This window comes from Nuphar pumila, chromosome 17 (genome assembly GCF_984573655.1).
Source record: "Nuphar pumila chromosome 17, dmNupPumi1.hap1.1, whole genome shotgun sequence".
Taxonomy (NCBI): domain Eukaryota; kingdom Viridiplantae; phylum Streptophyta; class Magnoliopsida; order Nymphaeales; family Nymphaeaceae; genus Nuphar; species Nuphar pumila.
The window spans coordinates 65901795-65973883 of NC_143265.1; the positions used below are offsets into that span (position 1 = coordinate 65901795).

The 72089-nt window shown below is 37.7% G+C and overlaps 1 protein-coding gene across 3 annotated transcripts; it reads left to right on the top strand.

The window, feature by feature from the left end:
* The first annotated feature begins 8046 nt into the window (after nt 1-8046).
* On the top strand, nt 8047-45180 carry LOC149812076 (Sec14p-like phosphatidylinositol transfer family protein). Of its 3 annotated transcripts, none has more exons than XM_089992821.1 (6): nt 8047-8537; nt 20815-20915; nt 21073-21249; nt 41590-41688; nt 43629-43871; nt 44153-45180. In XM_089992821.1, the coding sequence occupies exons 2-6, from the start codon at nt 20853-20855 to the stop codon at nt 44672-44674; spliced, it is 1104 nt and encodes a 367-aa protein (XP_089848947.1). In that variant the 5' UTR covers nt 8047-8537; nt 20815-20852; the 3' UTR covers nt 44675-45180. The 3 variants fall into 3 exon arrangements, with proteins under 3 accessions (XP_089848947.1, XP_089848949.1, XP_089848948.1); XM_089992822.1 differs by having other exon boundaries at nt 8061-8537; nt 20831-20915; XM_089992823.1 differs by lacking the exon at nt 41590-41688.
* The last annotated feature ends 26909 nt before the right edge of the window (nt 45181-72089 follow it).

The window sequence follows — 72089 nt, forward strand, 5'->3', positions numbered from 1 at the left end:
TGGTTTGATTAAAGCCTTGAAATTGACTTATCATGTTTAGCATATCTAAATAATAATAGATAACTCTCATTGGATATGAATTTGGTACATATCCAAATTGGATTTGGATATAAAGATTTATGTTTTACTTCATGATAGAATCAACCTAGTATGTGAGTATCCTTATAATGATGATATATTAAGAAGGGAAAGTCTAGCTAGTGTATGTAAAACCTCATGATGTTATGGCTTAATGCAAATATTGCTTAAATTCAATGCATTGAAATAGTGGGAGTTGAATTATAATTTTTACACATGCATGTGAGGATATTTATTTATATATGGTGTTAGTGAGTTACATTTAAAACTATTTTGATATGGATAAACTGATCTAAAATGATCAAGTGATGATCAACATGTGATAATGTACATGGATAGTGTGAGTATAAACTATGGTGAAAGTTTGAAAAGTAAGAGTATTTGCTATATTTGGCAAATCATGGACTCATGAATTAATAAATTCTATAGTACTTCACTAGTGTGCATGTAGACATGATGATGTCCTATGGTATGGTTATAGAAGAGCCACAAGAACCCCAGGACTATGTGAGAATCATGTTATGATGTATTAATTTTTTTTAGAACTATGGACTACATGACTTAGTATACAATGAATGGTGAATACTTAAAATAAATTGTTGCACATTAAGGGTTATGATAAAAATTTATGACATGATGAAAAAACAACCTAGTTTGTGAATAGCCTCATGATAAAGATATATCATGAAGGAGAAATCCAACTAGTGTATGTAAAACCTCATGATGTCATGACAAAACCTATATAGTTATGTGAAATGAGTGAAATACATAATATATCAGTTATGATGCAATGTGGGTGTTCGTCCTGTATGGCCAAGTGGGAGATATTAGATTCAGTATGATAACTGGATTCAGTGTATGATCCAAATCTACTATGGCCATAGGGTCTCACACATGGATTCAATGGGCCACATTTGTGGGCTTAATTAATGTGTTATGGGTGATTACAACTGCACATTCATTGGTTAGTTAAAGAATGTGGTGGGCCCATAACTCGGTGATTGTTTTGTTGGGAAGGTAACCACTACTTCAAGGGAGCTATAAGAGCCCAACACCTACGCACAAGATAGGATATAATCCAAGTGCATTATCCCCCTTGATGTAGGTCATTTATCGAAAAATCTTTCATCATCTTTGTTGTTCCTACTTCTTTGCACACACCACAATTCAAAACCTTCAGTCCGGGCATGTCTAGCGTATCAAAGACGCTCTTGGGGTCCGACTTTTTATCCAATAAGATTTTTTAGACTTTCTTTGTGACATTTTTTTTCATTTTGTTTTTCAGCACATCACATGTGCCCTAAACGACAAAGGCTAAGAGACAAAAAGACCAGGTTTACAAGAGAATGAAAGTGAAAGCAAAAGAAGGAACAGAGGTAGAAAACCTCTATCACCCACCACCAGCAGGTGAGGAACGAGAGCTCTGTGAAGGTCGAAACATATGGAACTAGGAACCTCTTGCCAACAATGAATGCAAAAGTAGCCCCTCATGGGTTGAGGTGGTGATGAAAGACAATGAATCCAAAGGAGATCCTAGTGTTGCAGTGTGTAAAGAACAACACCACTCTCAACCCAAAGCTATTATACCAGCCAATAAGTATGTATGTGTTGCACCCTATTGGCAAGTTTCTTTACTGGTATCACAACCAAGAATATAAAGTGTAATGCCCCAAGATTTTTATCTCGTAAAACACATGAAAATTAAAAAATTTCTTTACTTTTTAAAATCGTCAGCAAAAATCTTTTAATATTGGGTTTAAAATCTCAGGCATGTTACATTCTACACAATAACGATAAGACTGAATTTAATATATCCAAATCCAGTTCTCGAGAAAGAAAAATGACTGACTCTCGATGTTGCCGCAACATCCCGCATCCACTCTACAACTATACATCACACTTCTCCTAAAAACCCATAAAAAGGGTTAGACTCGTTATAACCTAATAGGTCTACACCAAAATACATAGTAATTATACAAAGCTAATATATATATATATATATATATCACATATCTATCATATAAGTCAATCAAATAAACATAATGCATTCATTTGCAAAGTGACTAAGTAGGCGTGATGTGTCATTTACTATATATTTCACTCATACTCTAATTCCATAATCTATTGTCGGTAAGGTCATGATTCCAAGTTTCGCATGTAATTATGCTACATCAAAATCCGCAAAGCCAAATCCATATTTTTTTTAATGACCATCTCTATAAGCTCATATGATCATAACAATCCATCATAACCGTTATATTTAACTTGTTTATCCTCTTAGAGATTTTTCATATCTTAAAAACAAGTTTCCCGTCAAATTACTTGGTCTTAGACATGCACATCCTCACATAGATTTTACCGCCATAACCGGATCACCTGGTCTTGGGCATGTTCGTCCTCACAGAGATTTACCGTGCTAGTTGGATGACCTGATCTTGGACATGTACATCCTCACAGAGATTGTCTTCTCAGAAAAAAATCACCAACATACTTTTTCAAGTGCATTCTATCATCATACATGCACAAACACAATTAACCACTCACAGGGTCAATGACCACTAATGTGGGCACAAGGATGTATACATTTAATTAACCAAACACAAGATTATCGATCACTGCTTTGGCGCACCAATACATATCAATTCAGATGATCATGGACAAGGTCAAGAGCCACTTGTCTGGGCTCAATCAATCAATTGATATCATGTCAAAAGTAATTGTTATATATTTTATTTTTATCATGATGTAATTCAATCATTTCATACATGCATCATATCAGACATATCATGTCATAACATCATATTTCATATTATTTATACGTTCATAAATTGAACCTTGAAGCATGCATAATTAAATCATATAATTTCATAATATGAAATATCTAAACCTCAAGCATACTATTTCCTACGTATGTCATTCAAGTCATGCACACTTAATTCAAAACATACAATTTTAGTATTAAATATATATACTTATACATATATACTTATGTCCTTTATGTAGTTTTAAATCTTGCACACACACACACACACACGCACATATATATATATATATATATATATATATATATATATATATATATATATATATATATATATATATATATATATATATATATTAATATTATATAACTGTTAGGTAATTGGCATAAAACCCTATACTCACATGAATGCATTAAAATCGAACAAACACCAAAGTTAGATATCTTCAGGGCACTTCAAAGTTGAGCATGTGTTTTGAAAAGGGTGAACCTATTCTTGATGGGTTCACAGATTCTGATATGGCTGGTGATGTAGACAATAGAAAGTCTACTTCTGGGTATTTGATTACTTTTGCAGGGAGAACAATTGCATGACAGTCGAAATTACAGAAATGTGTAGCTCTCTCCACTACAAAAGCTGAGTACATCGTCATTACAGAAGCCAATAAGGAATTACTGTGGGTGAAGAAATTCTTGCAAGAGTTGGGCTTGAAGCAAGAAGAATATGTTCTTCACTATGATAGCTAGAGTGCGATTCACTTGAGTAAGAATTTCTCATTTCATTCAAGATCAAAACATATTGATGTTCGATACCACTAGATTCAAGATGTCTTGAATGAAAAATTGCTACAACTGGAGAAAGTGTATACTGATGACAATACATCAGATATGTTGACCAAGTCATTGCCCAAGGACAAGCATGAGAAGTGTCGATTCTTAGCAAGAATGGAAGAAGCTTCCACATAAGTTGGGAAGGGGAAGAATTGTTGGGTTTTCCTCCTTTGTGGGATCCATTGGTTCGATGCATATTCAATATCGCTTCAGAATTCCAAGCACGACGCCTGATCTTCTTGAGGATGATTTTGGTATTCGCTGGATAACAATTTGTAGAAGTCCTCTCAGCTGAATGACAATTCAGTTGTTCAGAGTTTGAGGATCAACGATTTGTCGATAACAATTTGGCAAAGAGTGCTTTAACCTGGATAGCAATTTGCAGTACTCGCTGGATAGCGATTTGCAGTATTGCTGGATAGTGATTTATGGTATCGCTGCATAGCGATTTGTAGTAGTCGCTGAATAGCGATTTGCAGTATCGCTAGATAGTGATTTATGGTATCACTGCATAGAAATTTGCAGTAGTCGCTGGATAGCGATTTGTGGCTTTAGGTGAATAGCGATTTGTGCTAATGCGCTTCAAGCGCATTGTAAGTTGTGCAAGACGTCTAGTCTTCCACATTAAATGCGGGTCTCGTCCTCTATTTAAGGGATGAATGAAAGAGCAAAATAAAAAGTAGAAGAGAGCAAAAAGGTGTGAGAAACCTTTTTAGAGCACCGAAAGGGTGTGGAGTAAACAAAAGTAAGAAGTGCTGCTACACTTCTTTCAGGACAGCTTCGTCAAGCTGGTTCTTCAGATCATTTGTTCTTTGTTCCTCAGTGAGGTATATCCTCTTGTTCATTTCATTACACCTTGTGTGTTTGTAAGGCTTATGCCTTTTGACCACTCTATAATCTTTGTTAGAAGAAAGTGGAAGTTGCTGACCTATTGGTCGCCGTAGACATACCTCAGTTGAGAGAAAACCATGTAAATCATTGTGTGCTGTTTTGTTTTGGTTTTATTTCTTCGACTGTCTTTGCTTTATTGTTTTCATCGATTCACACTTGTGGGGAGACCCGGTACATACGTTTAAACCCCAACAATTGATTTAGAAAAAGAAGAAAACATTCAAACTAAGATTAACATATTTGTCTAAGTTCATAAGCATTTCTATAGGATACACAAATTCAAACTAAGATTAACATATTTGTGGAGGGGTGACAACCAATTTTCCTATAACGGTTGGGTTACATCAAGGATCTGCTTTAAGCCCTTTCCTATTTGCTATAGTGATGGATGAGCTTACGAGATCAATTCAAGAAAATGTGCCGTGGTGTATGTTGTTTGCTGATGATATTGTTTTGATTGATGAGTCTAGAGCTGAGGTTAATGCTAAGTTAGAATTATGGAGTCAGACATTAGAAGCAAGATGTTTTAAGTTGAGTAAGAGTAAGACAGAATACATGGAATGTCGATTTAGTAAGCAACAAAGTAGTGATGGGAGTGTAGTGAAGCTTGGTGAGCACGAAATACCGGTGGATGATTCTTTCAAATATTTGGGATCTATCATTCAAAAGTATGGAGAAATTGATGGAGATGTAAATCATAGGATAAAGGTTGGGTGGATGAAATGGAAGAGTGCAACTGGAGTGTTGTGCGATCGTAGAATGCCATTGCGGTTGAAGGGAAAATTTTATAGGACGACTATTAGGTCCGCTTTACTATATAGTACGGAATGTTGGGCTGTCAAGAGACATCATATTCAAAAAATGAGTGTAGCTGAGAAGCGTATGCTGAGATGGATGTGTGGAAATACAATAAAAGATAAGATTCGAAACGAGGGGATACGTAAGAAGGTAGGCGTTGCACCCATTGAAAATAAGATGAGAGAGAATCGTTTACGGTGGTTTGGACATATTCGACGAAGGCCTAATGATGCTCCAGTTAGAAGGATGGAGAAATGGGAAAATATATTAGTTAAAAGAGGTCGGGGTAGGCCTAAGAAGACATGGATGAAGGTGATAAGAAAGGATATGAATGCTTTGAACCTCACCGAGGACATGGCATTGGATAGAAATGAATGGAGGAGAAGGATTCATGTGGAAGACCCATAATGATTTTCTTTGTTGGTTCATATCGCCGACCCCAATTGTTTTGGAATGAAGGCGTAGTTGTTGTTGTTGTTGTTGTTGTACACAAATTAAAAAAAAACTGAATACCAACAAAAATATGTGAAGAAATTAGCTAAGAAAGAGACTTCTTGTTCCATGAGATGGTGACATATAAACGGACAGTCACCCACCACAGACAGAACTAGAATAAACATTTAATAATTTTAAATGGACCACCAAACTTTTGCTCCTATTTAATATATCCAGCAATTTTTTTTCATTTTCAAATATCCTCCAAAACTTTTACTTGTAGGGATGCAAATGGATCTCACCCCATACAGCTAAATACACAAGGAGTCAGATCCTGAACAGCCAAATACTGCAAAACTTCCATCCTGGTTCCGACCCATTTGCATCCCTAACTTTAGGATGCACAAATAATCCCATGATTTAACTTCCATTTAGTTTATTTATGAAAACAATTCATTTATAAAAAAAGTAAGTAAAACCGGTTTAGTTTCTCTTCTGGTTTCTATTTGACAGCAGCAGGATCATCACATCTCCTATAGATAATGAAAATTCTATGTTTTCTCATCAATAGGATTTCTGTTGTGGTGCCTTAAAGATAATGGAATTGTTGGGCCTCGTTCAAAGTTATGCCAAATCAATCATTGAATTTTCTAGGACAGACTCTGTCTCAATCCTCAACAGTCAATTGGAGGGCCGTGGAGGACTAAGCTTAATACAAGAAAGCCTAATATAGTTCGGGAGAATTCCAATTACTAGAATTTCAAAATTTTGCAAGTGGGTGGCAGAGACTTAGCAACGTTACCAGTGTCAAGTCCTTCACAAATATGGAATGTTAAACCATTGGACTGGTTGGTATCAAGGTGGTCTAGAGTCTAGACTTGTAACTTCTTTTGTACTTATCATTTTGTTTAATCAACTGTAGGGGTCTATCTAACCCTACCTTGCCTATCATTAAAATAAAAACTCATTTAGTTTCAACATTTTATATCATATTCTTTTCTTGAGCAATAAAGCTGTTTGGCAAATAATAACTAAAAATATTTGGTATGTCTTATAGGTAAAATTTTTATGGTAAGATAAAAAAATTATGATATATTTTTCTAAGGGAAAATAGCAATATTGACTTTATAATTGGCATTAATAGGAAATTAAACCAACGGAGTCGAGAGGACATGTTTAAAGGTGTTAAAAGTTTGGGAATATTCGAAGAATGGGAAAACTTTGTTGGATATATATTAAATGGGATCATAAGTTCCGTTGGCATTTGAAGCCCACCTCTATATAAACAATGACCATATGCATGCATGTAAAGCAAGCACATGCATAATTAAATTAAGTATATTACACGTGCATGTGGCATGTAAACAAACGTTAGTACGGATCACAAGATATTCGCTACACTCTACAGCACCATACTCTCCAGTACAAACTCATCAATGCATGTTTCACTGAATCTATTTAACCTCATAGACGTGCTCAACAAGCTTGATTTTTATTAAAAAACACACTTCGATCCGGTGTTTTCAATCTAAGAAGATGATTTTCTTTTAACCATGAAATTCTAATGTATCAGGGATCATTGATCTTTAAACCTTTAAAATATCTACTTGGACAACACCATTGGACGACTTTTTGACCAAACGAACTATGTAAATCATATTTAGATGGCTTGATCTATTACAAGAAAATATTAAAAACTAAAAATCTAACCTCGTAGAAGCATGTTGCATTGACCAAAATCTAACCTCATAGATGTGTTCAATATGGTCCAAACTATAAAGATCCACCCTTAAATTGCATTTTGATGAAAAATATGGTTTTTTGAACACAACAATTTAATACATTATAGATGGTTGATTTTTCAACTCCAAAAAATCCTACATATATGTCAAAAAACATGATCAAAAGATCGATCCCTATTAAACAAAGCATGTAGACCATATATAAAAACTAAAAACTAAAAAATAATAATTTTTCAACCATTGGTTCAGTAACCATGAATCGTTGACAACTTTTTTTTGGATAATCTAAGAAAAAACCCTTCCATCACGCACATTGGCTGGCCTATAGTTGTTAAAAACCCATGAGTACACACAGCTTGGACCTTGCGGCAGACGGCAGGTAGACAACTTTTCTTGAAAGGAAGATATCGTTTTTACTAGAAAGTACGGTACAGTCGAGGCTAGCCAAAGCAGCTGTGGGACCCTATTCCTTAGTTTGATTGGTAGGTGCAATTAAGTTGCTCACATACAGAGAAACGTGCGGCCTCTCTTCTCCAGAAAGAGATCCAATTGCTGTTTGGGTGCATGCATGCCCACCTGTTCTTCCCAAACGCACGACAAAAGAAGACACATTGACGAAGCAAAGGAAAAGAGAAAAGAAAAACTATTGTTTGGTTGCTTGCTGGCTGGTTCCGTGGATATTAATTGTAGGGATTAAACGAGTGAGGGAGAGTAGAGGATTTATCTACTTGGGGGTTTGTTGAGGAATATTCAACTCTTCTCCCTCCGTTTCCCTTTAGGCTCTGGGGAGAGGACGAATCACGAGCTTTTTTGATCCGATCGTCGCTCCTGAGGTCAGAGAAACCCGTCCCTATCCGTTTTTGCGATTTGATCGGAAGGTATTTATGGTTGGCAATTTTGGGGTTTGCTGAATTTGGTTTGTGGTCGTTGGAGATTGATCCGGGAAGAGTTGCGAGCGCATCGATCGGTGATTGGGAGCGTTTGGTGGTGATTTTGAACTGGTATGGTGTTGTTGTAGTTGCTACAGAAACAAAATTGTTTCTTTATATTCTTTTTATTGTTATGTTGAAGATTACTTTTTTTTTGGTTGGTGGGGAATGAATTTTTATGGGTTATTTGACACACAAAAATAGGGTCGTCAGTTGGATTCTGCTTGGTTTATCTGATTATAACTCAATCTGTTTAATTTCATTGCAACTTTTATTACTAAATTTGGTGATGATGACTTTATTGATTGGTTGGGGAAGTTGGGATCTCTCAATTTTGATCGTTTTTTTCCCCCTAAAAATTACCAATTTTCTAACGTTGATTTGAGTTGCTTTCTGCGAGCTGATCGGACGTTGGCTAGGATTAAGAAATTAGTAATACTGGAACTGGGCTAAGATGGCATTGTAATGGTGAACTTGGATTTATTTGTTCTTTCAAATTAATCTGATGGTTTGATTAGAGAATGAGGGAGAAAAAAGAACTCATAAAAAAATATGATGGGGGTAAGTGTTAATTTGCATTCAAGTAGTGTGGAGGGGGGAGATGATGCTAAGGTATTTTTTTCTTTTTCGCCTGAGAGGAAGGGTGCTGGAAACATTTGTCAAATATAACCCATTGTTAATGAGATGACCTCGATGGGCATGGTGCAATCACTTAGTTGGTCGGGTGGCGAATGTATTCAGAACAACTTAGCCTAGCTTGCATATATTAGTCACTTGTCATTTATCAGCGGAACTTCAATGGATTGATGATCTTTATATGTTAAGGAAAAAAAAGAAGAAAAACATTGGTAGTTTCTGACACCCATCTCATTAGGTACTTGCTGATATAACTAAAAGCTTTAGGGTGTCTGAGATGCAAAAAGAAAGGGCCTTCAATCGGAGGAGTATCAATATTTTTAAGTTTCTCCTTTTCCATCCGTGGGTTCATATTGCATCTGACCAAGCCTATGATATTTCACTGGGATGTTATGAATTGACATTGGTAAATTCTAGGCTACCTAGCCTAGCAGGTCTTAGTTTTGTTGTGAAAATAACACATTAATTGGAAAGTAAAGAGAAACTAAGAAAACAAAGGAAATTGAAGGATAACAAGGAACATTTTGAAGATAGATTTAACATCGTTTATTAATGGAATAAGATCACATTTGACCAATCAAAGTTCATTTGGCTTCTATTTTGAGATCTCGTGTAATTATGGAACCTGCTTTCTTCTCACTTTATGTTTTGCTTTTAACTTTAGACATGACAAGGATGACATAAGGCTGGTGGGTATTTTAAAAGCTTCAAACATAGGATTCAATTGCTTCTTCCTCCTAATCCTTTAGGATTTTTGGTGCAGGATTAGTACAGGATTGAAATAGTTCCATTAAGCAAGTTTTTGTTTATCTCTTTTTTCAACATGCAATCAGTTGAATGTTTTTTGACTGGGGAAACAGTGCTCATGTGTCTTCTTGAGATCATAAACTTAATATTCATCATTCAGGAGTTTTCATATTCTGAATGGAGAGTTGCTTCAGAAGGTTGGTTGAATCTGGATTAGAAACTAGAAAAAAATAATGAAAAAGTCAGAATGGAAAAAAGGGTAGAGAGAAATGAAAAAGAAATTCAAGGTGAGAAACTGACAATGGAAAAGAGGGAAGAGAAAAAAGAATGGTTGCATCTCACTGTACCATATTTTTGCATGTGCGTGTGTCCATGTAAAAACATGTATGCTTGTTATGCAGGTGTAGGTGCATCTCTTCATGGATATGTGTGGGAGTATGCATGCATGTTTAAAAACATTGATCTCTTATATTTTGAAGCATATAGCCATAGAGAGGTTGGAAATAAGGGATAGAGGGCAAATAAGTTTAGTTTTTGAAATTTAGATCACTTTAAGGGCACGTTTGGAAGCAAGAAAATTTCTCATAGGAAAATAAAATTTTGCCTATGAAAAGTTTTGATATGATAACTTTTCTAAATGAAAAAATTTCACTTGTTTGTGTAGCATGAGAAAAACAAAATAGAAAATGTGAGAAAAATGAAAAAGAGAGCGGGGGGTCGATCAACCCCTCAGAGAGATAGAGGGGTAGTTGACCAAAAGAGAGAGAGAGAGAGAGAGAGAGAGAGAGAGAGAGAGAGAGAGAGAGAGAGAGAGAGAGAGAGAGAGAGAGAGAGAGAGAGAGAGAGAGAGAGAGAGAGCTGGAAATGGTGGTGGGTAGGAGGAAGATGAAGATGGAGGAAGCTCTTCTTGTGGCAGCCCATGGGATAAGATGTGTTGTGGGTGAATAGTTGCCCTAATAAAAAAGAATTTCTGATAGGGGTGGAGGAATTTTTTCTATCAAAAATCACACTTTTTAGAAAAACTTTCCTTTCAAAAATTTTCTCTCGTTTGGAATGGCTGAAAAAGTTGTCATTTTTTCTTCCTAATTACATTTTTCCTACCATTTTCTTGCTTCCAAACGTGCCCTAAAGCAGAACTAGTCTTTGTTTTGCTTCTATATATTTGAATTTAGTAAGGCGGTATGGTGAAAAATTATCACTCTTTTCCAACTCCCTTAGGCGAAGAAATGCAGTCCCATCTCTTCTCCTCCACTATAGATGCTGATGGACTCATTGAAAGAATGGTAGCAATGCAAGTGCAGTAGTCCCCTGAATCTGAGGATATAGCATTAGAAAAGAATGCTTGGTGGCATGGGATTTTAGCAACGGGGAATAGGAATCAGATCAACCTTCCAAGAAGATGAATGTCAATTTTATCTTGGGAAGGCCAACGATAATAAAGTCTCTCATTGGCAGGCAATGGCCCAGTATCAGGTTAAACATTTCTACCTTTTTAAGGCAGTGCTGTGGCATTTTCTAATACTATTGGATCAAGGACTCAAAAAGGCGAACACTGGATTAGTATTGGGGATTAGTGTGGAAGAGGAGCATCGTATATGCAATAGAAAACTGATAAGTTGAAGAATACGTAGAACTGTATGCTTTGGATCGTACCTAGAGTTTCATTTGACGTTAAAGTGGAAGAGGGGCATGGTAGAAAATTAGAAACCTAATGGATTAATGAACATATATAATTTGTATGCTTTGATCACCATAGATCATAGATGCTTTTCAGCCTTTACATGTATAAATGCTTTTAGAGGATAATTTACAGTACTAGAATGGGAAGTTTCCATGTATTGGATGTTAAATTGTATCTCCTATGTACATATATTTTTATATGTATATGTTGTATCTCCTATGTACATATATTTTTATATGTATATGACGAAAGATACATATACATATATGTATCATACATATATGCATATGTATCTATTGTTATATATATATATAAATATATATTTTTCACATCATGTAAACCCAGGGGTATTTCTGTCTTTTGTTCTATTTTACGCATATTTACACTTGTAAATATGTTTGTAATTTATTTCTTTTTTCTTTTCCTTTTTTCTTTTTTCTCTTTTCTTTTTCTTTTTTATTAAAGTTGACTTAGTCAACCTTGGAGGGGGTCCAACACTAGTCGTTGGACCCCCTCCAACGGTTAGATTTCTAACTGTTGGAGGGGCTCCAACGACTAGTGGGAGCCCCTCCAAGGCTTCCTCTCTTCTATAAAAGGGGTTGAATCCCTATTGTATTTTCATTTAATGTCGGGAGCATTGTCCTTCAACTTGTTTAATAAAATTCTTTATATTTTTGCATTTGGGTTCTCTTTTAGTACCTTTGTGTATATTGTTCTAAGTGTTCTTGTGCCTTTGTGCACCTCTCCCTTTGTGGTGGTTGTACGTATTTAGCACTATATCTCTCTTGAGATATTTTCACATGGTATCAGAGCAAGGTTGGAGATTGAAGATCGAGTTATTCTTCGTCTTTTTCAAAGTGCCTCGTAAAGCGTGCCTTTGGCTTCTTGGTGATTGAAGTAGGGACTTCTCTTCCATCAATATTTTGGAAGATTCTTACGACAAGAAAGACTTAAGAATCCCTTGTGGTACGTATATATTTTCCATTCTTCCTTCTCTAATGGGTGAGAAAGAGTCCCATTTTTCACTTGGTTTCAAATTAAATGGCTCCAACTACCATGTTTGGGCCGGTAATATGGAGGCTCACATTAAGGGGAAAAGTCTTTGGGGATATGTTAAAGGAACCATTCCTGAACCCAAACCTAAGATCATCATTATTGATAAGGGTGAAATAAAGGTTCTTGATGGCGAAGAAAGAGAAAAAGCTTTTGAAGAATATAACAACAGACATGAAGAATGGGAGATGAAAAACTACAAAATTCTCTCATGGTTCTTTTCTTCCGTTGAAACGAAGATAAATGCCAATATTTTGAAGTTCAAGAAAGCCTTCCAAGTATGGGAATATCTCGAAAGAATATATACTTCGAGAGATTTGTCCCATAAATATTACCTTTAAAAGAAGACATTGACCCTTCAACAAGGGGAAATGTCCGTTAGAGAATATTTTGCCGAGCTATCCACCATTTGGGATGAACTTGCTCTTCAAGAACCTAAATGGAGTGGAGAGGCTATTGAATCAAGGGCCAAACAACTTGAAGAGGATCACTTCAATTTTTTAAATGGGCTTAGACCCGAATTCGAGCAAACTAAGTCCTCTCTCTTGTCTTCTTTCTCTTCTCCTCCGTTGGAAGATGTACTTACCAAGCTAAGTTTAGAAGAAACTTGATTGGGGATGAATAAAACGAATCAAAGTGTGTTGGCCGTTCCCTCTAAAGATGAAGATGAGGGTGCTTACGCCGTCTCTAGACCAAGGAATAATGTCAAAACATATAAACCCCCTCACTTCAACAAAAATCAAGGAGGAAGAGAAAATGGTGGACAATATGAAAGAAGTGATTATAGCAAAATCATATGCCACTTTTGCAAAGAACCAGGTCACATTAAACCGGTATGTCCTAAATAAAAAAAGATGGTGGCTATGTCTACAACGTTCCAACAATACAAGGAGGAAGGACTATCAACTTCCAACAATGCTACATTATCTCTAAATCAAATAATGAAAGCTCTTCAACATCTCCTCAAGGGATCCGTTTCTGGAGCCGCCATGTCCACCTTCTCTCCTTCCGGTAAGATTCTTTGGCTCTTAGATTCGGGTGCATCCTTTCATATGACTCCAAATGTTTTTGCACTTTCTAAATACTCAAAAAATTTGTCACACTCTTTTGTTTCTACGGCGGATGGAGCTTCTCTTGAAATAAAAGGAATTAGAGATTTTGAAAGTCAAGGTTTTTTTGTTCCTAAAGTTAGATTTATCCCAAAATTAAATTTAAATTTGCTTTCCGTCTCTCAACTATCGGATCATGGGTGTGATATCAAATTCTCATCAAATAAATGTTGGATACAGGATCACCGGTCCGAGAAGTTGATTAGGGAAGGCTCTAGGAATGAAGATCTATACTTTATGGAATTTCTTCAAGTTCCAAAACAATCTTTTTGTAATGTTGCCCAACATAAGGATGTAAATGTTTGGCATAAACGCCTTGGGGACCCAAATATTGTCAATATTTCTTATTTACATTTTACCAAAACTTTATGTAAAGACAACTTCAATCGTAATGATTGTATTCTTGGTAAAATGAGAAGCTTACCTTTTGGACAAAGAACTATGTTTTCAACTAAGCCTTTTGAAATTGTGCATTCGGATGTATGGGGACCGACACCCGTTGTGTCTAAGGGAGACTTTTCATATTATGTTATTTATGTTGATGATTTTTCAAGATATAGTTGGATCTACTTCCTTAAGCATAAACATGAGGTGTTCTCTACCTTTAAGGTTTTCCATATGATGATACAAAACCAATTTAATAGTAAATTACAAATTTTTAGAACTGATTCCGGAGGAGAATATCTCTCAAATGATTTCAAAAGTTATATTGAAAATAATGGAATTATTCATCAAAGGTCTTGTCCCAAAACTCCTCAACAAAATGAATTAGCTGAATGAAAACATAGACATATAATAGAAACTACAAGAACATTACTCATTTCTCAAAAAATTCCAAAAAGATTTTGGGCCGAAGTGACTCTTGCATCGGTTTACCTCATAAATCGACTTCCATCCAAAATTTGAACCAAATAACCCCTTTTGAAATCTTATATAAAAAGGAACCCGACTACAATAGACTAAGAATTTTTGGTTATAAGTGTTTTGTCCTCACCGACAAAAATGATAAATTATCTCCTAAAGCTATTCCTTGTGCATTTTTGGGTTATTCGGAAACACAAAAAGGTTTTAGATGTTATGATATTAAAAATGACAAACTATATATTTCAAGAAACGTAACCTTTTTAGAGAATATAAGTGGTTTTGAAGATCACAAAGCTCATGAAGATAATGCCGGTTACTCTTTTTTGTTTGAATATTATCTAGAAATGAAGATTTTTTTAGTGATGATGAAGTAAATGAGGATGTGGGTAGAAGTGAAAGTACTCAACAACCCATCCAACATGAAGAAGAAATAATAGTTGAACCAATTACCTATACACATAGAGATAAAAGTACCTTTAGAAGTGCAATAGAAAAATATAGTGACCTTAGTGAATCTTCTAACCAATCTCGAAGAACCGAAAGATCTAGGAAAAATCCTTCTAGATTTATATCCTATGAGTCATTTTCTCCAAAGCATAGGGCATGTCTTAGTGCTATTCACTCCTACCAAGAACCTAGAAATTTTAGAGAAGCCAAGAAAAGAATAGAGTGGAGGGACGCCATGGATAACGAGCTTAGAGCCCTCAACAAAGCTAAAACTTGGGTTTTTCAAGATCTCCCAAAAGGAAAGAAATCAATAGGATGTAGATGGGTTTATAAAGTCAAAACCAAGAGTGATGGCACTCTTGAGAGATATAAAGCATGCCTTGTCGCTAAGGGATATAGTAAAGAATATGACATTGATTATGAAGAAACCTTTGATCCTGTTGCATGAATGATCACTGTTAGGTGTTTGATCACTATTGCCTCTATTAAAAATTGGAATATTTATCAAATGGATGTCAAAAATGCTTTTTTAAACGGGGACCTTAATAAAGAAGTATATATGGATGCTTCTCCCGGCTTGGATGTTTCAAAGGGAAAAGCTCTTCGTTTGCAAAAAGCTCTTTATGGTTTAAAACAAACTCCTAAAGCTTGGTATGATCGATTTAATGAAGAAATGGTTCAAAATGGTTTTGTTTCATGCTACACTGACACTGCTCTGTTTGTCAAAAGGTCTAATGCAGGTATTATGATTTTACAGCTTTATGTTGATGATATGTTGATAACAGGTAGTGACATAAAGGTTTGAAATGTCAGATTTGGGGTATCTAACTTATTTTCTTGGTATTGAGGTAGCCTATTCTCATAGAGGCTATTTTTGGTCTCAAACCAAACTTGCATGTGAGATTCTAGACAAATCTGGTATTACTGATGATAAAATTTGTGAAACTTCTGAAATTGTGGGATCAAAAATGAAAATCGATGATGGGATTCTGTTAAAGGATCCTACCCCCTACCGACAACTTGTGGGGTCTCTAATGTATCTTAGCATCACAAGGCCAGACATCTCACATGTCGTGCACACTGCAAGCCAGTTCCAACATGCTCCTACATCCGTTCATATGGGCGTTGTTCTCCGAGTTGTCAGATACATAAGGGGAACTATCAACAAGGGAGTTTTTCTTTCCTCATCCTCTGAATTAAATTTGATTGCATATACTGACTCTGATTGTGGAGGTGACCCAAATAACCGTCACTCCACTACAGGCTTTTGTATTTTTTTTAGGTGAATCCCTAATCTCATGGAGATGCAAGAAACAACAAAATGTGTCTCTGTCATCCACAGAAGCAGAATATCGAGCCATGACTTCTACAACTATGGAAATTGTGTGGATTCATCAACTGTTACAGGATATGGGGATTCAGGTTCAAGAACCCACTAAGTTGTGCTGTGATAATAAGAGTGCAATCTACATTGCCAAAAATCACACATTTCATGAACGCACAAAGCATATTGAGATGGATTGCCACTACGTTAGAGAAGCATACTTGCAAAGAATTATAAATCTTCCATACGTGACTTCAGAATATCAGTTGGCAGATTTCTTCACCAAGGCTCTATGCTCTCCCAGATTCAATTTTCTTCTTGGCAAACTCTCGGTCATTTCGCCCTAAGTTTGAGAGAGGGTGTTAAATTGTATCTCCTATGTACATATATTTTTATATGTATACGACGAAAGATACATATACATATATATATATATATACATATATATATATATCATACATATATGTATATGTATCTATTGTTATCTATGTCACAGGGATTCAGCTAGTAGGGTGCCGCACCCGCATTGACGCGTCTCAACGCGGGTGCGGATGCGGGTGCAGTCAACCCGATCTTGGGTGCGTTGACCGCACCCAGGGTCATTTCGGTTCATTTTTGTTTGGATTTAAAAAAAAAAAAAATTGCCCTACGAAATGGGCTACAGAATTTAAAAAAAAAATTCTGCTGACAGCTGCTTGCTGCTGCTCTTGTTTTATAAAGGGGCACTTGTGTCCACAACATCTGACGAGCTTTGTTGGCATCCCATGCTATTCCTGCCTCCAAACAATTAATTCATAGCGTTGGAAAACATGCTGTTAACTTGAAAATGATGATCCATCTTCCTTAAAAATTAAAATCAAAATTCAAGAGCCTTTTGAAGTCTTTATGCTTCAACCAACCAGATCCTTTTTCGTCAAGGATTTTCTCTCTCCATAATAAATGATAATGGTGGTGGTAGAGCCTTGTTGGCTATTAGTATTCACTTTTCTCCTGACGAGATGGGTGCTTTAGCCGTAGCCTTGTGTAGTCCTCTCTTTTCCACATGTCAAATCCAATAAATTTCTTTTAGCTGTCATCTGTATATAAAATGAAATTTGAAGAACCCTAGGTAGTGGCGTGGCAGTGGCACCGTAGGCCTCGTGAAGACTCTCTCTCCAACAAACCACGTCAAACCTTTCGCTTATATTTTTTTCGTGAAGACCAGGGAGTTTCAGACATGATTGAATCATGACAGTCAGCAGAACGCAGCAGGCTGGGTCAATCAGATTGCCAATCCTTTCAGTTCATCAATTTTGTCCCGTTGAGCTAAAGTACACAACAAGCAGAACGTGGGTAACAAGTCTTCAAAAAAAACACACCAGCAAAAAAAACTGAACCCCGACCCGCGCCAGGGGAACCCCTGACCCCCTTCTCTCTCTCTCTCTCTATATATATATATATTACATTTTTGCCCCTGCCGCACCCCTGCACCCGGTTTTTTTGGAAGTGCCGAATCCTCGCACCCGCACCTGCACCCATGTGACATAGATTGTTATATATATATATAAATATATATTTTTTCACTTCATGTAACCCCAGGGGTATTTCTGTCTTTTGTTCTATTTTACGCATATTTACACTTGTAAATATGTTTGTAATTTATTTCTTTTTTCTTTTCTTCTTTTCCTTTTTTCTTTTTTATTAAAGTTGACTTAGTTATCCTTGGAGGGGGGTCCAACACTAGTCGTTGGACCCCTCCAACGGCTAGTGGGAGCCCCTCTAAGGCTTTCTCTCTTCTATAAAAGGGGTTGAACCCCTATTGTATTTTCATTCAATGTGGGGAGCATTGTCCTCCAACTTGTTCAATAAAATTCTTTATATTTTTGCATTTGAGTTCTCTTTTAGTACCTTTGTGTACATTGTTCTAAGTGTTCTTGTGCCTTTGTGCACCTCTCCCTTTGTGGTGGTTGTACGTATTTAGCACTATATCTCTCTTGAGATATTTTCACATTGGATCCATTAATATGAGAAAAAACCACCTTCTAACTCAGCAGTTTGATACATTATCTGGCCTACTGTCATTCCAGGAACAAAAGTAAAATAAAGAAAAATGGTGCTACTTTCCACTATAATGTCATAATATGTGAATACTAGCAGATTCTTTTGTTTAGGAGGACAAGATTCCATAAATTATATCCTTTCATCTGAAGAAACAACCCTTTTAATTGAGTAGTTTGCTACAATAGTTGTTTTACCATCCTTCCAGGATCTGTTTGTGAATAAAGGGAAACAGTATGACTTCCTCTATAATTTTGCAATATTTAGATGCTAGTACAACAATTTCTTTTGTTTAGGAGGACAAGAGTAGGGCTTCTATCACACATATATCTTGTATTTTGAAAGTGTTCTTTTAGTGAGATTTTTCTGAGCCAACAATATGTTGATATTTTTAGAATATCGCTAAATTGACTTTACTAAGTACTATGACGATAATATCACCAGATTATATTGATATTATGAAACTTTGGAATTTTTTTCTCAAAAATTTTCTTCGGCTGATGAATTTTTTTAAGGGTTTCTTGAGAAAGAGCAAATTTATGAAAATTTTCTAATATATTTATTTTTTTACATATTCAGGATAATTGTGTTTGTGACGTAGAGTAGGATTTTTTGCAGCATACTATGTCATACCAAGCTTTTGGGTCTTGTTTAAGACCATACAAGGCCTTTTCTAAACGAAGAGCCTTTCCTTTAGGAATAATTATACCAAGCGGTGTTTTTATATATACTTCTTCAACCAAGTTTTCATTAAGAAATGCATTCTTAATATCCATTTGATTTAAGATACTTTCATGCATCACTAGCTAAGCTAAAGCACTTGTTGATGTTAACACTATTGATGCGCCATCCAATTATCTTGGAATGACCCATCCTCCACTCTTTCCATTTTTTCTCATATTCAGTGACGACCTTAGACATCTTTTCTCCTTTAAGAGCCACTTCCTTTCTATTTTCAATCTTGGTAAGTATAAGTTTAGGCTCTCTTTCGGTATCATCAACCAAACCCCATAGACCCTTTTCCCATATTTTGTGTTTCACTATGAATGCCCACATCACATAGTTAGTATCATTGAGTCACAAAGGAATGGAGACAATCACTTCTCTTTCATTCTCCATGTTTTACAATAATGAGAGAGAGAGAGAGAGAAAGAGTGAGAGAAAAGAAGATAACCAAAGATTTGTTGATGAGCTCTTTGACAATACGTTTCCCGATGCAATGATCTCACGAACCGATGCTCCACCAATCTCACGATGTTTCTCTTGGCTCTTCCGAATTAATAACAACTCAAGAGCACCAAAGCTTTGATACCATATAATGAAATAACACAAAAGTAAATAAATGTCGCTTATGGACTTACAAGAACACAAACATTAAAAAAGAACACTTGATCAAGCCACACTACCGACACAAGGGTCAAACAAATATTCTTTTATTGAATGAAATGCTCTAAAAGCATTGAAGTGTACATGGACTTGAAGCCCTATTTATAAAGCATAAGAGACAAAAGGTTGGGCTGCTCCCACAGCTCCAACAGCTAGTTGGAGCTGCCCACATCACATCATTACATTAAAAACAAAAAATTACAAAGAAACAAAAAATACAGTCAGCCCCTAATGGGCTGACGCCTATTAGAATGTAAAATGACCGGAATGCCCTTGATGGGTATTCCAGTTTACATATATATATATACATTAATATATACATATTATATATCTATCTATATATACATACAAATATATATATTAGAGGGCTAATCTTAACAAATAGGACCTCCTCAAACACGGCTCTGATACCAAAACTTGTTGGAACAACAGAATTGTTGCTTGGTAAAGACCAAACTTATAAGAAATTTTGATAGAGAATAAGATACACTGACACTATTTTGATTCTACCTAGAAAAGAATTTTTAGAAAAATAGATAACACACATGAAAGCACTCACTGTATTCTCACGTCATTGCCAGGTACAACCCACACATGGGTATTTATAGGCTTGAAGGGTGTGAACATTGGGAGAGTCCAAGAAGCTCTCACCTATTTGAGGAGACCATTTATAATTTCAAGACACCCTTTGCCATTTCAAGATGGCTTTTACAATATTAAGATGACTACATTTTTTAGATGACCTTTACATTTTCAAAGTGACTCTTAGAATTTCAATTCCCCTTAGCTTCATGGTGTCTCTAGGATTCTACACTTCTTCCATAGAGTCACAATACCAATTACAAATTATATTTCAACAGTTATGTCATGGCTATTGTTACTAATGTCAAATTATATTACTGCTTATGCTATGGGGGATCCTTGTTTAAACCTTTTCTTTTTTTCTTTTGCTATAATGTTGATCAATTTTTCATGGATGATGTTCCAATGGCATTTCTCTTCACAATTTTATTATAAGAAATTGTTTCAGATTTCACAAAGCCACTTGTTTTCATCCCTCTGCAGTTTGTTTTCTAAATAGTTGCAGGTGAAACTTCAGAAGCATGAGTTCAAAAAAGGTGAACGGCTGTGAGAAAGAGCCATCATTTGAAGAGCTACAGAAAAAGGTATTTGTGATTAGTAAAATTTATTGAGCTTGTAAATTTTTTTTAAAGAACAATTTGCTGTTTTAATACTCTATAGATTTAGAGGCTATGTGCTCCTATTAACAGATTATTTCCCAAAGTTATTTGCATTTAATACTAACAATTTTTTCCTTTTCAGGTCAGTGAAATTCGAAATCTATTAGGGCCACTTTCAGGTAAATTATCCATCTATTGTACCGATGCTCTAATATTAAGGTATTTGAGAGCAAGGAACTGGAATGTCAAGAAGGCCTTAAAAATGATAAAAGAAACCATGAAATGGAGATACAGCTATAAGCCCGAAGAGATTTGTTGGGTATGCCACTCTTCTCACTATATTTAACTATAAAATAGTTCACATCCACAATTTTTAATTTTATTTTTTATTTGATTTGCATAAAACTGCCTCTCTGCACTGCACTTTGGTGTGTGTATAACTAGGAAAGATTCTCTTAAGGAAATTTTAGCATAATGATGCATCTTTTCATATTTGCACTCAAATTGCCGACTGAAGTTATGTATGTGTACATAGAACATGCAATCTGCATTACAAGTTCCAATGTGGCCTATGTGGAAATAGCATTATAGACTTGAAGTTGGTCACCAGTTTGTAATGACATGCTGTACACTAGATATTAACATGCTTTTTTAGCTGTTTCTCAATGACAACAATTCTTACTGTCTCTGGCATGAAAGTTTGATGAAATTTATTTGGGTAAGCATGGCAGTCATGTCACTGGTTGTACTAAAAGAATTGTTGCATGATGGTGCTACTTTCAAATAATAGAATTTGACTAAGTTTGTCAAAAGAACATTCATACCTGATAGAATTGGATATGCTTTCATCACCATTGGCATTTGCTCAGTGGTATCTTAATATACTTAGTATTGTAGCTGTAGATGTCATCACCATTTCATGGGGCTTCATTGTTTGGAGTTGGAGCAATCATGATTATCATTGGCAGAATCAGGCACATCATTCATGCATTGACTTATCTATCATCTTTGGTACATAGTTTTTTTCTCATTCTGACCCTAATCATCATTACTTGCAGAAAGAGGAAGGAAATCCACACACCGCACCTCAATTATTTACAAATTAGTTTGATTTTTTCTCCTCAAGTCAATCGCATGGCCTGTCCCTTTGATGTTGAAGGCGTATTTCGCCTTGTCAAGATATAGCCAAGGCTGATATCTGGCTATATATAAGATCAGAAAATTTGTGGTATTTATTTATAGATGTTGGGAAATCAAATTTACATTGCTCAAGTATAAACCCGTTCCTAAATTTATTAGCAAAAGACTCTTTGTCTAGGTTGAAATGACTAATTTACTAAAACAACACTCTGTCCAGGTTGAGATGGCTCAGTATAGTCTAAATAATCTGTTCTGCCCAAATATATCAAGCTGTATATTGGCAGTCAAATTCTGGATCATAAATTATCATATTCCTATAAAGAATACAGGTTAACTCTAGTTGTAGTTTCAAATTCCAAGTAATTGCTTAGATAATAGGGCAGACAATTGTTGTTTATGGGAACAGTATTTGTCACATTGGCTCAGTCTATTTCTTAATTCCATGTAATCTGTCACATAGGTGCGGGTGCAAGGGTGTGTCATGACAAGTTCAAAAAACTTCTGTGCGGGGTGCATATATGTATATATATGTGTGTGTTTATGTATATAATATAAAAAAAAACTGGACTTAGTTAGGGTTAATCAAACCCACTTTCAGACAAAAATGGACCCCAGTGCGGTTGACTTCACCTGACACAAAGGAAGCTATATCCAAGTGTGCGACAGAAGTGTCCTTTTAGATAGAAGTGTCCATGTCACATAGTATGTGATATTATTTTCAGCATTGACCGTGATCAGTTCATGCACTGTAATGTTACTGCTCTTCCAATTGCGAAAGTTGCATTGTGCTTAAAACTTTTTCTGAGATAAAATGGCACACTATGCGATTTTTGCTCATTCAACGGCATGGATATGTATTACCAAATACTTTTTCTTGTTTTCATTGATTTTAAAATGATAAATAACATGGTTAAAGAAATGTTCTTTGGTAGGTATAAATCATATGGTTACTAGTATCAAGCAATAGCACGAAGAAGAAGAGAGAACAAGAAGAGGAGAAGCTTAAAAGAAACTTCATTAGTTTGGAGAATGAGAAGCTACAACCAGAAATAGGGGACGCCCATCTATAACACTACAAGACAAAAACAGTTGACTCTACTCTCTTCCATTAACTAAGGCTAAAATACAAAAGTACCCATGAAAATAATGAAATGTACACATAAATATAAAGAGGGGGTAGCATACTAAATATAATACAAATATAATACATAAGTCTCAACACTCCCCCTCGAACTTGAGATGATATAAGAGGAATCATCTCAAGTTTGAAAAGAAATGTACTAAAGTGCAAAGTAGCAAGACTCTTGATGAACACATTCACAATCTGATTCTTAGAGCCCACATGCTTAAGAGACGACTCCATCTTCATAGGCCCTCCTCGTAAAGTGACAATCTATCTCAATATGTTTAGTTTAATGAAATTCCAGATTCTTTGCAATATGAATGACACTCATATTGTCCCAATATAAGGAGGTCTGGCCATTGATGGGAATTCCCAACTCTCCCAATAACCATTTTATCCAAATATTGCTCGAATTTTGCTTCAACTGTAGATAAAGCAACTCTTTATTGTTTCTTTCTTTTCCATGAGATTAGGGAGCACTCAAGGAAAATACAAAAACCAGTAGTAGAGAGACGACCTCAGGTCGAGCCTCCAAAATATCAGGCTATACGGAGTGCTGCAACAAGATAAATTGTCCTAGGGGAGCCTATACTCTGATTGATTACATGAACAACATAAGTGATATCTAGTCTAGATATAGTCAAATATATCAGGCTCCTGACTAACTGTCTATATACCATTGGATCATCTAGTTCCACTCCATCTGAAGCTCTTAGCTTAACATTAGCTTCCATAGGAGGACTAACCCTTTTTGAATCATATGCTAATCTTGCCTTCACAACCAAATCAGTTGCATACTTATGTTGGGACAAAAAAAGTCCCCTCTTTCAGTATGTAATCTCTAATCTAAGAAAGTATTTCGGATTTCTTAGATCCTTCGTCTCAAAGATGATGACTAACTTCTTGGTATCATTTACCTTTTACAAATCATCTCTTGTAATGATTATATCAACATATATGAGTAATATCCTTAAGAGGAAGATGATACAAATAGGATTGGATCATGGTCACTTTACTCGAAACCAAGAGATCTGACAATAAAACTAAACTTTTTGAACCAAGCTCGAGGAGCTTGGTTGAGCACATACAGGGCCCTTTTCAACCTGCACACTAAAGCGGACCAAGTCGTGAGAGACCTTGATCCAGCTTCAAGCTTCAAAGATTCAAATCATGCAAACAGATCCAAGTGTGGTTGATCCAGATCCGTTATCCAAGCTCTATTTGATGCAAGCCACCTCAACCACGTGGGACCCATGCCAAGTGTCTCTACATCAGCGATGCAAGCCACCTCAACCAACAACCACATCAGTAGCGTGGGACCCACCCTTGGGTGCCCTCTTTAATGAAGACAATGAATGCAAGTGAGACCCACAAGGGCTGTCCCCTTTAGAAGGCTCTAAGGAGGACATGTTTTCCCCATCCTCTAGGAGCCCCAAGGTCATTAAGCCTTCCCATGGAACTCGTGCAACCCTTTGGGGTTTCCTCCTTAATGGACCTTGGAAGCCCAAGTGGATCTTGTTAGTTAGGCCCTCGTTAAGTGAATTAGGGGAGATATTACCTAAGTAGGGAAATAGGTTCTACCTAGGTAGGTGTTATTGATTTAATTATTCTTTGTTATTTGAGAAGCTTTTATGAGAGCTTCCTTAGTCTATAAAGGGGGCTCATTTTGGTGTATGAGATATGAAATAAAGCATTGATCTTGCCTCTCCCTCTTCTCTCTCTCTCTTTGGACGTCCCCCCCCTCTCTGATCGTTAGTCATTTGGGTATGAATTTTTGATCAAAACACCTTTAGGATACCTATATATTGGACCCTCAAAAAATTAGAATTTTATCATATCTGTTTTACCCAAACCCAGTCCAACCTATAGAAAACCCAATCCCATCGTGCAACTTGTCCAATTTTTAATTCCTAAAATACAAGTCCCCTGATCCTGAAATTTGGTCCGTACACTCATTAAGTTGTCTAGAATCATCCCCTAATTTTTGGGATTTTTTCTATCACACCGTTTGGGCGTACCAGATTTTTTTACCGAACCCTACCAACACCAGCCTACCCTATTACCCAAATTGACTTTTTGACTTAACCTTGAACCTAACCTAGCCCACCTAAGCTCTAAAACCTAAACTAGGCTCATCAGAACACATCAAGTGGTATCAGACCAAAGTTTCTATGGCTTACAGAAAGCCTCAAGACTAAACTTTCGAATTGACCCTTGAGACCTTCACCCAATTCACGGAAGACACTAACATAACAATTGGAGGTGTCGAAACCCAGATGACCACCCTAGAGACCAACATCGCCAGCCTTACCCAGATGGTGCAACAATTCCATACCACCGTTCAAGATGCCACCCAGCTCCTGAATTTCAATGTCGGAGGCAGAGGCGACAACAATCACGAGGAGAATGATGATCGTGATGAAGAAAATGTATGCGATTCTATCCTCGGTCGGCCCCCGAGAGATCATGGATCCATTTTGAGAACTTCCAACTTTAGCATCTCTCTCTCGCGACCCATGAAGATTCCTTTTCCTATTTTTTCAAGGAAAGACCCTATGATTGGTTGCATAAGTCAAAACAATACTATGTAAACCAAGCAATCCTCCGCGAAAGTAGATTAGGATGTGTCATTGCTCACCTTGAAGGTGAAGCACTCTGGTGGTACCGTTGGCGCGAACAACGCCACATAACACCGACTTGGATAGAGTTCAAAAGAGGACTCTTGAAAATGTTTTTACCCGCTTCATATATAAATCATAATGTGGAGATGAAGAACTTGAGGCAAAAAGGGCTCATCCAAGAATATCAAGTTGAGTTCGAGGACCTAAGCACGATGTGTGGTGATTGGTCCTAACCCACCTTGATTAGCGCATTCGTGGCATGTCTCAAAAAAGAAATTTGAATCGAGCTTATGACTCTAGACCCTCAGACGTTGGAAGAGTGCTTTGTGAAATCACAAATAGTGGAAGAAAGATGAAAGAAATCCAACCATATAAAGAGGCCTATTAGACCCCTCGATAGGCCAGGACCACGCACCCAAGTCAAGAAAGAGGGTGCTAAAAACAAATTCGGACCCCCCATTAAAACCAACTTTGTTAGTAGATCCCAAATGGTGGATTGACGCAGCAAAAGACTGTGCTATAATTGTGATGAAAAAGTGGAGCCCAGGGCATAGATGCAAGGCCCTCAAAATGTATCTTGTTTGTGAAAACGAAGGAGACATGATTTGAGCGATTGGGAGGAGGAAACAAACCAAGGCCGTATAATCTCTTTCCATGCCCTCTTTGGAGTTTCTATTCTCAACTCCATGCGTGTGAATAAAAGATTTTACTAGCTACAAGTAGAGGTGTTGGTTACACCAGATCTACCCACAACTTCGTGCGGGAAGATCTTATACCAAGTCTTGGATGGGATGTGAAGGAACAACCTATGTTCGAGGTTGTAGTAGAAGATGACAACTACCTTCAATGTATAAGCACGTGCCCTAATATGGATCTCGACATGCAAAGATCCAAGTTCAATTTTGACCTATACGTGCTTCCCATCAAGGGAGTTGTCGTAGTCCTAGGGATGAGTTGGCTATAATCTCTAGGAGAGGTCCATTGAAACTTTGGCAAGATGTAACTGAGTTTCGAGAAGGGCAGTCCCAAGATCATCATATCACCCTAGTTCCGGGTGCGGAACCTTGAGCGTTAGACCCTATCGGTATGCACATTCACAAAAGGATGAGATAAAAAGATTAATTCGTAAACTGCTCGATAGTGGGGTAATTCGTCCAAGTTCCAACCCCTATTCCTCGTCAGTCTTGCTAGTAAGAAAGAAAGATCACACTTAGCAGTTTTGTGTTGATTACCACACTCTCAATGCGGTAACTTCGAAGGACAAACATCCAATATTGGTCATTGATGAGTTATTGGATGAATTGCACATGGCACGTGTATTCACAAAGATTGATCTTAGAGTCAGATATCACCAAATCCGGATGACGGAAGAGGACATACCGAAAACAGTGTTTAGGACTCATGACGGCCAATTCGAGTTCCTAGTAATGCCTTTCGGATTAACGAATTCCCCAACCACGTTCCAAAGGGTGATGAACGTTGTCTTCCGTCCCATGCTTAGATTGTCCTCGTATTCTTCGGCGACATACTTGTCTACAACCACACTTGGGAAGAACACTGGGAGCATGTTAGGGTCGTCTTACGTACTCTAAAGGAGCATTAATTCATGGTCAAACAAACCAAGTGCAATTTTGGACAATCCTCTGTATCCTACCTTGGCAACATCGTAGATGAGAATGGCATTAGCGCGGACCCCGAGAAGGTTGAAGCAATGATCTCTTGGCCTAAGCCAACTTCTATTAAGGCCTTGAGAGGGTTCTTCGGACTCACCGGGTATTACAAGAGGTTCGTGCAGAGGTACGAAATCATTGCTGCCCCATTGACGATAATGTTGAAGAAGGATGCCTTCTCATGGTCAAACGGAGCCGAGCTTGCTTTTGAGAAGCTCAAGCAAGCCATGTGCGAAGCCCTAGTGCTTACCCTTCCTAACTTCCTGAAGGAGTTCGTAGTGAAAATTGATGTGTGTGACATCGGTATTGGAGTAGTGTTAATGTAAGAAGGCCACTCCTTGGCTTTCCTTACCAAGAGTCTTGTTGATCGAGCCAAAGAACTATCGACGTATGAGGAGATGCTTGCGATCATTCTAGCCCTTGAAAAATGGAGGCCCTATCTCCTTGGTCAGCACTTTGTGGTCTGCACCAACCACAAAATCTTGAAATACCTCATGGAGCAACACATCATGACTCCACTCCAGCATAAGCGGGTCTCTAAGACGATGAGGTATGATTTCAAGCTCCAATATAAGAAGGGGCCCAAAAATTGAGACACCTATTCTCTGTCTCGACGAATGGAAGAGTCAAGAACGGATACAAGAGGAGAAGGATTTTTGCCCAAGGGACTAGTCAAATCTCAAGGGAGAGGGGATGATGCGGACCAAGTTGTGAGAGACCCTGATCCAGCTCCAAAAGTCCAAATCATGCAAACGGATCCAAGTGTGGTCGACCCAGATCCATTATCCAAGTTCTATTTGATGCAAGCCACCTCAGCCATGTGGGACCCATGCTAAGTGTTGCCACATCAGCCATGCAAGCTACCTCAGCCAGCAACCACATCAATAGTGTGGGACCCACCCTTGGGTGCCCTCTTTAACGAAGACAATGAATGCAAGTGGGACCCACAAGGGGCGTCCCCTTTAGAAGGCTCAAAGGACATGTGGGCCCCATCCTCTAGGCGCCCCCAAGGTTTAAGCCTTCCCATGGAACTCGTGCAGCTTTTTGAGGTTCCCTCCTTAATGGACCTTGGAAGCCTAAGTGGATCTTGTGAGTTGGGCCCTCGTTAAGTGAATTAAGGGAGGTATTACCTAAGTAGGGAAATAGGTTCTACCTACGTAGGCGTTATTGATTTAATTATGCTTTGTTATTTGAGAAGCTTTTATAAGAGCTCCTTAGTATATAAAAGGGACTCATTTTGGTATATGAGATATGAAATGAAGAATTGATCTTGCCTCTCACTCTCTCTCTAAAATCGTCTCCCTCTTCTCTCTCTTTGGATATCCCCCTCTCTTGGACGTTTCTCTCTCTATCTCTCTCACTCCTTGCGAGTCCTTGCCCTCTGACTCATTCACCCTTTCTAAGGGCTCTTCCATATCAAATAAAGGTGGTTTAGACCTTGCTTAGGTCTGAATTTGCCTAAGTGCAAAGTAGTGACTATATCTACTTTTGGTTCGTATGGACTACATCAATATCATGGAGGGCTCGATCCAACCCAGCTTTGAATGTGCAACCTTGGCCAGCCCCCGAACGGACAAACCTTTCCCCAGCCTTAGAACCTTCATCCTAAGACGTGTATGTCGTTGAAATCCTTCTCCTAAGCCCCTACTTAAGCCTTAATCCCTCCTAAGACCAAACCTGTCCAAAATCTGTTTTCTAATGTAGTTGAATTTTCGTCAGATTTATAGAAGTTGCCCAACTCAAACCGTTAGTCATTTGGGTATGAAACTTTGACCAAAACACCTTTAGGATACCTATATATTAGACCCTTAAAAAATCAGAATTTTATCATATCTCTGTACAGAGATATTGATTTTACAAACCGAGTCTGTTTTACCCAGACCCAGTCCAACCTAAAGAAAACCCAATCCTAACCTGCAACTTGTTTGATTTTTAATTCCTAAAATATAAGTCCCCTGACCCTGAAATTTGGTATGTGCACTCATTAAGGTGTCTAGAGTCATCCCCTAATTTTTATGATTTTTCTGTCAAACCGTTTGGGCGTTTCAGATTTTTTTGCCGAACCCTACCGGAATCAGCCTACTTTGTTACTTGAATTGACTTTTTGACTTAATCTTAAACCTAACCTAGCCCACCTAAGCCCTAAAACCTAACCTAGGCCCATCGAAATGCATCACACACTTAGTTGTCAAAAGCGCTAGTCGGCACCTAGGCGGACGACCCCATAAAGGACTCGTCGGGATCAAGAAAAACATAAACATTATAATAAATGGATAATTTTATTAATAAAGATATGATTGTAATTATGAATTAAGCATACATGTGTAATTCAGGATAAAATATCATAAAATTTCATAGCATTAAACATAAAGCACATATATATATATAAATGTAAATATAAATATAAAAATAAAAGATACACAACACCCCCTCCAACATAGAGACACATGCAATTTTACAAATATATATATATATGTGTGTGTGTGTGTGTGTGTGTGAAAAGCATGGGCATACATGTAAAGAAAAAAAATAAAATAGAAGGAAAAAAGGAAGGGAATTTCAAAAGAGAAAAAAAGGAAAAAAAGAAAGGAAAAAAGGCAGAAAAAGACAAAGAAGAAAAAGAGGAAGAGGGGGAAAAGAGAAGGTGGAGGGGCAAAAGGAGGAGGAAGAAGAAAACGATAAGTTAAAAAGAAAAAAAAGAAGGCAAAAAGGAAAAAGGAAAGGAAGAAAAAAAGAAAGAACAAGAAGAAAATGAGAAAAGAAAAAAGACAAAAGACAAAAGACAAAAGACAAAAGACAAAAGACAAAAGAAAAGGTTTGGGGTAGGAGGAAGAAGAAGAAGAAAAAGGAAAAAAAAGAAGAAAGAGAAAAAAAGAACAAAAAGATAATGACAACCATGTCCCCACGGCCTAGGAAGCTTAGGCGGAAAAAACAGGGCCTTACCGCCTAGACCCATAAGCCTAGGTAGTAGCCCTGTGCCGAGCCCACATAGGCGGTGTCTAGGCACCACTTTTGACAACTAAGCCCACACACTCTACCTCTGGTTCTTATGGCAAGTCCATGTACACCTCATCCACATCACCATTCAAGAAGGCGTTCTGTACATCTAGTTGCCACAAGTTCCCTTGTTCCACTACAGCTGTTGTAAGCAAAGTTCGTATAGTGGTCATATGAGCCACTAGTGCAAAGGTTTTCGCAAAATTAATTCCAAATTGTTGGCTGTAGCCCTTTGCCGCTAATCTTTCCTTATATCTTTCGACTGTCAGCCTTAGTCTTGATCTTATAGACCCATTTACTCTCACTTCATTCTTGCCTGGAGGAACCTTTACAAGATCCCATGCATTTATTCTCTCCATAGCATTCATTTCCTCAACCATTTCTTGTTGTCATTTCTTTACTGGATTCCTTTGTATAAGAGAGGCTCAACATAAGAATGAATCAAGGCTAAGAATGCACAACCTCTAGGAAAAAAAGATTCATAAGACACAAAGCGAGGAGCAATAGATACTCTAGAGCTTTGGCGTATCTGAGGAGAGGGTGAAGGAGATGAAGATGAATCAGAAAGTGACTCCAAACTTGGATGCTTAGGGTCAGTTGAAGAAGGAATAGGATCAAATCTGGCCTCTATGCTTCTTGCTTCCTTAGCCTCCACTTGATCCAAGAAAGGTATCTCAACAATATTTTCATCTTCTTTGGAATAGATTTCTCTAAACCTATTCTCTCTCGAGGGGAATTGCTCTCCTTGAACCTCCACATGCCTATCAACTTCCTTAGGAAATGACACCAAGGACAAATTAATCTCCTATCTCACCTTATCCTTAATTGGACTGAAATAAGGTGTATATTTACGAAAGATAACATTTCTCGATATCCAAAATTTTCTTCCAATTGGATCACAACACTTATAGCCCTTTTGACCATTCGAAAAACCCAAGAAGCAATACTTAATAGTCTTTGGAGACAATTTATCTCAATATCTATCAGTCAAAAGCAAGAAAGTGGTACATCAAAACACTTTCATCATTTCATAATTCAGAACAATTCCATACAATTTCTAAAAAGAAGATATACCTTTGGGTACACTTGATGACATGCAATTTATTTGATAGATAACCATATACACTACATCCGCCTAATATATTTGCGGCACACACCCACCAAAGAGAAGTGCTCTAGTTGTCTCTAAAATATGCCTATTTTTTCTCTTAATGACTCCATTTTGTTGAAGAGTATAAGGACAAGATTTTTGATGATTTATACCTCTTTTATACAAGAACTTTTCAAACACATAACTAATGTATTCACCACCATAATTTGTTCTAAGAGTCTTAATCTTAATTGCAGACTATGTTTCAATCATAGCATAAAAATCCTTAAAGGTCTCAACAAGTTCATTTCTATTTCTCATGAAAAATATCCAAGTATATCTTGTACAATGATCTATGAAGGTTACAAAATATGATGATCCATCCTTAGACATGACTGGTGAATGACCCGATGCATCTGAATATACAAGCTCAAAAGGACTCTCGGAATCCTTAACTCTAGTCCTAAATGGCAAAGCATGACCCTTCGCCAACTTACAACTCTCACATTCCTATACATGCCTTACACAACTAACTTCAACTCACCTAAGCTCCCAACAGATACCAAATGTTGCAATCTAGAACTAGAAATATGACCTAGTCTCTGGTGCCATAAAACTGACTCATCTATAACTGCAACTCTTAGACTAACTGAAGACTTTTTATGTGAGCTCATATCTAACCACCAACAACAACAACAAACAACAACAACTACACCTTCATCCCAAAACAATTGGGGTCGGCGATATGAACCAACAAAGAAAATCATTCTGGGTCTTCCACATGAATCCTTCTCCTCCATTCATTTCTATCCAATGCCATGTCCTCGGTGAGGTTCAAAGCATTCATATCCTTTCCTATCACCTCCATCCATGTCTTCCTAGGCCTACCCCGACCTCTTTTAACTAATATATTTTCCCATTTCTCCATCCTTCTAACTGGAGCATCATTAGGCCTTCGTCGAATATGTCCAAACCACCGTAAACGATCTCTCTCATCTTATTTTCAATGGGTGCAACGCCTACCTTCTTACGTATTTCCTCGTTCCGAATCTTATCTAACCAACCCAAATAATATTGATCTCCCCTCCTATGACCAATTCCAATCCTTCTTCATGACAACTAATTTTGCATAACACAATCAACAAGAGAGAAGATAACATTATAGTTAAGCTTGGTAATTTAGTCAACAAAAATAAGATTCATTGCAAGAGAAGGGACATGATAAACATGTGAAATATTCAATTATTCCTAGGACAAAAATAGGGAGTAATGAACCCAACTTTGGATACAGTCATAGAGGAGCTATTTGCAGTGCAGAAAATACCACTACAAGACTGACAATTGGCTAAAATGAACTCATGAGCAGTCATGTGGTATGCTGCTGCTGAATCTACCAACCACCCAAGATGGCTATTAGGAATACCTGTACAAGCAATATCAGAAGAGGAAGTGGGAACATAAGAGAGGTTAGAAGAGAGAGCAATAGTGAATGACTGAGTTAAGAGCTGCAATTGGAGAATCCGTTGCTACATTTGTCACATCAACTCCAAAATCTGTCGCTGACTTCCATCAAAATGCTCAAAAGAACCTCCCATAGACAAGTCAACAGACTGAGTTTTTCCACTACCATCCATTTGTCCATTCTTGTCCGTAGAACTCTCTCCAATTGATCGCATAACCTCCACTCTTTTTCAATATAGGGCAGGATCGCTTCATATGCCCCATTTTTTTTTACAATGATGGCATCTCATAACACTCATGTCACCTATGAAATCTCCTAACATAGTAATCCTCTCGTCATTCTGACAAATAGATGCATGGGTCCCATCAAACTTCAATGGGTCAAGCTCTATGTCACATGGGTGCGGGTGCGGGCGCGGGTGCGGGCGCGGGTGCGGGTGCGGGGATTCAGCACTTCCAAAAAACCCGGGTGCGGGGGTGCGGTAGGGGAAAAAATGTAAATATATATATATATATATATATATATATATATATATATATATATATATATATATAAAAGGGAGAGAGAAAATCCTTTACGAAAAAAGGATTTGAAAAGCAACTGACAGGAGTTGTCAGCAGCTGACAGGAGCTGTCAGCAGAGAAAACCCTTTACGAAAAAAAGGAGCTGACAACAGCAAAAAGGAGCTGTCAGCAGAATTTTTTTTTAAAAATTTCGCAGCTCAGCTGACAGCAGCTGACAACTCTTGTCAGTAGAGAAAACCCTTTACGAAAAAAAGGAGCTGACAACAGCAAAAAGGAGCTGTCAGCAGATTTTTTTTTTTTAAAATTTCGCAGCTCAGCAGCTGTCAGCAGAATTTTTTTTAAAAAAAATTCGCAGCCCATTTCATAGGGCAAATTTTTTTTAAAAAAAAATCCAAAAAAGAAAATGGACCTAAATGATCCTGGGTGCGGTCAACTCACCCAGGATCGGGTTGACCGCACCCGGTGCCGCACCCACACCCGCTCCCGCGTCGAGTCGCGTCGACGCGGGTGCGACACCCTGCTAGCCGAATCCCTGTGACATAGGTCAAGCTGAATCAATTCTCCCTTTTCCATCACAAACCAAACTACTGTTAAAATATGGTATGCGTATGGATCTGGATCCAGATCCATACACACGTTATGTTTTAACTTTTAACACATGCTCAATGCCATTTCATTAATGGCATTTCTGTAATCTTTTCGGCTATTGTATTTTTACCTATGTATAAAGTTTAGGGCTGGGAGGTTGGGTTAATGTGCGCCGCCCCCAGCCATTGTGAATCTCTCTCTCTTCTCTCTCTCTCTTTTCTTAGTTTCTGCAGTGAAGGCTGAACCCCACACAGAACCTTTTATGGTATCAGAGCTCGGTTGCAGAACCCTACGAGACGTGTGTTCAGCGAGATCTGAAGATTTCTGAAGGAACAATTTTTGATACACCTCTTCGTCTTTTCTTCCTCCTTCTTGGTAACTTCTGCACTCATTTTTTCTTTCTTCTGATTCTTGTTCATTCCTCTTCTTCACAGTACTGCAATCATCACCATCTGGCTCTCTTCTTCAACATCAACGTCTGCAGCATCATTAACGTCTGCAGTTTTCACATTTAACACCCCTCTTCGACATCAACGACTGCAGTTTTCCTCTCTTTGACTGCAGTTTCCTCTCTTTGATTGCAGTCTCTTTGATTGCAATCTCTTTGATTCGTGTTTTCCCTCTTTGATTGCAGTCTCCTTTTGATTGCAATCAAATCTACTGCAGTTATTGAGTATTTTTTGATTTATTTCCTCTTTGATTACAGAAGTTTCCTTTTCTATTACTATTTAATATTTTCTGTGCGACGCCTATAGGCAGGTTATAACAGTCTACAATCTCGACCCTAAAAAAAAAGGGTTTACATCTATTAATATCACGGGTGCATCCCTTATTAAAGTTCTATTGATTGATTAAGTGATCTTTAATTTTCTTCTCTTTCTCTTCATTCGTCTTGTTCGTTTATTCGTTGTCCCATTGATATGGATTACTCCTCGTCATCTACCTTGTCCTCCGGTCCCTCTGCAAATTTCTTGAGTCAGCTTGTTACAGAAAAACTTACTCTAATTTTTTGACCTGGAAGAGACAAATACTTCCTTTTATACGGAGTCAGGATCTCGATGAACATCTGGATGATTTGGTTCCTATACCACCACGGTTTATTTTGCAGGAAACCACCAATGAGAAGGGTGACACAATTACTATTTCCTTTAAGAATCCAGAGTATACAGCCTGGAGGAAGCGGTATCAGTCTTTGGTTGCTTATATTACGTCAACACTATCTCAAGAAGTATTGGTTACTCTTTTAGATGATTGCACTGCGGCGGATCTGTGGAGTAAGTTGTCTCAGACATACTCTCAGATATCAGAAGCTCGAGTTATGTACTTAAAAAATGAGTTTCAAAGTTTGAAGAAAGGCTCCATGTCAGTCATGGAATACATAAGCCGCTTGAAGAGTATTACTGACCAATTGGCGGTTATTGGAAGTGCTATTTCAGATAAAGATAAAGTTCAACAACTCCTCAATGGATTGGGCCCTGATTTTGACATGTTTACCACAGCTTTGTCATGCCTTCCTCACTTGCCTACTTTTGACGATCTTCAAGCGAAACTTCTCCAGCATGAGATGATTATGAAACAAAGAGCAGAAGAAAATGAATCAGTTCGTTGTCATTCAATTTTGGCCATGGACACTTCTGTCGGTTTTGGACAAGGAAATGGAGGGCATCAAGGAGGCAGAGGCCGCAGACGTTTTGGGCAGGGAGGTCGTGGTATCTTACCTACACCTAATATTTCTGGTGTTTTTAATACATGGAATCAGAGGAGAGTGCCCACTTGTATCTTACGTAACAAAAGAGGACATGTGAAAGCTGATTGTTGGTTTAATCTACAAAATAGAGGAAAAATAAACAAAATTGAAAATAAGTCAGCTACTACTGTGGACACGAAAGCGCCATCTACAAATATGCAACAACTTTTGTTATCAGCATTGTCACAAATGACGATCAAACAAAATGAACAAGGCGAGTGGTATGTTGATTCCGGCGCTGCCACTCATGTTACGGGTAATGTCGATAAGTTATCTCACTTATTGCCTTATTCTGAAAATGGTAGTATAGTTACGGGAGATGGAACTTGTCACTCCATTAGTCATACTGACAGTGCACATATCCCTATGTTAGAGTCCTCACTTCACTTGTCCAATGTTCTCCTTGCTCCTAATATTAAAAAGAACATTGTTTCTGTAGCTAAACTTGTTGACGATATGAATTCTTCCGTCGAATTTACTCCCTCTTCTGTTTATGTTAAGGATCTACGAACGAAGGAGACGTTCGCTAAGGGGGAGCGACAAGGAAGCATGTAGGTCTTCAAGGAGATTCCCTCAATGTCTTCACCTTCAGCCCCAGTCCTTCAGTTGAAGTCGTCCAAGCATTCTTCAGTGTTTTCACCTTCAGAGTCTTTGTTTTTTCCTTCGTTGGAAGTTTTTAATTCATCTCATTGTAATAAGCCAGATATTTGGCACAGTCGTTTGGGCCATTGTAGTTGGGGCTTCGTTGAAAGTCTTGTATTTGATGGTCTTCTTCCAGAGTCTAGTTTATGTTCATTTTTAGATAATAATAAATGTTCCTCATGCGAACTCTGCAAAAGCCATGTTCATCCGTTTCATATTATTAATAAAAGGGCTTCAAAGCCATTTGAGATTATTTGTTCCGATGTTTGGGGACCCGCACCTATTCCTTCTCTTTCCGGTAGTCGTTACTATGTTATCTTTATTGATTCTTATTCCCGTTATACTTGGATATATTTCTTGAAACATAAGCATGAAGTTTTTCAAGTATTTCGGGAATTCCATTCGATGGTCAAAACAAAGTTTTCCTGTGATATTGTGCATTTACAATGTGATGGTGGGGGCGAGTATTCATCAAACGAGTTTATTGCCTTTCTTCGGGATAAAGGAATAAGTCGACAGGTTTCTTGCCCTCATACCTCTCAACAAAATGGGGTTGCGGAAATGAAACATAGACATATTGTCGAGAGTGCGATGAGCATGTTACATGATAGCAATGTGCCCGTTAGTCTCTGGACAGAAGTTTTTCATACATCTGTTCATGTCATAAATCGTCTTCCTATGGCACTTATGGATCAACACTCTCCATATTATACTTTATTTGGGCAACATCCCTCTTATGATGAGTTGCGTGTTTTTGGTTGTGTATGTTATGTACATATTGATTCATCTCTGCGAAATAAGTTTCAGGACAAGGCCGTTAAGTGCAGATTCGTTGGGTATGCGGATGAATACAAAGGCTATCGATGCTATGATCCTACTACAAAACGTATTAGGACCTCTAGGAATGTTGTTTTTGATGAACAAAATTTTCAGGTAAATGACTCTGAAGCGTTGCCATCTCGAGAAGAGGTATATGATCCATGGATGAGTGCAGATCTTTTTGCTAATACAGAAGAAACATGTCAGGCGAATTGTACTTCCTTTGGCTTGAGCAGGGGGTTGGATGACTCACAGATGCGTGTTGAACCATCTTCAGTAAAACCAACCCCAGTAGAATGCTTCTCTGGACAGATATACACTAGACGGGACAAAAATATAAAGCAGAGGAATGTGGAAAGCATCGCTAATGATCCGACTCAAAGGCCGTCACACATTAGGCATCCTATTCAACGATGGGTGAGTTATGAGACCTTTTCTCTTGATTTCCAGTTGTTTATGTCTCAGCTCACAAAACAGGATGAACCCACTTGCTTTAATCAAGCTCTTCAATCTCGTCATTGGACTGAAGCTATGAATGAAGAAATGGAAGCACTTCATGAGTGCCAGACTTGGGAAATAGTACCTCGGCCAGAAGGAAAGAATGTAGTTGGCTCAAAATGGGTTTATAAAACAAAGTATAAGCCTGAAGAAGTATTGACAGATATAAAGCGTGACTTGTTGCTCGGGGATTCACACAACAATATGGTGAAGATTACGATGAAACCTTTAGTCCAGTAGTCAAAATGGGTACAATTCGTGTCATCATATCCTTAACAGTCGACCGAGGATGAGGCTTAGCCAAATGGATGTTAAAAATGCATTCTTGCATGAAACTTTAAAGGAAGAAGTGTATATGGAGCAACCTCCTGGTTATGCCGAAAAGGATCCTACTGCCTGGGTGTGCAAACTAAGGAAATCTCTGTATGGGTTGAAACAGGCGTCCCATTCTTGGTTTGAAAGTTTCTCTATGCAAATTCAAAGCTATGGTTTTAGAAGATGCTCTCTGGACCACTCACTCTTTATTTACCAAAAGACAGGCATCGTTATACTTCTTCTTATATATGTTGATGACATTGTGATCACTGGGAGCTCAGATAATCATGTGCAAGACGTGAAACAGTTTTTAATGTGAAGCAGTTTTTAATGAAAACTTTCAAGATGAAAGATTTAGGGGAGTTGAGGTACTTCCTTGGTGTGGAAGTTGACAGGCAACAAGACACATTGACACTCATGCAACAAAAATACACTTTTGATCTTCTAGAAAGAGCCGGGATGACGAATTGCAAACCAGTCAGCACTCCGAGTGTATTACATCAAAGGCTGAGCTCTGAAGATGGCCATCTTTGTGTCAACCCAACAACGTATAGAAGCCTTGTGGGGATGTTGCAGTACTTGACTTTTACCAGACCTGATATAGTTTATGCTGTCAATCAGGTATCCCAGTTTATGCATGCTTCAACGGAAGGTCATATGGAAGCTGTGAAGTGCATTTTACGATATTTAAAAAGAACTATAGGAGATGAACTTGTTTATCTTAAGAACGATAACCTGCATAGAGGGCATGAACTCATCACTTATACAGACGCAGATTGGGCAGGGGATCCAGATGAGAGACGATCTGTCTCTGGATATTGTGTATATATTGGACACAATTTAGTGTCCTGGAGCAGCAGAAAACAAAAGGCAGTGGCACGGACAAGTACAGAGGCTGAATACAGGTCGATGGCTGCAGGCACGACAAACACTACATGGATTAGACACTTATTGAGTGATCTTGGAGAGACAATTATTCAATCATTTCTTCTATGTGACAATCAAAGCGCAATAAACATTGCATGTAATCCTATTCAGCATAGCAGAACGAAGCACATTGAGATTGATCAACATTTTATACGGTAGAAAGTCGAGATGAAGGAGATAGAACTACGTCATGTTCGAACAGAAGATCAAGTGGCAGACTTGTTTACCAAGGGGTTAACATGACATCAATTTTGGTATTTGAAGAGCAAGTTGTACATGCTCCAAGACCACGTACAACTTGAGGGAGGGTGTTAAAATATGGTATGCGTATGGATCTGGATCCAGATCCATACGCATGTTATGTTTTAACTTTTAACACATGCTCAATGCCATTTCATTAATGGCATTTCTGTAATCTTTCCAGCTATTGTATTTTTACCTATTTATAAAGTTTAGGGTTGGGAGGTTGGGTTAACGTGCGCCGCCAACCCCACACAGAACCTTTTAACTACAACCCCCCACTACACCATAAATTTCACGCACAAAACCAACAATAACAGTGACAAAATAGCCAAGAACAATTCAAGACACAACTAATCACCACACCATCCAAGCCACAAATCTATATTAACTCAAAAATATTTATGTCCACACACGATACTCCCCAACTACAAAATTTTAACTCCTGCACCACCACGCAAATGCAGCTATACAAGTGCAATGATATACAAATTCAGATGCACACACAGCAAAACAATCACTATTACCAAAATATGCTTCTCAAAATACCAATGAGATGCAGCCGATAGCACAAACAATGTATGAGTAGCAATACTAACCCAAACTCATTACAATCATAACCTGGTGCAATATAAGCACCCAAATCAATTCAGTGTCAAAAGCATGCATAATAACCCCAAAAGCGTGCAAGATGACCTACAAATACAGACCAGACTGTAGGATTTTCACATCAGGGGCAGGATAACACAATGTGTAGTCATATTAAGGCAACTGCAACGCTCGATACCGAACAAAATTCCAAAAAACAAGTTACCGCCCCTATATGACCCTCCAAAGTTCCTCAAAACTCGTCCAAAATGAGATAATCCTTGCACAAATCACTGCTGATGACTTCCTTACTAAAAAATGACTCAATACCATCCAACAAGCCTCCACTAAACTCATCAATGAGGTTAGAACAATCAGATTTCTCAAATCTGAGCACTGTTCACGTCACTATTCATAAAAGCAGAAAAAAAATCATATAAAATCCAATATAGCTCTGATCATCCTGATTTTGTCAAAAAATTCTCTAAAATCATCCTCTATCAAAGCCCTATATCAATTGAAGCAAACTCAAACAGTCTCTTGAACCTGCCAATGTCATCAACTTGGGACACGTGTCTTGATGCAGGGCCTTGATAAAACCAGAATGAAGCTTCCAGCACCTTCAACTCACATTTCAATGGCGTCTCTCCGATCTAGATCTCTGATACCATATCAATGAATAGCATGAAGAAGAGAGAACAAGAAGAGGAGAAACTTAAAAGAAACTTCTTTAGTTTGGAGAATGAGAAGCTACAACCAGAAATAGGGGACGTCCCTTCTATGGCACTACAAGACAAACAGTTGACTCTACTCTCTACCACTAAGGCTAAAATACAAAAGTACCTTTAAAAAAATGAAATGTACACATAAATATATGGAGGGGGGTAGCATACTAAGTATAGTACACATATAATACATAAGTCTCAACAACCAGGATTATTTATTTATTTATTTAACGAGTGACATCCCTGATCACTTACCATGGATTCCTGGCCTATTACTTGATTCCCAAAACCATGCGACCCTTTTCTCAAAGACAATAGTATGTGCATCATATGTATGCTTATTTTTAGATCTCTTTATGAGATGAAGTTTCAGTAAGAATGAAACTTGCTTTTAAAGATTGTACACACACATACATACACATGCACACATTGTGTATAATATATATATTATACATATGTATCTAATTAGCTATATATCTATACATTTAAAAGTTATCATGACCTGGCTGAGTCACGAGTTAATGCTTGCCGAGTCTATTTCCGAGTCACTGGGTTTTAACTTTTAAGACACTGGGTCAAACAAACTGCGTCATATAACATGTTTCAGCAGCTGAAGCTTCATACAGGGGTTGAGTTGTGTTTCAACAAACAAAATTTTGGGAATAACATTTGTCCCATATTTTTGGGCATCAGAAATGTATCCACATTTGGACAGGTTTTCAGAATTGGTTTGCATTGAGACTTGATATACGATATGCATGAAAAATCCTCTATCTATTGCGTGCCTCCTTGATGTCTAAAACATCTGGTAGCTAGAGGTTTATGGGTAGAATCTAGAATGTGCATTATGGACTAATGGAATATTTGTACCTTTTCATTTTTCTGCTTGGCCCCATACTATCCTAATATACACTTTCTAACATTGCAATTCCTCTAATTGTAGGAAGAGATAGCCCATGAAGCTCACACTGGCAAAATCTATAGATCTGATTTTACTGATAAGAGTGGAAGAAGTGTTCTTGTCATGAGACCAGGTCACCAGGTTTGCTACAATCTGTCCTGTTCTTGCTTTTGCACAAAATTTGTCCTCTTTCACTCTCATAAGTGTTTTGACAGAAGGTTTTATACATATGTCAAAAAGGTTGCTTGACATGTAAAATATGAAATCTTTGGGTATAACTGATGCTATGCAATCTTTGTTGATGTTTGAAGTAGTTTCAAATATTTTATATGATTACAACAACAACAAACTACGCCTTCATCCCAAAACAATTGGGGTCGGCGATATGAACCAAAAAAGAAAATCATTTTGGGTCTTCCACATTAATCCTTCTCCTCCAATCATTTCTATCCAATGCCATGTCCTCGGTGAGGCTCAAAGCATTCATATCCTTTCCTATCACCTCCATCCATGTCTTCCTAGGCCTACCCCGACCTCTTTTAACTAATCTATTTTCCCATTTCTCCATCCTTCTAACTGGAGCATCATTAGGCCTTCGCCGAATATGTCCAAACCACCGTAAACGATTTTCTCTCATCTTATTTTCAATGGGTGCAACGCCTACCTTCTTACGTATCTCCTCGTTCCGAATCTTATCTTTTATTGTATTTCCACACATCCATCTCAGCATACGCATCTCAGCTACACTCATTGTTTGAATATGATGTCTCTTGGCAGCCCAACATTCCGTACCATATAGTAAAGCGGGCCTAATAGTCGTCCTATAAAACTTTCCCTTCAACCGCAATGGCATTCTACGATCGCACAACACTCCAGTTGCACTTTTCCATTTCATCCACCCAACCTTTATCCTATGAATTACATCTCAATCAATTTCTCCATACTTTTGAATGATAGATCCCAAATATTTGAAACAATCATCCACCGGTATTTCTTGCTCACCAAGCTTCACTACACTCCCATCACTACTTCGTTGCTTACTAAACCGACATTCCATGTATACTGTCTTACTCTTACTCAACTTAAAACCTCTTGCTTCCAATGTCTGTCTCCATAAGTCTAACTTAGCATTAACCCCAACTCTAGGCTCATCAATCAAAACAATATCATCAGCAAACAACATACACCACGGCACATTTTCTTGAATTGATCTCGTAAGCTCATCCATCACTATAGCAAATAGGAAAGGGCTTAAAGCAGATCCTTGATGTAACCCAAAAGGTGCAACATAGGTAGTCCTCAAAAATATTTTATATGATTGCTTTTGGAATTTTTTCGAAAAAAAAGAAATGATCAAAATTCCATAGTTGGCAGGATTTATGAGGACTACCTATGTTGCACCTTTTGGTTTAAGGCTCTTGCAGTCTAGCCATTGCAAAATTTAAGTACTGTAGCTAGATTATATTAGCTGGGTTGGCTTAGCGGTCATTGAGCTTTATGAAAAGCAATAGCTGGTACTATATTAGCTGACTATACCCTATAGACTTGTTTGGATGTTGTGTGGCAGTGTTGTTTATGAAAGTAGTGAAATCTGGTTTTGAGTTCTATAAATGATTGACTGAGAGAGCTTGTGAATGTCCACCTTACTGGCTATGGCATTATCTGCTACTTAGTTGCCACAATTTAGTTTTTTTGATGGTTATGATTGCAACTCTCCGAGACTTGTTTGGATGTTGTGTGACAGTGTTATTTATGAAAGTAGTGAAATCTGGTTTTGAGTTCTATAAATGATTGTGACTGAGATAGCTTGTGAATTTCCACCTTACTGGCTATGGCATTATCTGCTACTTAGTTACCACAATTTAGTTTCTTTGATGGTTATGATTGCAACTGTCCCACTTGCCACAATTTCTGGTTATCCTTGTAAGTATTGGAATGAATACTTTGATATTGTGTTTACAAAAGCCATTTTGGAGTTCATTGGAAACTGGGATGGGCTGGGCCCGTTTTCACTTAAAGTGAGGTTCTAGAAAAAATTAATACTGTTTTTCTTTTTCTTTTTCCTTTTTTTTTTACTTCAGAACACAAGCTCAACAAAAAGACAGATGAAGTATCTGGTATACTGTATGGAGAATGCCATTTTAAATTTGGCTCCGGATCAGGAACAGATGGTGTGGCTCATTGACTTTCATGGTTTTAACCTGTCCAGTATATCAGTCAAAGTAACAAAGGAAACTGCACATATTTTACAAGACCATTACCCGGAAAGGCTAGGCGTGGCCATCTTGTACAACCCACCCAAGTTCTTTGAATCCTTTTGGACGGTATGCTGTTCCTTTATTCTTTTCATTGGTTGTGGACTAGAGGATGCCAAAGAAAGAGAAGTATAATCACAATATGGGCAGTTGCTCAAAAACGGAAGAATTATTCATTTGTAAAACATTATTTTCTTCTTTGTTGGACTAGAAAGAATATAAAAACTGAAGCATTAGCACAATCTTGGGATTTTTTTGACAAGAGAACCACTTATCTATAAACTATTTTCATTGCTAACCAATTTCTTGTTCATGATCTATTCTTGATCTTCTAATTGTACCAACTGCAGGTGGTGAAACCCTTTCTGGAGCCCAAAACCTACCGTAAAGTGAAGTTTGTTTACTCTGATGACCCGGGAACAAAGAAGATAATGGAGGACCTTTTTGATATGGACAAACTTGAACGTGCTTTTGGTGGACGCAATGAGGCCAATTTCAACATCACTGAATATGGCGAGAGGATGAAAGATGATGATAAAAAACAGCTGCTTTTCTGGAATGGAGACAATCATTCATCTGCTGCGCCCTCTGCAGAAGCTATCTCAAATTTGATTACAGAGAACTCACAGTCGGATTCATCTGATGAAACTGCCGAGAAACTGGAGGATTCATCCCATGGCACAACTCTTACAAATCAACCATCTGAAAATAGTTTCTCTGGAAGTAATGATGAAAATGGTAGCCACATTGGTGCAAGGCAACAGCCAACTAGCAACAATTGTGATCTGACTGAGGTGCTTCCTCACTTGGATTCTGTGAGCCTGAGTGTACATACAAATACTGCAGCAGCAACTGGAGTCACAATGCAATGACTTTACATTGCATACCTTACAAAAAAATAGATGGCATATGCTATATGTTTTCATATGCATTGATACATGCCTATTCTATATGATTTGTCCACTAAGAAAATCCACCTCGTAGAGTTTTTCTTTTTGTTGAATTAGATCCAAAATGTGGCGATACTGTGAAAGCTGCCACACAATTTGGATTTGACTTCATTTTGTGCTAATTAGTTGAAGTAGGTGTCTGGGGGCGGCTGGATAAAGAGAGAGAAGACAACAATGTCAATAGCCTGATATGGTAACCCTGCATTCACTGTATTCCTTTCATTTAAATATCTGTTACTTTTTTTTCCCAAAAAAAATCTGTTTTTTTTTTGTGAGCTATCTGAAACTCTGTTCTCACTTGGGACTGTGTAGCTTGCTGTTAAAACAAACTGAATGGCTATAAATGAGTTTGGCAAAGGCAGAAAAACGTGTTCCCTTTTTCTTCTGTGCATTTGGAAAAGAAGTAAAGAATAAAAGATTAACCCCCACTATTTGGATCACTTTATAAACTGCTCCTTGCCATTTATACTTATTATTACTATTATTTTTTATGATGAACTGAGAACTTAAGTAGCAAGTTTTGGTGTTTGAATCATTTACTTTTATTTTTTAATGACATTTTATAAATTTCACCCTTTTTTTTCAAAAATAATGAGCGACCTACTTATTTTTTTCCATTACCATCATCATTGCCATTACCATCACTACCACTATCATCATCGACCATTACCATTACCACCACCCACTATGTCATTACCACCTCCATCACCATTATTACCACCGCTACCATCCACCATCACTATTACCACCACCACCACCACCATCCATCATTACTGCTACTAACTAATCTTTTTTTATTATTTATTAAAATTTAAATAGTCGGTGATCATTCACTTAATTAAAAATAAGGGCAAATAATTTCTTTATAAAATGCACTTTAATTTATTTTCCTATGCAATAAATACCAACAGATCCAGGGACTACATGGCGCAACTGTTTGACTTCTTAAATTAATGCTGTCATAATCTTGGGCCTGTGTTTCCCTGAGCAAATTGATCAATGTGCAAGAAATTTGAAAACTCGAGGATCTGGAATTTTTATTGTACGTTTTTTTTGATATAAAAATTAGACATAAAATTTAGATCATTATAAACGATGAAAAATGTATTCTCAACTAACAGTTGAAATTACAAACCAAGTTGAAATTAGAAACTAAGGAATCTTTTAAACTATTATCCTAAAACACAGGTGGTGTGGTTTGTCACCTGACATGGGATGACCGAGACCCATGAGAGGTGTCCCTTACCTCAAGGTCGAAGCTGGGTGTACTGACCAACAGACATGGTCTAGCTGAAGGGTTTTACCAACTGGAGGCCTACCAATGTGTGGTCAGTGATAAGAGAGTTTCTCTTGGCCAACCAAGACAAAGAAAAAACACAAAACACGAGCGTCGTTTCTTATTTGCCGATGTTTTCCCATCTCGTTAGTGCCCAACAGCATGCACATTCTAAATGCCGAAAGACATGGTCATCTCTTTTTTTTTTCCTATTTTTCAGTTTAGCTGTGATTGGTGATTCATTGGCAAGCTGCCGATTGTGCTCTCTCTTAGGCGAGTTGGCGACCCCCAACTTTCTTTAAATATTGTTGGGGTTGGGAGAGAGGACCATTGGGATTCAATAATCAATGTTGTCATACCACCTCTGAGATATTATTACAAGTTGTTTTGATTAGCGAAGATCAGCATTTGAATTGTCAGAATCCGTCAGTATGCAGGATTTTCTGATGATTCAAAATTCACTGCCACAAACACCAATATTTTATGATATAAAAAATCATGTATTTTTTAGGTTGAAAAAAATGTAATCAAAGGGTTGATTCCTATCAAATTGACTATGCTGAGTCCGTCCACAGGTTCAGATTTGATCAAAACTATTGTTAACAATGAGATCCTATAGACCCAAGGGGTTTGGCATAGTGGGATGTAGCCTAGACTGTTTGATGGGCAATCTAGGTTCAAATCCCATGGGTGTCACCCCCTGCGTAAGCTGAAACTTAGCAACTCCCTGGGGTCGAGGGGTAAGCCTTCAGAGTTTTACGCCGACATGGACAGAGACTGTAAGTATGGCAGTCTAAGCCAGCATGGCTAGGTTTCTGCGCCTGGGACGGTTTCTATGAAAAAAAACAATGAAATTCTAGAGGTGGTATGACTGATCTCTGAGAGAGAGAGAGAGAGAGAGAGAGAGAGAGAGAGAGAGAGAGAGAGAGAGAGAGAGAGAGAGAGAGAGAGAGATTATTCCTCAAATTAGGGCCAACAATGGGTTTTGAGGAAAAAATGTATCGCAAAATTTACTCTATCTTAATTATGACATAATAACAAAATCAATATAAAAACTAAAAATTTACAAAATAATGAAACTAATTTACGTATATTTCATCTTTTTATAGAGAAATATTAATTTAGTAAGTTTATAACATAGTAAAAACTAAACACTTTTAGAATTAGGTAGACCATGTATTCCCTTTAAACTTCATTAGTCTGAGCATTTTTGTCGTTTAATTTTATTGCTTCTAATTGATATGCATATTTTTTACACAAATATTTTATAATTAAGATATTATAACGTGCTATCAATTTTTAAGAGCCTAAATAAGTTTTATTCATTTATATTTTGAATTTAGTTGTTGATGATTATTAGCGTGATTTTTACTGATTATTCATAACTTGAGGAGTTTGCATATTGAAGGCTCTGTTTGGGAGAAGGGTATCAAAGGAGTTGGGAGGGTGTCGGAGATGGTTTCATGATGTGGCAGGGTCCAAACGGATTTGGAGTGTGTTTGGAAGAGGGAAGTGGAGGGAGGCATAAATGTCCGTTGGGAGTTAGCCAACTCCAAATACCAAAAATTTCAAATTTCAACTCCTCTAATAAAGATAGTTATTTAAATCACAAGGTTTCTGATGGGTTTCAAAATTTCTGATGGTTCAATTTTTTTACCCTATACCTCAGTAAATCTAATATTCACCAATTTAACCCCATTATTAATTGCAATAATAGCACAGTTAAGAGGCTAACGACTAGGGGTGGAAAATGGGCCAGCCCGGCCTGCTAATAGTCCGGGCCATTGACCCAGCCATCCCAGTCAAAGTCTGGCTCGTAGACTGATGGGATGGTCCAATAACCCGATTCAGGCCCGCCCCATTGATAAAACCTTGGCCAACAGCATGTCCGTTATGCTCGTGGGCCTAATAAGGTCGGGCTGGGCTTATTATATTACATATAGTCACAAGAATATGAGAACTAATGTGCGAACCGCGATTTTTATAGATTTTTTGATCTTTTTCTCTTGAATCTAATAAGAACCCACTCTTGAATCATCCCATTTTGATGCATAAACAAGATTAATCATTTAAAAATCAATGGCTCATAATCTTCATAAATATTTAAGCATTCAAAAATCTCATTTTTTCATCGAAAATACACGATCCAATGGTTGATTCCTGGCAAATTCACCATGCCAAGCACATCCACATGGTTGGATTTGCAAAACAAGTGTTGAAAATGCACATATTTCTAGTTCTTATATTCTAGTCTCATATATGTTATATATAAAAAACATATTTTATGTTATATATACATAATATATATGTGTATATATATTATATATGTTTAATAACCAAATATGTTTACTGGTATGAACAAAGATTTTCATAGTTTTTTTTTTTTTACTTTTTTTCAAAAATTTTGCTGTACGGATGTGATCTAGATGCTTGGTATTATAAAAACAAACTCTTGGATCATCCAATTAAGATGTATAAAAAAGATCTTTTAAGGGTTGACAGTCAATGGCTTAGATTTTTCATAAATATTCAAGCATAAAAAATTACATTTCTTGATCCCATTACGATGATCCAACAGTCAATTCCTAGTAAATGGACCACACCGAATGCATCAACATGGTTAGACTTGCAAAAAAATCTATGAAAATCTCTATTCATATCAGCAAACATATTTGGTTAGTAAACATATTTCAATGGTAAATTATTTACCCGATACACATAATATATAGGGTAAATATTGGCTGCTAATCAGTGGTGGAGCCAGAAGTTTTTTGTTGGGTGGGCAGACTTCGGGTGGTGATCATCGACCTCTGTCGGTGGCGCAATGGCACGAAGCTTCCATGGTGGTGAAGATCATACATCGAGATCGAAAGCCTATTTCGGTAGTTGAGCCACCTCCTTCTCGGTGGTGATCAAGCAGCAAGCCGAAGGTCTTCCAACTGAGGTGCCTCCTCAGCTCTCTCTCGGAGGGGACGGTCCTCGCCACAACATTGAGGCAGAGCAACTCACTCGGCTGGCTCCATCTCATGTTCACCATCTCCTGCGTCTGGGTGCCATAGGGCACTTTGTATCGCAGGGAGGCGTGATCTCCACTCCTGCACGACCCTGCTCTGATCTTCTTCGACAAGCATTCGCAAGGAAAGAATGCAACCTCCAAATCGTGGGGAATGAAGAAGAAGACCCAAGTTGTATCATATTTCAACTCGGTTTCTAATTCTGGGGTGGGCGACCGCCCACCCATGCCCACCCCTGGCTCCACCACTACTGCTAATGAAGGTATGAAACTAATGAGTAAAAATCACTTTTTTCTTCAAAAATTTCCAAGTTTTTGTAGACCAAATGTTATGGATGTGATCTACTTGGTTCGTTTAGTAAGAAACATGTTTTGAATCATGTGATTATCACAAGTAATTAGGTCTTTAAAGGGGGAAAAAATGAACAAGCCACAATGTGCAAAAATTTTATAACTCAAAAGATCACATTTTTACATCAGAAAAGCATGATCCAAGGCTTGATCCTAAGCAAACAAACCATGATGAGCACATCTATGTGGTTAGATTGAGTTGATACAACTTGCACCTATGATTTCTAGCTCATTAGTTTCTTACCTTCGTTAGTACCCAATATATATATATATATGTATATTATTAAAAATATATATACATAGGGTCCGTGTCCAGCTGCAGCCCAGCCTTTTTTGAGCCGAGCTTGGGCCTAATTTATAGCCATCGCCCACCTCTACTTACAACTACACTCACCTACAACCAAACATGGTGAGAAATCAGGAGTTGAAAGCCTGAATCCTTCAAAGAGTTACTTATACTTCCAAACAATAGAGTGAATCCACAACTCCTTTAAAATCTATTTTTCTTGAACTCCAGTTTTTGTATTTTCTCATACTTCTTGCAAATCCCTCCAACACTGGTTCCCAAACAGAGCCAAAGTTGAGTTGGAGTCCGGATCCACTCATCCCTATCTTCATACCCCTTTTTGTGATTCCAATGATGCAAGTTGTTTTGATCAAAGAGGAACCCATAGATATGATCTAATTCATCCATTCAGTGAAGATCAAATCTTGAATCACCCAAATCAGACATGTTTATAGGATTTTTTGGCAATTCAAAAATCAATGGTTGAGAAAGCACAAGATTTTGTGACTTAGAAAATCATATTTTTTCATAAAAGAAATGATACAAGGGTATACTCTTATTAAATCAACCATGTTGATTCCATCCATAAGGTCAGATTTGAACAAAACAACTTGCATCAAAACAATTATGAAGGGTATGAAGATGGGGGATGACATAGGGATGAGTGGAACCAAATTGAGTTGACCAACTTTTACGTGGATTACTCATGATTTGCGGAGGAGTGCAATGCCTGAAGAATTAATGACGAATTTGGTTACTAAGTTTCCAATTGAAGAATGCTTTGGTAATTTTAATTAAATGGTACTACAGTGCGAATTGTCACAACCTTTTTTTTTGCACTTTCTATCTTACGCGGAAAGGGAGCTTGGCAGGTTGTTTGGGCCATGCGACACATGACTTGCTTTAGAGACGAGGTGCTGCGTAAGCCTAGCGAAAGCGGATTTTAGGTCATGCATATCCCATTAACTTTTAGCGCAGGGAAATGTCTTGAGCAATAGAGTCAAACGGGTCCCATGCACGCTTAGCTCAGGGAAATGTCTTGAGAAATAGAGTCAAACGGGTCGATAGTGGGATGATGCCAAAACCTTTGGCATATAAGCGTCCAAGCCAATGAGGGATGGTTACGCCACCTTTCTCTGACGAGCGCACAAGCAGTCGAGGGTCGTAGAGAAAGCTACACATTCAAACATGCATCGCTTATATTAATGTGAACGAGGGACATATTGATTTTCAGCACCTATGGGGCCTGCAAAGCGTATAGTGCACCCCACAAGAGCCTCCCGCCACAGTGGAGAAGGCCTTTCAAACCCTAGCCAAAGCCAGTTGCTAGAATAAAGTAGCTTCTTTCAGTGTTCTGACTTTATGGACATGTTCCCCACATGTGATTGTACGGGAGAATACTCGATCGTGGTACATGAATTCTGCATGAAAGTGCTCCATTTGAGAACATGAAATTGAGACAGGTTATAGGTGGTGTAGCAACCCCAAAGCATGGCACGTGGCCACGGGTGGCTGGAGAGACCCTCGTGGCATGGAGCATAGAGTTGAGTAGATGCACTTGAGATATGTAGTGCACACTAATGCTTGCTTGCTAATCTTATTGCATTGACTCGTGCCACCACCACATGTTATAGCCAAGACATGGGCTTTCCACTTAGCAAACACGCGTGTTACCAAAGGCCCCACCGCAATGCACACACACATGCACCACTTTTGATCGATGATGAATAAAGTTCATCACTTTCTCCCCTACTAGAATGGACTCGATGTCTTCGTCGATACTTCATCAATTGGGAGGAGGTTTGATACGAACCAACAGAAGATGATGTTGAGCAAGCATCCTTCAAAAGACTGTGTGCAAGACAATAGAGTAATGAAGCCAGGTTCTGAGATGGAGCGCAGTGTCAGTCCTTTTGTTTGGGGAAGCAGAGTCCTCGAGAATATGGTGTAGAGAAGCCACCAATGAAGCATCAAGGTGACCATGGCAAGGCTAGTGATGAGTGTGAGAATCGTCACCTATGAAGATGCACAATGTAAGCAAGCGGCCAAGGAGTTTCGATGTGGCCAAGGCAAGGCCACTAAAGTTGGGGGTGGTCCGGTCCTCCTGAGCTAAGCGGGTGTTTGACACCTGCAGTGGTTTGTTGAGCAGAGCAACGTGACCACAAGCAATGCATGGCCCAAAAGATCATAGCAACATGGGCCAAGGAAGCGATGCAATTTTCAGCAAAATGAGATAGTCCTTTGGCAACCAGATGGTCCTTTGATGAGGGTCACAGAGCATCGACTTCTCTTAGCGAAACAAATAGCTAACATGTTGGCCATGGAGTGTCTTAACGATTCGCTCAAATGCACCAATAAACAGAGGGGCAACCTTCAAAGGATATAACACGGAGTGTCTTGAGTATTGTTGCTCCATGACCACGAGGGGAGTGATGGAGTGTCTAGATCCTCACATCATCTGAGTGAAGGGGTGGCCTTCACGATGTGGTGAATATCCCTAAGATGGTCATTAGGGTGTGACACCAAGTCCCGCTACAAGGACAAAATGCCAAGAGCTAGAAATCTTGATGGTGCCACTTATGATCTGGCATAAGTAGGTGAAGAAACCAAACAAGTGAAGATGAACCAAGAAGCTAATGTTAACGATGGAAATCCTGCATGAACCCAATGATCAACACGCGCGACACTAAGGCAAAGTGTGAAGTGGATGAACTGATAGAGTGGGGGGAAGAGAGACATGTTGATGAGTCTCTCCCACTGAGAAGGTGCATAGAATCAGCTGATTGCACTACGCGATCCCCTTATCACATCGTGGAGCGAGCAATGAACGCAAGCAAACTCCACTTACGAGACTTGCCCAAGAGACATCGAGGTAAAGCTGAACGCATACCCTTAATGCACTTGAAGAGAGAAGGGTCACCATACCAAGGTTCCCAACCGATGAATATATATTCTGTGCAATGGCGAGCAACTACAATAACGAATATCACCACAAAGCCTTACGAAGCATCCCATAATTGCCTTGCTAAACTAGGTAACCACATCCGTTGGTAGAAGAAGGGACATGTAGCAGGCACGAGTTACTCTCATGTGACTCCAAGCATCAGAGAGTAAAAGAAGTGTATGAGTCACTTTTGAATCGTGAAACTCGATCATGCAATAGTCTGCCTCCAATAGTGTTGCAAGTACCCTCGACGAAGATGATTGACTTTCGAGTGTAAACTTAACAACAATTCACACTTGCAGTGTGCTATGTCCTAATTAGTCTATAATGAATTGATTGTAAGAAACAATGTAGAGAACTTGAAGCGTTCACACTATCGATATCAGCATAGAACAAATTAGTGAGCAGAGAAACCGCGAACAAGGCGGTTTGTGTTCTGATTACAATTTGGGCAACTCTGACGATGTCCAAAACTGGCAAGCTAACTCTAATAACAACTTGAGACAGTTCTGAGATTAGTTTGTTAAGCTCTGAAACTAGTTGTCATGACCTTTTTTTTGTACTTCCTGTCTCACGCAGAGAGGGAGCTTGGCAGGCTGTTTGGGTCATGCGGTATGCAACTTGCTTTACAGGCGAGGAGTTGTGTAAACCTAGCAGAAGCAGATTCAAGGTCATGCATTTCCCATGCATGCTTAGTACAATAGAATGTCTTAAGCAACAACGTCGAACAGGTCGATAGTGGGGCGATGCCAAAGCCTTTGACATATAAGCATCCAAGCCAATGAGAGACAATTGCATCACCTTCCTATGACGAGAACATGAGTAGTTGAGAGTCGTAGAGCAAGCTACACATCCGATTACACATCACATATATTAGAGTAAGCATCTAGTTCTCACGATGCACATACCGAGAGGTATATTAATTTTTGGCACTTGTGGACCCCACAAAGCGTATATCGTGCCCCACAGAAGCCTCCAATCATGGTAGAGAAGACCTTTTGACCCCAACTGAAGCCAATTGCTAGTATGATGTAGTGAAACTCCCTAGCTAAGAGGATTCACGTCACTCGACATGCACTCATCGAGTCCCTTGCAAGGGTGCGATGTTGTGCGGCAAGGGGAGAGACAAAAATGGGACCCGCACATGCTTGAGATGCCCAAGTAAAGAATTTGCATACTTGTAATCATCCTTGTGCACTTTGATGTACTACTCATGAGATATGGGGGTTGCCCACTGAAGACCACACAATGTTCCACCAACGCAAGTCAAGAGAAAGATCTCCTATATAAGTGTTGTGAGCTCTGATCCCCAGCTAGTAGGAGAAACCCTAGAACCACTTGAGAACACAACTTTTTTGGTCCCCCATGGTGCTTCAAGCTAGTGTCATATTTTGCCGAAATGATCACACCACGGCTTTCCTCACATATGAATGTGTCAGTCAGATTTTGATATTGGCTCGGAGATTGTCAATGTGCATGGAGATATGTAGCTCCAAAGTTTGGGTGGCCCGCATAGGCACTGACACAGTGCCCCCAAATGAAGTAGCTCCTTTCAGTGTTCTAACTTTACAGGCGTGTTCCCCCACATGTGATTGTGCAGTTGAATACTCGATCATGACACATGAATTCTATGTGGAAGTCCTTTGTTTGCAGACATAAAGTTGAGACGGGCCGCGGGTGGTGTAGCACCCCCGAAACATGGCACATGGGCCACGGGTGGGCGGAGAAACCCCTGTGGTATAGAATATGGAGCTGAGTAGATGGACTTGAGATATGCGGTGCACACTAATGCTTGCTTGCTAAGCCGCTAATGAGCATTATTGCATTGCCTCGTGCCATCGCCGCATGTCATTGCCGAGACATGGGCTTTTCACTTAACAAACGTGTGTGTCACCAAAGGCCCCACCACAATGCACACACATGTGCGCCACTTTCAACCGGTGATGAATAAAGTTCGTCATAGGATGGATATAATTAAGTGTTTAAAATATTGGTAGATCAGCTCTCATACGTGCCATCAGTGTCACGTAGTAAAAGAAATAAGGGTTAGTAATAAAACTCTTATCTCTATCTTAACAAAAATCATGGAGGACGAACTTAGATTTATATAAGGGCACCTTGCCTAAAGATTACAGAGCCACTGAGCTTGTCTATCATCTCTTCTTTCTTCCTTCTCTTGAGGGTCTTCTAAGTAACCTAGAACTATGAATTATCCCATCTCAAGTCCAGAAAATTTCAAACACCAGCTAGAATTTGAAAGTTGCAATTCAGGAAAATGAATCTAATTTTCAAAAGTTTCAAGCTTTCACAGCTAGGGACCACAAGTGGGTCCCACTAAATCCACTTGAATTTTTGCTCATTTTTGAGCCCTCTGAACCCTAGGTCATCTTCAGCTATAACTCCTTGCCTTTTCACTTAACACAAGCCAACCGAAGGTAGATCCCCTCTGAGGCAAACCCTTACCCCAGAGTGCGCGCCATCCGGTAGCCACCGTGGCCCCTGCGGGTAAGTCGAGAGATAACAAGAGGATACTGAGAACCAGCCAGAGGGATCGTGTCTCCACCCCAACTGATCCTGCCCCTTCGTTATTGTGAAACTTTGTAATACGTCCATGAGGGACATCCACTCCTGGAGAACCAATTTCCATTTATTCGAGATCTAGGCTCTGACCAGACTCGATCCACCGTGCACAAGAGGAAAAAGTTGTGGTAACTGGCTCCTTAAATTCGAATCCCTGCACCATATGTCCCATAAACAGGACGACTTTGATCCGTCCTTAACCGACCCTTCCATATCCCCGAACCCCTTGCCCACTTCGAATCTTCCTTTCACTGCCAGGGCCACCCCTTGATCTCGTACATGGTGTTTATAAGAACAACCACCAAGGAGTTACCTTCTGTAGACACCCACCACCATTTAACCAGCCAAGCCTCATTGAAGCATAGTAGATCATTTATTCCCCGACCTCTCAACTGAATAGGGCACACGATGAAGTCCCAAGAGGCAACCGGATGTTTCTAGTCGCCCCCCATGCAGCGAAGCAAGTTATATGTTCCCCCTCTGAACAGGGCAGTTAGCTACATCTCCCCATGCAGTCCCAAATAAAGTTTTCTATAGTTTCCCTAAGCTGCTTAGCCACCTATTTAGGAATAATGAGCAGCAACATAAGGTGTTGGGAGATCATAACCAACACATATTTTGCAAGGAGAAGACACACCCTGTAAATGGGAGGAGCTTCGCACGCCAAGACGACAACCTGCTATTAATCTTGCTTTCTATCAATGACCAACGCTTGATCCTGGACACTCCCAGGTCCAAGGGAATGCCAAGGTAGTTCATAGGAAGGAGACTGCCGTGCGGTTGAAGATGACATTCGCTCTAGACTGAAGAAGACCCTTATTATCATCGTTAAAAACAAGAACTTGAGTCAAATGGTAAGACCAGATATAGCCGTAAAGCAGTCCAAGAGAATGCAGAGCGCCTACCTGTGCATTGTTGCCTCCCTGAAAATAATGAAAACGTCCCTGAAAAGTAAATGCAAGAAGGAATGTAGACCCTGTAGTCGTAGGTCATAGAACACCCCTTGGGAGACTGTCGAATCCAAGATGCTGGTAAGGACTTTCATGGCTAGAATAAAAAGTGAGAGAGGATCACCTTGACGAAGACCTCGTTGATGTTTGAAGAACTGTATATGCCTACCGTTGATTGGAAACCACAATGTTCGCTGAGTGCAAAACTTCATTAATCCAACCGATCCACTCCACTTAGAACCCCATCGATTGTAAGTATTGAAGCAAACATGGCCATTCGATAGAGTCAAATGCCTTCTACAAATCCACCTTGAGTATGAAAGCTTTGCGTTTGCTGGAGTGGATGGAATGGATAGCTTGGTGTGCCACCATGCAACAGTCATGTGCAACAGTCATGTAGCCTCCTTCCTTGGATGAAGGCGCATTGCACCTACGACACGAGGGGGTTCACCACTAGCTTGATCCTCAAAGCCAAGGCCTTGGTAGTGATCTTTAGCATAATATTGATCAACAAAATAGTCTGAAATTTGTTGATGTCCTCACAATTAGGATCTTTAGGGATTAATACCAAAACAGCCTAGCTCCATCTTTGAGGGATTTTGGAATTTAGAGAAAACTCTTTCATGACATCCATCAAATCAGCTTTGGAACCCATCCACACCGGGTGCCTTGCCCCTAGGAAGGAGAGGGTGTTGTGTGTTCTTCCTGGAACACAAATTGCGTGTTCCGGTGTGTACGGAGAAATATTTTGGGACCCGTGATAATTCATATGCCAATGTTGCCCACAATGACTTTATAATAAAATAACATATAAAAAAGGTAGATATGCTTTTGACGAAAATGTTCTCCCGTAAGATAGATATGCGTTAGATGAAAATGTCCTCCCGCTCCCCGTAAATAGATTTGCACGTTCCACCTTTGTTTTTAGCTTGTGTTACAACACATGGCCGCCTTCTCGTTCCTGCCTTGTGTTAGATAGAAAACTTTTTCGGGTTCGTTCCAACCTCGTGGAGATAACTATAAATCAAACGACTGGTTCGATCATTTGTGGTCGTCATAGGAAGATTTGTCGGCCATCTCTTTTTACAGTCTTCTCTTCTTCTTCGTTTTCGTTAGGTAGTATGGAAAAAAACAATGATGCACAAACATTTCAACAAGTGCCATTAAGGTCACATCGTGAGTATCTTTCCATGTCAACATGCTATTGTTGAAGAACATATGTCATCGTGAGTGTCATTAAGGCGTTGTTTGTTATTGCAGGTAGATTTTATCGTTTCAACGGTTGGAAACTTAAAGACATTTGTAAGACGCTGGGACCCATTGACAAGAATGCTTGATTATAGATGCAAGCAAGGGCCTCTACCTCATTCGGTATCGTCCATTCACTCTGTATATTAAATGTAATGCAAATCACGGTTGTCGTAACACATATATCAATTTGTGAGATATTGTTTTGTTTATTAATATCAATTTGTAATATATTATGCTGAAATGCCATATATCGATTTGTAATATATTATGTGTTTTCTAGTGTCGATTTGTGAGATATTGTTTTGCTTGATAATATCAATTTGTAATATATTATGCTGAATTGTCGTATATGGATTTGTAAGATATTATGTATTTTCTAGATTCATTTATGAGATATTGTTTCGGTTGAAAATCTTGATTTGTAATATAATTTGTTGAATTTTCGTATATCGATTTGTAAGATGTTATATATTTTCCAGTGTTGATTTGTGAGATATTATTTTGTTTGTTCATATCGATTTGTAATATATTATGTTGAATTGCCGTATATCGATCTGTAAGATAATATGTGTTTTCTAGTGTCGATTTGTGAGATATTGTTTCGTTTGTTAATCTCGATTTGTAATATATTATGTTGAATTTTTGTAAATCAATTTGTAAGATGTTATTTGTTTTTCAGTGTCGATTTTTGAGATATTGTTTTGATTGTTATTATCGATTTGTAATATATTTTGCTGAATTGCTATAAACATATACGCTGGCTAATGCAAATTGATGTTTTACTCATGACAGTGTTGAGCATATCAACTGGTTGCAGTGAAGATGATGCGTCTCAATCACTGAAAAGTCATGGAGCAACTGACATCCATACTATCAATGCACCTAAAGAAGTGAATTTGTGCACTATTGTTGCACATGATAAGAAGGGTGCAGGTATTGGATTCACTCTAGACTTGAATATTCTAGCAGACGAAATGCAATTTGATAATGATATTTCATCATACGAAATGCAATTCGATAATGAGGTAGACAATCACGATAGTGCACTTGACAAAGGTGCATGCACCTCAAGTCTACATGATATTACACTTGACTCTATTCCCATAGAGGAAATGCAGTTTAATAATGAGGAAGCTGCATACAAATTTAACAATGATTATGCCTTAAAACTTAGATTCAGTGTTAGAAGGTATTCTTGGGGAAAAAATGCACAGGGTGTCGTGGTGAGAAAGACATATGTTTGTTCTAAGCAAGGTTGGAAGAAGTCAAGTAGAAATCCAACAAGGAGCAATCCAGATTCAAGATGTGGTTGTCCAGCGAGAATGGTGTTAAGAAGAATTCCGAATGAGAAATATGCAGTTCATACTTTAATCAATGATCATAACCATGAATTAGCCCCTTCTTTTATGACTCCTATGTTAAGATCACATCGTAAAGTAACCAAAGTGCATACTGCAGTTGCTAAAATAGCTGATAGTGCTGTCGTTGCACCAAGGAAGACATACAATTTATGCACGTACATAGATGGTGGTCACGAGAATGTACCATTCACACCTATAGATCTAAGAAACCATTTGAGAAGGAAGAGGTCAGACAACATGAAGAATGGATGAATATGTTCTTTGATTGATTACCTACAGAAGAATTCAAGCAATGACCCTAGTTTTTTTAATGCAATGCAACTGAATGAAGATGGGTATGTTGTGAATATGTTTTGGGCAGATTCAAAGTCAAGAGTAGATTATGAATGCTTCAATGATGTGCTTATTTTTTATACAACATTGAAGATTAATACGGAACAATGGCCATTTGTGCAGTTTGTCGAAGTGAACCATCACTCACAAAATTGCATATTAGGCAACACTTTTTTGTATGACCAGACCAATGAAACCTTTGAGTGGTTGTTCAGAGTATTTACACATGCAATGAATGGGAAGCACCCTGGAGCTATACTTACAGATGGTGATCATAAAATTATAGCTGCAGTGTCTCATGTATAGCCATATGCACATCCTCACCTATGTTTGTGGCATATCTTTTAAAATGTAGTACAGAACATATGACACATTTTTAATCAGAAGACAGGGTTTAATAAAATATTTAGAAAGTGTGTACTTGAGAGCATGAATGAGGTCACTTTTCTGTCTGATTGAGAGAAAATGATTCAGATGTACGACCTTAAAGACTGTGTGTTGTTACAAAATATATACGCAGACAAAGATAAGTGGGCATTGGCATATGGAAGATAATACTTTTGTGCAGGTATGATAAGCACATAAAGAGCTGAATCTATGCATGCCACACTGAAAAAAACATTGTATTTATGTTTAACAATGTTTCGCTTCATGAAACACTATAAATTATTTATAGACGGTCTTAGACAGAATGAGCTTGAACAAGATGTGAAGTGCTTCAACACCCGCCCTGTAACTTTGGGCATAAAAATATTGACGCTACCTGCAGATCTATATACACTAACTGTATTTGAATGGACTAAGAAGGATGTTATACATGTCATGAATTGCAACATAGAAGGATGTGTGCAATATGAGAATATGCACAAATACCATGTTGTATGGGCGGATGGAGAGCAACCAAAAAGGAAAGAAGCACATGTTATGTACAATATTTTCAACAAAACAGTTGAATGTACGTGCAAAATGTTTGAATTCAAAAGTAATTTATGTCATCATGCATTAAAGGCACTTAATCAAGAGAAGATACAAGAAATACCTGAGTCATATATAATGCAAAGATGGACAAGACAAGCAAAGATTGAACTGCTAGATAGAAATAATGTCAGTCTATCTGGTGTTGATGAGAAGTGCCACATAACCTTCCGTTACCAACAACTATGTAGGTCACTTATGCATGTTGCAGATTTGGCATCGAAAAATGAAGAAGCCTATATATGTATGAGAAAAGTGCCAAGAGAATTACTTAAAAAAGTGTAGTTAATTCACCATGAGTTCGTTGTAGCTCATAAAGACCAATCTAAAAAAAAGGGATCGAACAATGTAGGTGAAATTCACATTTCCTTTGATTCTTATGACAAGTTGTGCCGAAGCATTAACATCATCTTTGATAAGTCAGGAGTAAACCTTATAGATTATGATGAAAATAATCACTTAGCAAAGGGTATTAAAAAAAAACCTGCCTCTGATCGCAGTCGGAGGAGGACAACGGGTGCACTGAAATTGGTTTGTAAGAAAATATGTAAGAAACAACCAACCCTTAAGCAACTAAGCCCTTCACATGAACATGTATGTAATACAATATATTGCTTCCCATGTAAATTGTATTACATGCAACTTATCAATATCTAATTTGTGTAATTTTCAACATGCATCAATACCTTACAGACGTGCATTACAACGTTGGAACCTGCACCCCCCCGACCTGTTTCAGTAGAACAATGGCATGAGTTTGACAAGTCTTTTGGTATGTAACAATTTTGGGATGATGTTTGCATTTCTTGTTGAACTTAATGTAGTGCTTGATATTGTTCTATTTAATGACAGGCTCAGTTCAATTCAAAAGTGAGCAACACAACATAATAATCGTGTGTGGATTCTTCAGCTACAAAATACTTGTAGCATTTAACTTTCATTAGTGTAAATCGTTGTAATGTTTAGCATTATGTAATTCTTTGTTGTAATTCTATAATTCTTTATTGTAATTATATAATTCTTTGCTGTAAATCTATAATTCTTTGTTGTAATGTTATAATTCTTTGTTGTAATTCTACAATAGAAATCATACTATAAATATCATAAAACTCGTCCCTAGAAAACACATAATATCTCACAAATCGATATACAACAAATGTGCATAATATCTTACAAATCGATATACGACAATTCAACATAATAGCTTACTAATCAATATTAACAAACACAACAATATCTCAACAATCGACACTAGAAAATACATAACATCTTACAAATCAATATACGACAATTCAGCATAATATTACAAATTGATATTAACAAACAAAATAATATCAACAAATCGACACTATATCGAGAAGCTTCATTCTAAAAAAGGTGGGTTGCGGATAAGGTTTTGCCTCATTAATTTCCTCGAGAGAAGAGAGGGTGTGCTGACAAAAACAATAATCAGACTGACATTAAGAAGTCAAAGATTGAACCCACTGATGAACCTTTCCCTATTTCATTAATTAATGACTTAAAACGTGACTATTTCTAAGAAAGCTCGTAAGAATTTTCACTTCTCTTTAGCTTGATATCTTACAAATCAATTTACAACAATTAAGCATGGTATCTTCCAAATTAATATATGGCAAATCAGCATAATATATTATAAATCGATATTAACAAACAAAACAATATCACAAAATCATCATTCGAAAACATATAATATCTTATAAATCGATATATTGTAATTCAATGTAATACACTACAAGAAAAATGTGTATTAGCAATGATCTCTATCTGTTGCTAATCCATCACAAAATCCATCGCTAACGTGTTTAGCGATAGATTACCAACAGATAGCGTCCGTCGCATAACCCTAGTCGCTAAACTGTGGCAGAATTTATCTATCGCCAATCCATTGCTACTTAGCGATAGATTAGAGACAAATCATGTCCGTCGCTAAATAGAAACTGATTTGGTTATGCAATGAAATTTAATCCATCGCTAAGCTATAACGAGGGATACTTATCCATTGCAAGCCATCAACTGATTCAAATTGGCGACAAAGTATCGATGAATAATATCCATCGCTAATTTTTTTTAAAAAAATAAAAACTTGTTTTTTAAAACATGAAACTCGAGAAAAATTCCTTGTTATACAATTCATATAACCTGCTTATAAAAAATAAAGTACACATAAAAAATACATATATAGGTGAAACAAATTTAACATAAGTTCTAAGTTAAACAACTTTAACAACCAAATACAGTCCTTGCCAAGTTATAATTAGTTACAAGTACGTCAAATAAATTAATCATATGAATCTAATCCTCGCCAAGATTCTGGGCATCATCCTCTTCATTTTCTCGATCTGCCCTCCCTTCATGACTCCATTAGCTCCTCTACGCTGATCATCTCTAGCATCCTACAAGAGAACCAAAATGTTAGTATTTATAAACAAAATATAATGAAATAAATTATATGCAATGCACCTAATCTAATGCAACAATTTAAATGGCGGAATGACACACAGACTAGCAATAAACTCAAGAGCATTAACAGAATTCGGATATGTGTTCTAAGACTAGAAAAAAAATTTATAGTGATTCAATCATGCAAATATGTGTTCTAAGGTTGTCAAAGAATGTCATAGTGATTCACGCATGCATATATGGTTTATAAGGCTGTCAGATAAATGTGTTATGTATCACAATCATGCATAAATGTGTTACACGACAATCAAAAAACTTTCATAGTGATTCAATCATGCTTATATGTGTTCTAAGGTTGTCAAAAAACTTTCATAGTGATTCAATCATGCTCATATGTGTTCTAAGGAAGTAAAAAAACTTTCATATTGATTCAATCATGGATATATGTGTTCTAAGGAAAATTTTATAGTAATTCAATCATGCATATGTGTGTTTTAAAGCAGTAAAACAATTTCATAGTGATGAAAGCATGCTTGTATATGTTCTAAGGTTGCCAAAAAACTTTCCCAGTGATTCAATCATGCATATATGTGTTCTAAGGCTGTCAAAAAACTTTCATATTGATTCAATCATGCATATATGTGTTCTAAAGTTGTCAAAAAACTTTTATATTGATTCAATCATGCATATATGTGTTATAAGGCAGTAAAAAAACTTTCATATATGCTAATATCATTCTCATATGTGTTATAAGGTAGTCAAAAAACTTTCATAGTGATTCAATCATGCTCATATGTGTTCTAAGGGAGTAAAAAAACTTTATATGTGATTCAATCATGCATATCATGTTCTAAGGCAGTCAATTTTTTTTATAGTGATTCAATCATGCATATATGTGTTATAAGGCATTAAAAAACTTTCATATATGCTAATATCAGACTCATATGTGTTCTAAGGTTGTCATAGTGATGAAAGCATGCTTGTTTGCATTCTAAGGTTGTCAAAAAGCTTTCATAGTGATTCAATCATGCATATATGTGTTATAAGGCACTAAGAAATTTTTATAGTGATGAAATCATGCATATATGTGTTGTAAGGTTGTAAAAAAAAATTCATAGTGATTCAATCATGCATATATGTGTTATAAGGGTGTCATAAAAATTATATAGTGAATCAATCATGAATATATGTGTTCTAAAGGTATCAAACAAATTTATAGTGAGTCAATCATGCATATATGTATTCAATCATGCATATACTAGCTTGAAATCTAACGACATGAAACAAATGACATAAATCTTTATACTCGACGGACATCGAAGCTCATGTTGAATGCAAACAAAGTTCTTCTGTCCCAAAACAAGTTGCATAACTCATTATAGACAATGTTGGAAATGACTTCATTTTAAAAGTTCTGCATTTTGTCCTCAAGACGCTGACAAACACCATCCCAAGACATAGCAGGGTCAATCAGACATTGGGAGTTGATGCTGGCTAAAGAACTGTGCGAGCCATGGCTGCAGGAGGCAACGACTGTTGTGGTGTTTATGTTACTCCCAAACCTGAACACACGACCCTTTTTGGGTTCACCGGTTGCAGTCACCCATGCCGCGGGATCAAAAGGCGGATGCTGAGCGGAGTCATCGCCATATCGCTCTACCATTTGGTGCTTGTATAACTTTTACAAAGTAATGATTACAATATGAATTAATAATTAAGAATTATAATGTTTATGATAACATAATTCATAGTAACTTGTATATTACAATATTTATTAATACAATAAATACATACCGATGTCGCTCTCGCCTTCTCTAATACAAAATCTCTCGTACTCTTACGTTTATGTGTTTCAACAAACACATCCTTGTAAGGCACAATGTCTCATTTTTCTGCTTTCTGCAATGTTAAATGATAAAAAAAACAATTAATAAGTATGCAGAAATACTTACAAATTTTCTTCTGGTGGCTCCCAAAAGTCCTAGATTCACCTGTGTGTAGATGGGCATCGGGCATCTTTGCTCGGTTTTGTGCAGCCTTTGCTGAGCGGTTTCGAAATTTATTGCTCGCCCACTTGTCTTACATGCCCTCCCAATAATCTCTCATGATAGTAGAAGGCCCATGACCCTTCCAATGCAGTGAATCATCTATCCTACTAGCTGCTTTTTTTGCTGCAGTCTTCATATTGTGCAGTATGTCAGCAAATTTATTGGCAGCCACCTTCTGCTACACTAGCCTCACATCTTTCTTCTCATTCGCAGTCGCGAAGCGATGGGAAGCCTAAAAATACTTTCAGAAAGTTAGCACACATGAGTATAACAAAAAATTAAATATGAAACACATTAGTTATGATAAACGATTGCATACTATAAATGAGGACATTAATCTGTCCAACACCTTCGTCAGATACTCTTTCCATTGCGTGACCGGTCCTGAAAGATGTTGCAGTAGTGACTTCCTAATTTCTCATATTACTTCTTTCTGCTCGAATCTCACACTGCACATGAATTGATACACATTAACAATGGATTGTCAATATACACTATTTATAAGATAAGTATTGGACAAGTGACAATGAAATACTTACGATCGACTATCGATATACACTATTTCAATGAGTCGTCATGTGTTACACTGAGAAGACCCTGCATCCGGCATTGTCTTGTGATGTCTATGAGTAGCTGGTGTAGGTGGGTCATGTGTATGTGAAACATCACCTACAAAACAATGTGTTAAAAATTCACATAATGCACATTTAAACTAATCAAGTATACAATTATTTAAATGATATACCTATCGAAGCATTGCGTGAAGATGAAGGCTGAGTCTGCCTATCACTGAGATGGGATCCTACAAAGATGATTAACAAGTAACAATGTTTATATCAACATATAAGCAAAAACATAATGAATGCCTATATTTAAATATAACACAAAGACATTTACCTAATGATGTCCCACGACCTCCACTTGGTCCTTGACCACAGTGACCTCCACAAACCATATTCTAACAAATAAATATGTTATTTGGATCAATTACATGATATGTAATTTTATGGATACATATTCAAATAAAAAATAACTTCATGCAAGCATGGATACAGTCATATTAAACATGACAATATATTTAAATCATTCATAGCATATCAATGTCAAACATGTACTTGCAGCAAACACACTCCAATATTCCACTAACTACTACCTCATCAAATATGAAAATACATTCAAATAATTCATATCACTCAAACATGTATTTCACTAGATCGAGTATGCTTCCTCATCATTTGTTTCACTTTCATATTCTTCTTCTTACTCATCCTCTTCATCCTCTTTGTCTTCTTCTACATTAGGCATTCATCCACTTGGTATATCATTTAGATCACACTCTTCTATACGTGTGCCATCGGACAATGAAGATGTGATATGCAAACCATGTGTGACATCGTGACCATAAGATAAGTCATACATATCATCTGATTGATAGTAATCACTCTCTTCAGTTAACTTGTATTCCTGTAACTGATCATACTATCTTGTCTTGATCTTTGAAATACAACATGCAGTGATTTGGACAAGCATCTATCTTTTGATACCCCATACCTAGAGCGTTGACCATAACCTTCGCATGATAGAGATTTTCTGGTAATTTCTCATCTTTGATCAACATACTCTTCACAATAGAACATAAATGATCAAAACATGATTGACTTAAATTATACTTTGACTTTAAATTCAGTAGTTGAAGAACTATAGACAAGATAGTATGATTCTTGCAACAATTCCACAGTGGCTCATCAACATCTCTAAGTAAGTCATAAAATCTACTAGCTGCATCGTTTGTTGCTTCTTCCTCTACCCCAGTTGGTACATCACTAGGTCTCATAACAGAACCAATTTCTGGTCCTGCGACATCAAATATCAAATCCACATATGGATTATCGTGTACCACATCCACCCGTGCGTCAAAATTATTCCAAAATTATTCACCATGAAGCGTCCAATTCTGATAACCACTAACAAAACCCTTCCTGTATAGGTGATGTCTAATGCCATGAGGTTCTACAAATCGATTGTTCTTACACATCGTGCATGGGCATCTAATCCGACCAGTGGGATCTACTGTACTGACACTTGTCATTGCGAATTCAATAAAACTATCAACACCATCCATATATTCATGCGATACCACATTATCAACTATCCTACGGTACATCCATAATGTTACAGATATTGTCATCATCAGTTAAAAGAGAATCATAATAATGCTATGATGAAAAAAATATCTAATTAATCTATTAATTCTTGTTTGGTGATTGTTTATGAGTAATTTTTTTGTTTCAGTTAATACATAAATTTTCTTTCCCTCTATACCACAAACATGTTTAACATAAAATGCAATTCCATGAACTATTATGCATGCATTGATAATTTAATATTTTTGTGTGTAACACCATCACATCATATTTATACACATCATGAGGATATTTAGAAATATGAAATCACATTCTATAAAATGATACATTCATTTGAAGCATGTTTGCATGATACAATTTCACATGGAAGGCATAATCAAATGGAAAATAACTTCATGCAAGTATGGTACAGACACATCAAACATTGCAATACATTCAAATCATTCATATCAAAACAATGTCAAACATGTACCAGCAACAAACACACTCTAATATCCCGCTAACTACAACCATGCCTAGCATGGAATCCGAACTCCAAAAATAAGAACACTTCTATTTTCATATATTAAAATCATGCTCAACATGATCTCTAAACTCCATCAAAGCAGTCCTAGAAATCCACAACTAAGTGAGTGTATGAACAGGAAAGTGTTGCATCCAAGAAATTAAATAACATATGATGCGCTTGCATCACTTACTCACCACGGATATTTACCCGATTTGCATTGCTTTTGCCTTTGTATTTTTTCTTATTTCTTTTTTCATTGCATTTTTAGTGGCATGCAATGCTTGGCACTAAGCTTTGCGCAATTAGCTTAACAACGTACCTACGAAGCACAAATATACAAAACAATACAGGGAGGAGGCTCGAACCCTCCCTGGCGAAAAAGGAAACATGGAGGGGTCAGAGTGCCTCCCTCGCATCCTGTAAGACAGGGAGATAGAGAGGGGGCTCAACCCCTCCCTAGTGAAAAAAAAATAGGGAGGGGGCTCAGCCCCTCCCTGGCAAAAAAAAAAAAAAAAAACAGGGAGGGGTTTTTTCCCCTTGCTAGGAAAAACAAAAGGAGCAGGGGAGCTCCGCCCTCTGCTGGAAGACACACAAAGGCAGGGGTCGGAAGACAAAATAGAAGGCAGGGGGGCTCGCCCCTTGCCAGGAAAAACAAAAGGAGACAGGGGGCAATAGGGATTGACCCCTACCCACATGCCGAAAAAAAGAAGGGGAGGCGGCAAGGGCTTTGCCCCCACCGGCCTACCAACTAGAGGCAGGCAGGGGGGCCCTGCCACCCTGCCAACCAAAACACAAGGGCCCCTTGGGAGCCCTTCCCCAAGCTGGACGAAGAAAACAGAGGCAGGAGCTGAGGCCCCTGCCAACGAAAAAGAGAGGGGGCAACAGGGGCTTGGCCCCTGCCGGCCATTTGACCCAACGCAGGTGGAAACTTTGCCGCCTGCTGGAGGAAGAAGGTCGAAGAAGACGTAGGAGAAGAAGTCTGAAGAAAAAAGGGAGGAGTTACCTGAAGAGAGGAACAAAATGAGAGGCGTGGTAATGCTTACCGGAGCAACAACGACAACAATTGGCAATCAGATGGGGCTCAGAGTTATGTCAATGACAATCAGGAGGGTTTGAGGGAGGTGTCACTGGGGAAAAGAGGTCATCGTCTGAGGGAGGCTCCTGGAGAGTGAAGTCAAAGAGGGACATTGATGGGGAGATCGTCGACGCAGTCACCGGCGGCTCTAGTCACCGATGGGCACTGGGGAAACAAGATGAGACACAGAGAGGGGGGGGGGGTCTCGGGGTTGTCGAGGTGTCTGCCAGACACAGGGAGGAGGAGGTGGTCAGGGCGGTCGTCGGAGAGCGGTGGGTGGCCTGGGCGGTCGTCAGAGAGCGGTAGGTGAACGGGGCGAGCAGCACGAGAGAGAGAGAGAGAGAGAGAGAGAGAGAGAGAGAGAGAGAGAGAGAGAGAGAGAGAGAGAGAACAAAGTTAATTTCGTACCCTAGATGGGCATTTTAGATCGAAACTTAGCAACAAATTCACGATGGAACAATGACGTTACCAATACCGATGCTATTGAGCGATGTATTCACGATAGAAACATTCTATTATAAACACCGTCGCTAATTAGCGATAGGAAAAAGCCATCGCTAAGTTGCGACATAGTTTAAGACAAATGTAATTCCATCGCTAATTAACAACGGATTAGCGACATACTTGTTCTCATTTTCTCTTGCTAATCCGTTGCAAAATTGCGACAGATTATTTCCGTCACTAATTGACATTTTTCTTGTAGTGATAGCTTACAAATCGATATTAACAAACAAAACAATATCTCACCAAATCGACACTAGAAAACACATAACATCTTACAAATCAATATACGACAATTCACCAATAATAGCTTACAAATCGATATTAATAAACAAAACAATATCTCACAAATCGACACTAAATTAGGAAGCTTCATTCTAAAAAAGGCAGGTTGCAGATAAGGTTTTGCCTCATTAATTTCCTTAAGAAAAGAGAGAGTGTGCTAACAAAAACAGTAAACAGACTGACATTAAGAAGCCAAAGATTGAACCCGCTGATGAATCTTTCTCTATTTCATTAATTAATGACCTAAAAGTGACCATTTCTAAGAAAGCTCATAAGAATTTTCACTTCTCTTTAGCTTGATATCTTACAAATCGATTTACAACAATTCAACACAATATCTTCCAAATTGATATACGGCAAATCAGCATAGAATTATTATAAATTGATATTAGCAAACAAAACAATATCACCAAATCCACATTCGAAAATATATAATAATTTACAAATCGATATACTGTAATTCAGCGTAATAGCTTACAAATCGATATTAACAAACAAAATAATATCTCATAAATCGATACTAGAAAACACATAATATCTTATAAATCGATATACGACAATTCATCATAATGGCTTACTAATCGATATTAACAAACAAAACAATATCAATCAAATCGACACTATATCAACATAATAGCTTACTAATCGATATTTACAAGTGCCAGTTGCATAATTTTGTAAGTTGTTTTGATTTTTAAGATATTTGTATTATGATTTTGAAATGTGTGCCTGCATAATTGACATTGTTGCGATTTGCACGCTTGAAGTGGCGATTTGCGTATTCAACATACATGTGCCAATGCATAATATTGGTTTATGGATCAATGTGAATTTTGAACGATCTTACAAAATTTGTATACACAGTCTACAAAATCTGTTACAAATGCCTGTACACAAAAAATTTATCCTGATTAGGAAATTGAATGTTGAACCAAAAATTGCTCTCTCTCTCTCTCTCGGTAGTAGAACGTAATCCTTGAATGTTGAACCAAAAATTGCTATCTCTCTCTCTCTCTCAGCAGTAGAACATAACTCTCTTTATGTTATCCTTAAGAACAGGTAGACGTTTAAAACAGATTCCTCTTACATCTGGGGACCTCGCGTCCTTCATTGCTTTCTAGGTATTCCTGTAGTTTGGGGTTTTGTATCCATTGCAATTAGAAAATCCATCAGTTTTTACATAGTTTTGTGCGGAATCCAGAAATATGATCCTGAAAAACTAAAAACCGATAGTCAGACCAATATAGAAATGTAGTCAACAATAATATAGGATAATAAAACATGTTTAAGTGTACAACATACAGCGGTGAATTTTGTTACTCAGCCATAGTATATTGCTTCAATATACTTTATTACAAAGATGCCACAATCGATGCCATTATTTTGTAAAGAAGCATCATCGGCGATGTGAATTCTCCACGAGCCAATGTCGACACCCAACATGTCTCTGAAAAATCCAACCTGTGGTTTATGCAAAAGCAAGTAAATTTCGGGCCACAGTAAAAGATACGGTAATCTTATAGATAAAAAATTACCAAATGCACAATGTCATGGTCTATACCAATGTTATAGTCCAATGAGTTGTATAACCATATTTTTTGTTTTCATACATCCAACACGTATAATACCCAATGCTTTTCCGATTACCACAATGTAGGAATCAATATCTGAAAATCGATGTTAAGAATCAACATAGAAATCGATATTAAGAATCAAAACAATATCTTAAATCAATATTAGGATTCAACATATAAATCAATATTAAGAATAAGAAAAATATCTTAAATCGATATGTAAATTCCTATTGATAGCTTAAAATAGATATTAAGAATCAACATATAAATCAATATTAATAATCAAAACAATATCTTAAATCGATATTAGGATCCAACATATAAATCGATATTAAGAATCAGAACAATATCTTAAATGGATATGTAAATTCCTATTGATAGCTTAAAATAGATATTAAGAATCAACATATAAATCGATATTATGAATCAAAACAATATCTTAAATCGATTTAACATCTTGCAAATCGATATGGTCATAAACCTTTTCACTTGACGAGAAGTCTGCCATTTGGTCATCGTCACCCCAGTATTGTAGTCCATCTAGAAATCCAGCCGTGTATGGCATTCAGAGGACAATACTCTGTTGAACGAAACAATAATAATAGCAAGTTTAAAACACACAGGTACATTAGTAAATCAAAAAAGAAAATAAACATATACGATAACCAATATACTATAAAATAAAGGGTGATGACGCATATCGGCATGGATAATCCCTTGCTTTGAATATACATGACGAAATCATGTATAGTTTGTTTACAACAAATATGCACTTGTTAATATACATAACCACGACATACGTAAATGTATAACAAACAATGCTTTCATACGTACAAAATTACTAATAGTGTGTCCTGCAAATTCATCTCGCATCCAGTCGATGTTATCTTCGAGCATTTTGTTGAGTTTTCGGGCACCTTGTTTTGTGGATGTTGCACTGAAATTAGCTAAATATTCAGTAAAGGAACTGTTGCATTGTATTCAGTAAACGAAATGTAAACTACATAAAAAAGATGAAGCAAGTTAAAGCAATCGAAGGTACCCTTTTTTGTGGATGGTCGACTGAATCACAGCTTCCTTCTTCAACATCGATACAATTTTTGCGATGACGGTGGTTAACTGAAACGTCGGATTTTCTGTTCGTTGTTCACGAAGTAGGAAAATGAAACGTCGCATGTTCCTTGATCTTAAAGGAAACATCGTGTGTTCCTTGCAGAACACACTACCAAAGTTAATCATTTCACGTCGTTTCACGTCCTGCCCATTTTAAAAAATACTGCCTCCAAAGATTATAATAAATAAATTAATTAAATTGCACATTAAATAAAAGACGTTGTTTCATTTTCTAGTATCAGCGCAACGACATTAGTATATGTAAATGAATGACACGTCGCTTAACATCAGTAGTGTGTCAGATGACGTTTACCTAAACACTACAAATAATAAACTCTAAACCAGAAA

Coding starts and splice junctions, on each gene's coding strand:
- LOC149812076 (XM_089992821.1), top strand. CDS start 20,853: ATGAGTTCAAAAAAGGTGAACGGCTGTGAGAAAGAGCCATCATTTGAA. Junction 20,916..21,072: donor TTGAAGAGCTACAGAAAAAG/GTATTTGTGATT, acceptor TTTCCTTTTCAG/GTCAGTGAAATTCGAAATCT. Junction 41,689..43,628: donor TCATGAGACCAGGTCACCAG/GTTTGCTACAAT, acceptor TTTTTACTTCAG/AACACAAGCTCAACAAAAAG.